Source organism: Pinus tabuliformis, chromosome 8 (assembly GCF_031772625.1).
Source record: "Pinus tabuliformis cultivar Carrire ecotype Pingquan chromosome 8, CPIR1, whole genome shotgun sequence".
In the NCBI taxonomy this organism is placed as follows: domain Eukaryota; kingdom Viridiplantae; phylum Streptophyta; class Pinopsida; order Pinales; family Pinaceae; genus Pinus; species Pinus tabuliformis.
Window position 1 is genome coordinate 198252331 of NC_142294.1, and position 72089 is coordinate 198324419.

General features: G+C 35.3%; 1 pseudogene; it reads left to right on the forward strand.

Annotated features, from left to right (window-relative positions):
- Positions 1-13188: 13188 nt before the first annotated feature.
- LOC149234806 (fructokinase-like 1, chloroplastic) lies at positions 13189-22533 on the forward strand (annotated as a pseudogene).
- Positions 22534-72089: the final 49556 nt, after the last annotated feature.

Consider the following 72089-nt stretch of genomic DNA (forward strand, 5'->3'; position numbering starts at 1 on the left):
AAACTGACGATATAACCGCTCTTCAAACAAGTGTTCACATGCGGTGTCATCGCCCTCTGCCCAGTTAGCTATCCACTAACATTTTTGGGCTTAATATAAATTTTTGTTTTGGTTTCGTTATTAAATTTGGTTATCAATTAATATGAGGACCATGACATAAACCCTAGGTGCCAAAATCAACCCTAATTCAACCCTTCAAGTCAGCACATTCATGCCAAACTGAGCAAGAGTGGTTATGATGCATATAACCACTATATAAGGGAGCATTGGTATCCTTGTGAAGAGTTAGTGAGGATTAGGAGTGGTTTCTAGCTTTTGTATGTAGGTGCTGGAGGGATAGAGGCGATTTTGTTTTTTGTGTTTCCCGAGCATCTAGAGTCGGATTTGGAAACCATAACTGGCATTGAAAAGATGTTTTAGAGAGATTTGTAATGACAAAGGTCATAATTTCCTGTGTGCTCAGTCTGTCCAAATCACTGTGTAATTGACTTCTCTTCTCATTCCTAATAAAAACAGTCACCCATCTTGAAAGCAAACCCAGAGACGTAGTCCATCAAGGACGAACTCCATAATCAATCTTGTTGTCTAGTATATATGTGTATTCATTGTTTATACTTCTGTTTTGCATATTAATTATGGTTTATCAGCTATTGTAAAGTGTTCTTCTCCAACAATTTTCCTCATTTTCCGTGCTTTGGTTATCATTCAAATCACTAATGGCTAATTAATTCTACATCAATATTTAGTATATGGTCATTTGAGATCATATAATTTGGTTTTAGAGTAGGTCACATTTGTATAATGTGGCATTGAATGTTAACCAGGTCAAAGTCGCAGCTAGGAGAAGGAATCCTTGAGCAGATTGATCGAGAGATTGGAATGTGACAAGTCGTTCAAAAATCAACCATGTCAAGACCTGATGCAGGTGAAAACACTGAGACTAATATGAGTGAAGAATGGTTTTAGCAGGCATTCTTAACTATGCAGTAGATGTTGGGAGAGATGTACAAAGACAAGAAGGCGAGAGATGCATTTTCTTCTTCAAAGGCATCAAAGAAGGACAAAGGTAAAGGAAAGGAAGATAAACTAACTTCACCTCCAAAATCTCCATCATCCTCTTATTCTTCTTCTTCTTCCAGTGCAACATATGAAATGGATAAGAAACCTACGAAATCATCTCCTTTGAAACGTGATGTTAAATTTGAGTTATCTATTTATGATGGTGAAATGAATCCTAAAAAGTTAGATAACTCGATAAAGCAGTTAGAAGTGTATTGTCGAATTCAGAACATTTCTAAAGATAAAACTAAAATTCAGTTAGATACACTTAGAATGGGGGAACAACTTTAATCTCATGGGAAATAAAAACTCAGTTAGATGATAAGCGTACAAGAAAAGTTAGCTATTCATGGTCTAGGTTTTTGAAAGCTCTTAGGAAATAGTTCTATCCTTTAGATACATGGAGCAAGATGTTATTGATTGGCAGCATCTGAGGCAAGGTAAAGGGTGGAATTTTTAGGAGTTTACTCAAGAATTCAGGAATAAAGCATTGGTGCTTGGTATTTCATTGGATACATGTGAAACTTTGTTAAAATACATTGGGAGTTTACATTCATATTTGAGCATACATTATTAATGTTTAATCTTCATAATTTTGACGAGGTGTGTGTTCATGCCACACATATTGGATCAGGTGGTAGATCATTCAAGTTTCCATATCAGTCATCCAAAGAGATGGAAACCAAAAAATCCAAAGGCAATAAAGGGAACATTTTGAAGTGAAAGAAATCAACGATTGTTAAGAAGGAAAGACCAACCTGTTCTCATTGCCAGAGAATCAGTAATGATCAATCAAAGTTGTGGAAACTCCATCCAGAACTTAAGCCCAAAAAGTTCCTTAAGGTGAAGGATGAAAATAAGGCCATTGCAGCAGTCCAGCAAGATCTAGGTTCAAATTTAGGTGATGAAAGGAGAATAACCGGCATGGTTATGACAGGTAAAAATTATGATACTCGTTCAAGTTTGAAAACTAATGTATCTTCTTCAAACATAAATCCTTCACATGAGGATAAATGAGTTGAACTCTTCCACATAAGGATAACTTCTAAGCATAAAACTATTGACACAATGCTTGACAGTGGACCGCAAGCAAATTTAATATCTGAGCATATAGTTAATCAATTGGGATTGGAGACATAGAATCATCGAAGACCATACCCATTAGTTTGGATTAATAAATCAACTAATATACATGTCACAAAGAAGTGTTGGTTAAAATTTTCAATTACATCTAAGTCCATTGATGAAGTGGAGTTAGATGTGGTCCCAGTAGACATATGTCGAGTTGTCTTAGGAAGTCCTTATCTTTATAATATATATGCAGTGTTTTACAAAAGAGAACATGAATATCACCTAAAGAAAGAAGGGGTTGAGTTTATTGTTAGGGCACATAAATTCAAATCAAACTTGGATTTAATTGTTACAAATCAAGTTAAGCAGTTTATAAGTTCAAGTAAATATGTGCTCATGGTTATTAAGGAACAACATAAGGTTGATTGTTTGAGATGCAAGATTCAATTTATAGATCAATTGGCTAAGGTGGTTAATTATTTTTCAAGAAGTCTTATTCGTGAATAGGATGAGAAATATGAGATGCATTTAATGTCCTATAAACATCTTCTTAAAGATAGAATGAATATCAATTCATTCATTCAACTTAATTATAGAAGCTTCATCATCAGTAGTGTATTGCAGGGAATGGTACATGTGAGTATTCAGGGGTGCAAGTCAGTATTGGGGAAAGTCAGTGTTACATTTCTTTGGTATTTCATCATCATTTCATGCTTTTAAAAGTAATGAAACCTCTCTTGAAGTGGAGAGGAAGTCTATAAGTTTTCATGACAAAGAATTTTCAAAAGCAGATCTAAAGTTTCCTTACCATGGTTTGAAAACGAATGCATTAAGTGAAAGTGTTAGTCAAATGAAATATCACTTAATAGACATAGTGATTCAAGTAAATCAACAATTACTTAGATACTTTCAGAATCAAACTAAGTTATAGTAGTCTTTACATCACAGTTGGGTGAGTTATGGGTAGCAAGTTCACTTAGTAATTAGTCAACAGGAAAGTAAATCAAGTCAAGTAATTGATATGAAATCAGAATAAAAGGAGTCTTCAAATATTTCAGTTATTCCAGAAAGTAGATTGTTAATACCCATCATATGTATTGAACAAATTTCTACAAATATTATTTTCAAAAATATTTTTGAATCACTAACTCATAATTCTTCATGGAAAGAATTCAATTGCCATGTTGATAACAAGTTGTTTTCACATCATCGCAAGTTCTTCATATTGTGGATGGAAGAAATAGGTCACTGAATCCAAAGGTATCATGGTCAGGATCGTCAAGGTCATCATTTGTAGGTGATTGATCAAATGTATTGGTGCATCATCAAGTGAAGATGGAAAGAGAGGGAGTTCTACCCTCATCGACTAATTGTTTAGTCAAAACGTTTGTGGTCCAAAAGCTTTCTAGTGGTGAGGAATGACCCAGAAAGATCCATCGATCCAATTGCACAAGTGTTTGAAGTGTCATCATTATTATTCATGGGTGTCGTTCAGTGTCATCGTTGCTTCAGTTCAACTTCGACAGATCGACAGTGTTGGTTATGATGAGGTAGTTCAGGTAATTTTTGTCGTTATAGTTTCATGGCGTTCAATTGATGTGATGTCGTATCTCACTACCGAATTATGTCATCGACAGTTTCGCCAATTTTTGGTGGATGACATGTTTTTTTTCGTCCAACTTTGCAGTCTTTATGATTGATATAGTCGATTGTGTAAAAGGATTCAAATTTAAGGTACCTCATCAATGACATAGTCTTATCATCATCGTCACCAATGTCAGTTACAAAGATGCGACGTTCGTCGTTGTTTAATGTTGACGATAGTTGAACGAGACCACAAGGATGTACAAGGGTTGATCATCTGGTAAAGGCTTCAGTTTCACCGATATCTCCTTGCAGAGCCGACATGGATCTTGAAAAGTTAAACAAAAAACTCTTTACCCAAGCGTGGACATAAACCTTAACTCCTAAGATATATTTTCATCATTTGTTTACCCTAATAATCGTAGGTTCATAAACCTAATGCCTAAATCCTAATGCACCTTTTGAAACCATAAACCATACATTCATCCTATCCTAAAACCCTAGTCCTAACCAAAAACTATTTATTAAATACATTAAACAAAGCCTAAAGTTCTAAAACCTAAGTCCTAAACCCTTTATACACCCCTCGGCCTTGTTTAACTATGTAAAACATTGTAAAATATAATACACAACCCTAACCGTGGCCAAACTACATTGGAACAGAGTGCATGTGAATGGTTACAGGTTATCCGTCAGGTTTCATAATCTGCTGGTCACAACCGTAGACATGACCATATCAGGGGACCACCACCATGTGAACACTGCATAGGAACCATCAGAGTTCAATGATAACCATGTGGGGAATTGACAACGTCGGAACCACAATGGGTTGTTAGTGATGTGAAACAATGTTGAAAGGCCACCGAGGTTAGCAGTTATCGTGCCATTTCTACAACCACCGAAGGAGAGTGTGGTCACATGACAACTGTCACCGCAGACCAGAATTGCGGGGACCCAAAACCGCCGATATAATCGATCTCCAAACAGGTGTTCACATACGGTGTCATCACCCTCCTCCCCGGTAGCTAACAACTAAAAATTTTGGCCTTAATATAATGTTTTATTTGGGTTTTGTTATTAAATTTGGTTATCAATTAATACGAGGACCATGACATAAACACTAGGTGGCAAAATCAACCATAATCCAACCCTTCAAGTGAGCACATTCATGCCAAACTGAGTAAGTGTGGTTATGATTCATCTAACCACTTTAAAAAGGAGCATTTGAAGCCTTGTGAAGAGTTAGTGAGGATTAAGAGTGGTTTTCAGCTTTTGTATGCAAGTTCTGGAGGGATAAAGGTGGTTTTGTTTTTAGTGTTTCGGGAGCATCTATAGTCGGATTTGGAAACCGTAACTGGTGTTGGAAAGCTGGTTCAGAGAGATTTTTGTTGAGCGAGGATAGAAATGCCTGGGTGAAAGTTTAGTCTGTCCAAATCACTGTGTAATCGATTTCTTCTTCTCATTCGTAATAAAAATGGTCACCCATCTTGAAAGCGGACCCAGAGATGTAGTCTATGAGTGATGAACTTCGTAATCAATCTTTTTGTCTAGTATATCTATGTATTCATTGTTTACACTTCTCTTTTGCATCTTAATTATGGTTTATCAGTTGTCATAAAGTGTTCTACTCCTCAGTTTTCCTCATTTTTCATGCTTTCGATTATCATTCTGGTTAATCAATTCTACGTCAATATTTTATATATGGTCATTTCAAACCAATGGTTCGTGGAAATTTATCTTGTAGTGGGCTTGAGTATGACTTGTCAGCAGAGACTTTTGATCAATTGAATATTGATGACTTGGTTATTGCAGAGAGAGTTTTTTCGTCAGTTGTGAAAAGGAGATTGTATGGTAAGATTTGTTTTTAGTAATTAAGCATAGTCTTATATGTGGGTCTAGTTTGAAAATTGTATGAAACGTGTCCTATAGTGTTGGGGTTTTGAATTAGATGAATCCAGTGTGAAATATTTTGAAATTAGGTCCATAAAGGATCTGAGGGATGGAGCCTTTAGTAAGGGAGTGGTAGCTTCCTTCCGATGGTGGCCAAAGAACTTTCTTAGGGAGTAGTAGCTTCCTTCTAGTGTAGATGGAGAAATAATAGAAGGTGCTTGCCTCCAGTAGGTACGATCTTGCTTACAAGTAGAAGTTTGTGCAAGTCCAAGATGTAAAATATGATTTTCTAAGAAGATGAAGAAGAAAACAATGGTAGATTTTCCTAGTTGGATTTTCCACCTAATATCTTGTGTCTCTATGTGATGATGATGTGTTGTTCTCTTATGTTACACTATTTTATGATTCTTATGTATAGATTTGATGTCATTATTTTAACATTATAAATAATATTGAAAACAATTAAAGTTGAATTAGTAAGAAATATTGATTCACCCTGCCCCTCTCATTATTTCTAACAATTCTTAGAACCCATTCCCAGTAGACAATAGGTGATCAAAAAAATTATTAAGCACATCCCTTCCTTGGTAACACTAGAACAAAATGAGGCTATTCTTGAATAAATCTCTTTTGAAGAAGTGGAAGCAATAATTAGAGAGATTGTAGATAGAAAGTGGAGTCCAAAAAAACCTTTTCTATTGTAAGATTTTGATCATTTTTATACAAATTTTGATGATATTATTTTACCTAAATTTTGAAAATAATATATTTGTTGACTTGTACATAGAGAAGAAATATATAGATGTAATCTTTCATGATTTTGAAATTTTAATTATATATAAAGCCACAACCTCCATTTATAATATAAATAAAAATACAAATTAACATATATTTAATTATATAAGTTAAAATAATAACTTATATTAATAATTATTATATTTTAAAAATTCAATATTTACCCTAAATATGTTGGGAATAATGCTTAATTAGTTATGTAAATTTCTATTTAGTGTTTTGTGCAAAATTAAGGCAACAAATTGTTAGCTGTAGTAGTGCTGGAAATTAGCTGTGATGTCAGTAGATTTGTTTCAGAGTAGATTTTAGTAATAGTTTTACTATATAAGAATGTAGTTAATAGTTGAATTAATATATGAGATTTCCAACATTTTTTAGCTCACACAGTAACTGTGTTTCTTAATTGTTTTATTTTTTTATATGTATTTTTCTTCATAGTACTGTTGGCTTCTCAATTGGCTTGAAATAATTCATTTCATATTCTACAAGTGGTATGAGAGCAGGTAAAATTATTTTGGGTTAAAGTTGTATTGTTAGAATTTCGCCAAAGTTAATCATGTCGAATTCTAACCAGATGCTAGTTCCAGAATTTTATGGCAATGATTATGATTATTGGTGCATTAAGATGCTAACCTTTTTGATTGGAAAATATTTGTGGGAGATTGTTGAATAAGGATATGGGGAGCGAGCTGATTGGAATGCTCTTACAGCTAATGAAAGAACAACAAGAAAGGAAGCAAGGAAGAAGAATGCTCAAGCTTTGTTTCACATTTAGATAGCTCTTGATAAGAGCTTATTTCCAACAATATTAGGAGCAAAAACCGCCAAAGCTACCTCGGAGACTCTACAAGAAGCTTACCAAGGTAGTGATCAAGTTAAGGTGGTCAAGCTTCAGACATTGAAGTGAGAGTTTGAGAATTCGAATATGCAAGAAGTTGAAAGTATCAGTGACTATTGTGTGAGAGTCAAAGATGTGGTCAATAAAATGGCTACAGTTGGAGAAGCTGTAAGTAATGAAGTTTTAATTAAAAAAGTATTGAGATCTTTAACACATAGATGGAATCATGTTGCAATAATCATGGAAGAAACTAAGGATTTGACAAAACTACAGTTTGATGAATTGGTTGGATCTTTGATGTCTCATGAAGAAAGATTGAAGGAAAGTTTTGAAGCTGTAGAGAAAGATTTTTCCTCTAAATTACAAATTACAAAGAATGAAGATGCAAGTAGCAGCAGTACCAAAAGCAATCAAGGTCAAAGTAAATGGCAAAGCCAAAATTATTCAAGAGGTAGAGGAAGAGGTGGCTCAAGTGGAAGAGGTAGTTTCAGAGGAAGAGGTGGAGGTAGATTTGATAAGAGAAATGTTAAATGTTACCATTGTAATAGGTATGGTCACTTTGAAAGAGAATGCAGATTGAAAGAAGGTAAAAATGCTAATTATGCTCAAGAAAATGGTGAGTATCCTCGAGATCACTTATTTTTATCTTATGCCAAAGGTGAAAATACTACTAAAGATGTTTGGTACCTAGATTCTGGATGCTCTAACCATATGACAGGGAATGAGAAGTTGTTTTCCGCAAAGGATGGAAGTTTCAAATCCAAGATCGAGGTTGGTGATGATAAATCATTGGAGGTTGCTTCCAAAGGAGCTATGGAGGTCCAAACAAAAGAAGGTATAAAGAGTATTCATGACATTTATTATACTCCACAATTGAAGCATAATTTGTTGAGCGTTGGGCAGCTCTGTGAGGAAAATTATAAAGTAGTCTTTGAAAATAAGGCATGTACTATCTATGATAAGAATAAGGGAAATAGGGTGATCACTGTTGTGCCTATGACAAGAAATAGGATGTTTCCCTTGAAGTTTGATGAACATAACAAAAATCTTGCTAACATGTCTTATGAGGATTCAAGTTGGTTATGGCATCTCAGGTATGGGCATTTAAATTTTCAAAGTTTGAAGTTTCTAACCTCACATGCATTAGTTTCTGGTTTGCCCAAGGTAGAAGAGCATAAGGAGGTTTGTGAAGGATGTGCTAAAGGAAAGCATGCAAGGGAAAGGTTTCCAAAGGGAAGTGCATGGAGGGCTCATTACCCACTTCAGCTTGTTCATTCAGACATATGTGGTCCTATTCAGACTAAGAGTTTGGGTAAGTCATCATATTTCATCACTTTTATTGATGATTACTCACGAAATTGTTGGGTATATTTTTTGAAGGCTAAAAGTGAGCCCTGGATACATTCAACAAGTTCAAAGCCCTTGTAGAAAATGATAGAGGGTGCAAGATCAAATTTTTTCGGACTGACTGTGGGGGAGAATTCTGCTCAAAAGATTTCCAGAGTTATTGTGATATGAATGGCATCACGAGGCAGCATACTACAACATACACACCCCAGCAGAATGGCATAGCTCAAAGAAAAATTTGTACTGTGGTTGAAATGGCAAGATGCATGCTACAAAATAAGGGATTGAGAAACACTTATTGGGTAGATGCAGTTGCTACAGCAGTATACATCCTCAACCGTACCCCCACCAGTGCACTGGAAAATATGACTCCTTATGAAGCTTGGTATGGAAAAAGGCATAATGTTAATCATTTCAAAGTTTTTGGTTGTTTGGCTTATGCGCATGTACCTGATCAGAATAGAAAAAAGTTAGATGCAAAGAGTGAGTTATGTAGTTTTATTGGGTATAGTGAGACAAGAAAGGCTTATAAATTGTATAATCCTCTAACTAACACGCTTATTGTCTCAAGAGATGTAATTTTTGATGAAGGGGGAGTTTATGGTCATCAAAAAGGCCATGTTGAGAAGACAAAATTTGTTTTGAATGATGATATGATTGTTGATAACGATCATGAGCAGCCAACTAATGTTTCTGTAACTAGTGGCTTAACTCCACCAAGCAACCCTTCATCAATTTCTTCAACATCAAGTTCAAGTTCAGCTTCTTCTCCAAGTTCTACAAGGAAGGTAAGAAGATTGAGTGATATTTATGAAAGGAGTGCAAATCAAGCACATGAAGAAAGCCCAGTAGGTGAGATAGTCAATTTTGCTTTATTAGCCAAGGCTGAATTTGAACCATCATGTTTTGAAGATGCATGTACTAATGAGGTTTGGATGCAAGCCATGCAAGAAGATATGGATTCCATTCAAAGGAATGACACTTGCAAGTTGACAGAGCTTCCACATGACAAGAAAAATATTGGCACCAAATGGGTCTATAAGACTAAATTTAACAGTGATGGGAGTGTTGAAAGACACAAAGCAAGATTAGTTGCTAAAGGATTCACATAGAAGTATGGAATTGATTATGAAGAGACATTTGCACAAGTAGCAAGACAGGAGACCATTAGAATGTTGATTTCATTAGCAACTCATAAAAAGTGGAGCATACATCATATGGATGTGAAAAGTACCTTCTTGAATGGGTATTTAGAAGAGGAAGTATATGTGGAGCAGCCACAAGGTTTTGAAGTGGAAGGAAAGGAGAATAATGTCTACAAGTTGAAGAAGGCTTTGTATGGCCTTAAGCAAGCACCAAGAGCATGGTATGCAAGGATTGATGGATACTTTCAGGAAAATGGCTTCGACAGAAGTAAGAATGATCCTACCCTTTACTGCAAACAAGAAGGTATTGATATTTTAATCATAAGTTTGTATGTTGATGATCTATTGTATATGGGTAGTAGTTCTAAGATGAATGATAAATTCAAAGCTACTATGATGAATGAATTTGAGATGAAAGATCTAGGCATCATGAAATATTTTCTAGGAATGGAGGTTTATCAAAGTAAGGATGAGATTTTCATTTGTTAGACAAAGTATGCACAAGATGTACTAAATAAATTTGATATGCTTGATTTTCATCCATCCCCTACTCCAAGTGCTCATGGAGAGGTGTTATGTAGAGATGATGGTGTTGATTTAATTGATGAGAAAACTTACAGAAGTATTGTGGGGAGCTTGATATTTCTAACCCACACAAGGCCTGATATTACATATTCAGTTTCACTTGTTTCAAGGTATATGAAAAATCCATCTGAAATACATATGAAAGCAACCAAGAGGATTTTAAGGTATGTGAAAGGCACTCTAAATTTTGGTATTCATTACTACTGTTATGAAAAGTTCAATCTTGTTGGATTTAGTGATTCAGAATAGGGAGGTAGTCTTGATGACTTTAAGTCCACATCTGGAAATTGTTTCTCTTTTGGTTCTCGTTTGATTACATGGAGCTAAAAAAAACAAAGCATTGTTGCCCTCTCATCCACAGAAGCAAAGTATGTTGCAGTTACCTCAGCAGGTACAAAAGCTCTTTGGCTCAGAAAATTTTTGGAAGAAATTCGAGAAAAACAAGTTCAACCTACAATGATTTATTGTGATAATGTAAGTGCCATCAAGTTAGCAAAGAATCCAGTTCATCACAATAGGACAAAGCATTTTGACCTGAAATATCACTTCATTAGAGATTTGGTGCAGAAGAAGGATATTGAATTGAAGCATATAAATACTCAGCATCGCCTAGCAGATATCTTCACCAAAGCAGTTGCAAAAGATTAGTTTTTAGCACTACGAGATAAGATAGTAAATCCTCATTAATCATTAAGGGGGAGTGTTGGGAATAATGCTTAATTAGTTATGTAAATTTCTATTTAGTGTTCTGTGCAAAATTAAGGCAGCAAATTGTTAGTTGTAGTAGTGCTGGAAATTAGCTGTGATGTCAGTAGATTTGTTTCAGTGTATATTTTAGTAATAGTTTTACTATATAAGAATGTAGTTAATAGCTCAATTAATATATGAGATTTGCAGCATTTTTTAGCTCACATAGTAACTGTGTTTCTTAATTGTTTTATTTTTTTATATGTATTTTTATTCATAGTACTATTGCCTTCTCAATTGGCTTGAAATAATTCATTTAATATTCTTCAAAATAGTCTATTTATCTATAATAATAGAAATTTATATAAATGAAAAAAATAGTATTAATAGCTAACCATTTTAATTCTCATGCTTATTGTATTATTTGAAAAAATGATATATTGTTGAAGTATGATTATGGTTTTTAGTTATTTTAAACATTTTGTATTTAAGACGTGTCAAAGTCAATGCCATGTATCTGAGTCATGCCACAACGTTTATATCATAAGGATCAAATATGTAGAAAATGATGATCACGACTGCCTGAAACAGAAGAGAAATACCCTGATTAAGAAGTGCGCAGGTATCACTTAATTATAGAAGTTTACGTTGTTTCCTCAAAGTAATGAATATTTTCCATCCAAAATTCTTTTGACAAATTCTGTCTAATTCAAGCCATTGGCAGTCTAATGACTTGTGAGGGCAGCAGATTTCAGCTGGATCTGAAAATCCGGATGAAGATAAATATGGAAACCTGGTCTTTAAACAATAGCCAACGAAAGATTCATAACATTGAAATCAACCTTTATTAGCAAAGTCCACCCACAATAATTTAATGTGCAGGTCTTCAACCCAGAAGGCAAACGCAATAACACCAGCTCTTGAGCTAGCCAGTCATTGTTAATATCCGATACTGTTTTCCGAGAACGAGGGATGTGCATGCTCAAGCGTACTCAAGCGGCGATAAATATTGTCAACTGTCATCTTCATTGCCTTAAGCCGAGTAATCAAATTGGTATTCTCCTCTTCCAGACGTCTTCGACGGCTGCCTATTTTTGACTGTCCTCCTCATGATTATTGTTATCAGAAAGCCGTGGGTTGGGATTAGGGCTACCATTAATGACGTGAGATGTGAAAGTGTGATACAGCTCGGGCCTGTGATGTGGGCTAGGTTTAGGGTTAATGGTTGGAGTAGTGGGAATGTAATCGCATGGGTAGTCTAGTCCGAGAGCAAAATAAGAGCTACGGTTAGTGTTAATGGTTGGAGTAGTGGGAATGTAATCGCCTGGGTAGTCTGGTCCGGGAGCGAAATGCGAGCTACGGTTAGGGTTAGGGTTAACAAGATTAGCGATGGCAATGTAATCGCGTGGAGTATCGAATGCGATATCGCCATTATTACTTTCCCACACGAGGAACGAATTCCTATTGCGGGGAGAAGGTGGCTGATACGGATAATTAATCCTCTCGTTCTCTATGCAAACCATTGGATCTCCTCGGATATTATTAGATTTCTTCCTCCTCTTCAATTTCGGATTACTCCGCTCGAAATAATGGTGTGAATTATTGGGAGGGATTCCGCCTCTGGGATTTGGTTGCCGATGATAATGGTCAGAATAATTGAATGGAAAACCGCCTCTTGTGTTTTGGTGCCGATGACATTGGCGAGAACAATGGGGAGGAAATATACCTCTGGTATTTTGCTGCATATGAGAACGGTATTGGCGGGTGTTATAATCCATGGGCGGAGACATTTGACAGCCTTGTTGCCTGCCCGGGCGCTGATTCCAAGGAAGTGTAGATAGCATTTTTGAAGTAATCAAAGAGAATGTGAAAAGACTCTTGAAGGAATAACGGCCAGAATTTTGAAATGAGACGGAGGAAATTAACAGTTAGATTCTCGATGGAGTAGGTTACTACTTAGAATTTATTAGGCCGAAAGGCCTTCCTTTGAAAGAGACTTTCTTCCTTCTTTTGTTTCTGAGGCTCACACGTGGCGGTCCACATTCAGCTGGAAATTGTTCAAGCATTTCTGCTATGGTCTTCATCCTTCAGCGGAATGGTAGGAATTTTTGTTATAGGTGACTAGCGGAGATCGATATCCTTGGCTTCTACTATCATTCCCGCCTGTCTATCGCTGGAAATTGCCGTATGTGTCTCGTCGAGGTCAAGAAGAGTCCCAAGCCCGTGGCATCTTATGCCATGCCTGCGCTTCCTGGTAATTTATTTCTTTCGCTCTTTTCCCTTTGGTTTCCTCGAATCCCCAAGCTGTTAAATGCTGCTGCAGGATATCAATTTGAAGGATGTTGATTTTGGGGTTTAACTATCAGGCATGAAGATAAAGATTGATACTCTGATGGTGATAAAGGCAAAGGAAATTTATGGCTTTCGTCCTTTTCCCTTTGGTTCCCTCCAATCCCCAAGCTGTTAAATTCCTTGAGAGCCCACATATGCCTGGCCATTGCAGTTTATATATTGATATCCACTGGAAGGAAGTCTTCGAGAGTGGATATCGGCCATCGGAGGGAAAATGGCGAACCAGTATTCCACCAAAAGCTCTTTCGAAATCCTGGTTGTGAGCACCATGATGAGTCGGCTATATATGCGCAGCGCCTTTCTGGACACCAATACCTTCCTATCCAACTCGTATGATCGCATCATCCCAGACGAGAGCAAGAGCCCATTGGAGAGAGAGGAGGGAAGCTCGAGAAGAATATGGTTCACATTATATCCAGGGGGAAATTGATAAACTGAAAGCGAACTCCAGCCAGGTCATCACCATTGGCGACCACCATGTTTGCGTGGGGTTCCACGAGGACCCAGAGTCCACCTACCACATCTGGGAATGGCACACCGCGTCTATGAATGGCACGGTCACATCATGCTCTATGATGAGGAGAAGGGATACATGCAATCTACGGGAATTTCTTTGAGAAGGCAACTGAGTTTAAGCGTAGAGCGGCTAAACCCGAGGAGAAGAAAGACAAGGAGAACGAGGCCTCCGGTGGAACTGTGGGCTTAGGAGGGCTTATTGATACCGTCAATGAGATGAACGCTCGAATTTTGTGCAGAAATATTGGAACCGGGTCCTTCAAGTGAAGCTGCTCGTTGGTTAATCACCGGGGTTTTTGGGCTTAGGGTTTATGCGAACTTACTCCTAAGAAGCCCCCCTTTAAAACAAAAAATTATGTGCATTGGTTGGTTCTGGTAAGTCGGCTAATGCTTTATTACTTTGGGAAAGGTATTTTCTGTAATAACTCGTGGGTGGTAGTTGCAATATGAAGTCTTGAATTACTTTTGAGATAATTGCAGCATTTAAAGGGGATTTGTGCTTGTAAATCAGAAATGTCATGTGCTTGGGTTTGTTTCAGATGTGGAAATTATTCAGTTTTTTCTGATGGTCCCAAACAGGTCTTTAGGGTTTCCATGCCCTGTGCATGTTTTTGTTGGACACGACAATTGCATTTAATTCTGCAAAAAATGTTGTTCTTCGTGAAATATAAAGGACCTTTTATTTGTGTGAAATCCAGGTAGCTGCTCTGATAAAATTTAAATATATTGTTTTGAAATTGCATGGTTGGTGGTCTGGATGCTATAATATGTATTCACTGTACCAAACTCTATAGCTATGCTGTCATAAGTAGAGAGCAGCTGAAAGATTTCCATAAATTACATATTAGATAGGGATTTCGGCATGCTTCTTCTGTTAAGAGAAGATTATGGACAACAATTCATTTATTATCTCCGTTGTAGTTTCTTTATGTTTCTTCTCTTAAAAATAGTTGGAACCTATATTGTCTTAATCAAGATGTATTATTCCTTATTAAATTTGTTATTGCATATAGATAAGGGAGGTGCTCTAGGCCCAGATCTTATTTTGCTATTGCACGTAGAGAAAGGAGGTAATCTAGGCCTGTCTCGTGATAATGTGATGGTATTTTAATAAAATGAAGAATAGAACCATAGCTTGGCAGGGATTAATTATTTATTTTACTTATCATATTTGAATAACAATAAACTACTCTAGGCCGGTCTAGGGATGATGTGATGGTATTTTAATAAGATGGATTACAGAGCCATATCTTGGTAGGGATGAATTAGTTATTTTACTTCATATTTAAATAATAATAAACTAACATAGATCCTCTTAAACAGGGGTGTATATTTGAATAACAATCAAGGTGTATATTTAAATAACAATTATAAATAAACTAGCATAGATCAATGTTAGCCTGGCACGATATATTGTGTTATTAGTTGTTGAGAGGTAGGAATCTCAAGTTTTTGATCCTTAATAAATTGTGTATTATTTGTTGAGAGGTATGCATTTCAGTTTTTTTATCCTTAATAAATTAATTTAACATTGATTTATTGGTTAGTTTTTCTCAAGGATAAAAAAAAAGCCTTGTTCAATATAAAATAGTATATGCTAAAATTCAATTTGAGATGGTTCAGCATAAAATTTTATATACAAAAATACAATTTGATATTTTTCCATGGAGCTTTAGGTGCAGCTTACTTTGCAGTTTTACAATGTAAAACTATTTTTTTGGGTGGGTATTTTCTAACGTAAAGTTGATCCAGAGGGATTTCTTGACGTTTGTTGTTTGTTTGTGTACTAACAATTATGTTTGTCTCTGTTTGTGTTGAATTGAGAAAATATCCTTCTCTGAGCTATGAGAAATATCTGGACTTGAGTTACGAACTTACCTTCTAATTCCAGGATGCAAAATTTCGCTAATGAACTCATATTTTATCTTGGAAGGTTTGATGGCTTATACCGTCAGTTTGGTTGAAACATATAGATAGCCCATTGTCAGTGCATTGTGTGGTGATCTGACAAATAAAATAATTTGTCATTTTGTTTCTTAGCTATAGCAATGATCTCATGGAATAAAACTTTGATTTAGAAGTCATTTTTCCAGATTCAAATAGAAGTGTTCATCTTTTATTTATTTAGGAGTGTATATATTAATGGGAAGGACTATCCTGTGTACATGGTTATGGTCATATGTACCATATTTATTTTCCAATTACTCACTTTCCATGAGATGCATCTGATAATAAGTTGGTACCAACTTTAGTGCCATGTCAGCTGAGTTGTGGTCTCACTGTAAAAATGTGGGAGTTTACTATTGCTGGCCTAGGTTGGGCTCCCAGGAAAAATAAGAGAATTCTCAGCTATATACCCAGAAGTGCAATTCTGATATGAATAGATTTTAGCAACAGATTGGGGAAATCAGTCCCTGACTTGGCCAAAAAAATAGGGGTGTTATGGTAAGGAGAAAAGAAATATTTAAACCCCAATCATTTTATCTAAATTTAAATTAAAGCACTGGCCTAACAATGGTATCATAACAGAATAGAAATCATGATCAGGTCTTGCTTCTAGCATTATTTTCCTTCCAAAATTTAACTCACTTCTTTTGTTGACCCCAAGGTTCATCATTCAAATTCACAAAGCTACTTTGAATCTACTGAGGGTTAAAATGGAACTATTTTTTATTTTTGTGTGTGCCTGTGTAATTGAAGCTAAACATAACTGCAAGGGTCATCTTTATTCTTCCCTGGAATTTACTATAGGTGTTGCGCTTTCTGTTATATGTAATAGGATGTTTCCTTGAAAGTTTTCCCATGCTGAATAGGATCTATGTTGTGCACAAATGCAAATCTAAGGTTCCACAAATCAAAATTTAATGCACTCCAAGTGCTATGCTTTTCCTGATTTTGATGCCCAGCTGACTTATCTTAGGATTTATGTGTGCAATGCAATTCTAGGGTTCTGTACATTGCAATTTATGCTCCACGTGCTTTGCAATTTCTGTGCCTCCCAGAATATTACATTCTCGATTCTCTGCACTCTGACCTTGTTGCCCCGGACACCCATTAACGACAGAAACAACGACAACCGAAGAAGAAAAGTATTATGAAGTTGAGGTTGAAGATGCATAGAACGAATTAGATTCTGATGTTGGGGGAGACAAAGACAACCAGCAAGTAAAGGGCAAGGGATTGAGGTGGGCTGATGTAGACAACAATGGATTGGATAAGGCACAAAAAAGGCTCATAGAAGCTTTGCCTCCAAAGTTGTCTGGAAGGAGCAAGGCCTTGATGAAATATATAATTTTTTTATCACAAGAGGACGATCCATCTGAATTAATCATGAAGTGGATGAGAATAATGAAGCCCAAAAGAGTAGATTGGCTTGCAGTCCTCAAACAGATGGAGGAACAGAACCTCAGCCATCCCCTCTTCTTCAAGGTCAGTGGCTTTTCAATTATTATAGATGCACTTCTCAAATATAGATGGACTGAGTAAGTTATTAACCAAGTTGATATGTATGACATTTTCTTTTCAGTCCACTAATGCCTTAACTGCTCTGCAATTTATGCATACGAAGCTTCTTGGCAATGTTATCAGACTCTTTGCAGTCCAAGTAGAGTCGCGAGTTTGACTATGTTTTAAGAGGAAACAGAGTCTAATCAGCTGAATCTGAATTAATCCCGACTTATTCTTTAAAGTTTAACTCATAAATATCACCCAAACTCACTGTTACCACTCAAATTATCACCTAGGAGGAAAAGTTCTAACCTCAATGGGACAACCTAGATGCATAATAGGCAAGCCACTCACTGTCACCTTGAAGGCCTTGCCCTACCAAGGATATTGCCTATCCCAGGGGAATCTGCATGATCAATTTAAACTTAGATTGTTGGGAGAGAAATTGGAAAATACTAGCATGAATTGACTACTCTTATGCTTAACTCAATCAAATCGATTCATTCATCAAAGATGTGAGAATTTGCAAGTAAATTGTTGAATTAATCCCAAAAGGAGAAGTGAATGTCACATTATCCTTTTTTATGCTATTACTAATGTTGAGATCAAGTGTGAAATACCCCAAAGTGAATGCTTAAATGGTTACAAACAAGTAGATTAATGTTGAGAACAAGTGTGAAGTAATCCCAAAGTGATGCTTAAATGATTACAAAATGTAGATTAATGTTGAGAACAATTGTGAAGCATCCCAAGTGATGCATAATTTGTTATAAAATTAGATTGATTCGAGTCACAAGGTAATTCTGAATCTAAAACCCCTGTTTAGATAGAAACGATTCACATATGGAAAGTGCAACAAGTAATCCATAAAGTCCAACTTTATATACCATTCAAAAATTGCAACTGAAGACCATAAGCATAATGTTATTCAGATTTTGTGATAAATCATTTTTACTTCACTTATTACTCGTTAAGGGAGTGATCTTATTCACAAAAATGTAGTGAATTTGAGTCATATTCAATATCTCTAGAACCAGTGGGTATTGACACGCTCAAATAGCGCTTATCAAAGTGTTAGGTTGTAAGGAGTTGTGGTTATCAATTTGAAACATTGTCTTAGTACGTGTGTATGATCACAATATAAGCAATGAGATAATATTTCAAAGTATGGCATATATCAGTGTTATCATAAGAAATAGTGATTGCAAATGAATGAAAGAAAAAAAATCTAAAATGCTATACAAATAATTCGAAGTGAAGTATTACTCTCTTGATTCTGCCTTAAACTGAATCTACCCTTAAATAGTATAGCCTTAAGAAAATATTCCAACCATTAAACTGTCAACTGAAAATTTTGAATGAAGTCATTTGGCCCACTCCTTGTAATTCGTCTCAAAGTAAAAACATCCATTCCTTTTTTAGAAATATTAAACCAGATCTCATATAATTGTTGCAAGTGCAAGTGTTGTGATATGCTAAAGCAAGGTCTAGAATTATTGCCAGTATTTAAGATATTTGCCATTAGCAAAACCTAAACCCTAACGTCCTCTTATTGGAGCAAGACTGACCTTCTTCAAAGCTTATATCAGTTGGAAAAACAATGGAAATCCTTGCAAAAAACCTAGTCATCGATAAAAGCGACATAGAGCGAAAACCTCACATTAAATTTTCCCCTTAATTGCATTCTCCCAAATGTTTTTCAACTAAGCTTGTAGAGGAACTCCCACAACTCCAACCGTGACTTTAGCAAGTGAATCCTCTTTTCTATTTATAACATTCAAATTAAAACCTGATTAATAAAATAATATTTCTTTACAAAAGACCCTGGTATCCTCCTTTTTTCCCTTTGAGTGAATAAAATAGGCCCACAATGCTACTTGTCATCTCCATAAGGAAATAGCTAGCCTCTAAATTTGTAGAGAAGACCTCAACATTGTGTCCTTATCCCAAAACACCTCAAAAGGTGACAGATGCCTTTAAATATGTGAAAATGGATTAAATAATGTGTCCTCTTTAGATGGTGGTCTACACTCATATAAGCTATATTCTTCTCTTCTGGAAACTTTCCAGTTTTGTCTCTCAACATTCTCATAGATGTTTTCTTCCAAATTGTAGGATATAATTTTAGGTGTAATTTCTAGCCTTATTTCTCAGTGTGCCCATAAAATTTAAATCAACACTGCAATGATTGGAGGACCACCATCCAATGTTGCTATTGCACTTGTAAGGTTGGGAGGTAGAGTAGCATTTATGGGTAAAGTAGGTGAGGATCCCATTGCTTATCAAATGGTTCTCACAATGAACAAGGAACATTTCCAAACTCGTGGTGTTAAATTTGATCCTTATGCATCCATAGCAGTTTCCTACATGAAGGTAACCCGTCAGAAAGGAAAATTAGGAATGGAATGTGTCAAACCATGTGTAAAAGATGGTTTTCACATTTCTGATATTAACATCGACATACTGAAAGAGGTATTCTTATAGTCATCCACACAAAATGTATACTTTTAACTTCTTTTTTCACAACATTTTCCTTATATCATGTGCTTGATTAGTCTCCCCTTTTATATATTTGACCTTTCCCATTATTTATATTTTTTTGGTTTGGTCCAATTTTTCGATCATCTTACAGAAGTAGACTGCTTTGTAATCACTATGTGCTGAAAACCACAGGCTGGAGTTAAATGCTCTTTATCTATGACTAAATATTTGAACTTTTCACGCAGGCCAAGATGTTTCATTTCAATTCCATGGTTCTTCTTGAACAATCCATGCATGCCACTCTTCTTGCTGCAATCAAAATGTCGAAATAATTTGGGGGACTTATATTTTTTGATGTAAACCTCTCTTTTCCACTTTGGAGGTCTCGAGATGAGACAAAGAAACTTATCCAAAGTGCATGGAATGAGGCAAATGTCATTGAGGTAACCATGCAAGAATTGGAATTTTTTATTGGTATGTGTTTTGTTACTATGTTTCCACAAACTAAAACAGGACTACGAACGTTTTCTGTTTCACATGGATACATATCTTATACAAAAATATAGACATCTAATAATATTTCATAAGCTAGGGCATTGCATTCAACCCTTATCTGACACCCAATTTTTGTAGGCGCAAGACCAATCCAAAATGTTCTATGTTGTTTGTTCCTCATTTGGTTCTCTCTAGGACTGCAAAGTTATATAAACTGAGCATTGTGAGTGCAACATCCCCAAAAGAAGAAGCCACTTCAAATACACCACTCACAGAGGTTCAAGAGGTTCCTCAAAAGCGTAGAATGAAAGGTAGTTGTTTTATTGCATAAATGTTTCCTTTACTTGTGAGGAAAGTAGGAGTACGACTAGTCATTTCAAGTATTCTGTTTTTCTCCATGAGCGCATTGTAGGTTTTTTTTTCTTTTGTTGTAGTCATTTTCGAGGGCTTGTGGGAGGCTGCAATGAATCGCTACCTGCCTTTGTCACCTTTGACCTAATTCTTTCAGAATAGTAGGTAATGTTGTTTCAAGCTCAAAGAATACATCCCCTGTTATCAAGAGGATTGTGAGGAGAAGAAAAAGTGAAGAGAAAACAACTTTAGCAGACATTAGTGGGAGCAATGTGCCTAAGAAGATTAGGAGAAAGAAAATCACTGAAAATAAAGAAGAAGAAAGTATGGAGTTGGAAGCAGATGGTGAGGAGGATGATCATAACTTTGAATATGATTGGCCTCCTTTGGTATGCTATTTTGGCTTGGCACATAAGAGTTTATTCCTACTGTTAGGGTATCAGACAGACAAATGGATGACGATAAGTCTTATACATGGAACGGCTTGCAATGGAGTCCTCAAGAATTTGTCAAGGCACTAGGAGGACCACCATCCAATGTTGCTATTGCACTTGTAAGGTTGGAGGTAGAGTAGCATTTATGGGTAAAGTAGGTGATGATCCCACTGGTTATCAAATGGTTGTCACAATGAACAAGGAACATGTCCAAACTCGTGATGTTAAATTTGATCCTTATGCATCCATAGCAGTTTCCTACATGAAGGTAACCCGTCGGGAAGGAAAATTAGGAATGGAATGTGTCAAACCATGTGCAGAAGATGCTTTTCACATTTCTGATATTAACATCGACATACTGAAAGAGGTATTCTTATAGTCATCCACACAAAATGTATACTTCTAACTTCTTCTTTTTTCGCAACATTTTCCTTATCTCATGTGCTTGATTAGTTTCCCCTTTTATATATTTCGCCTTTCCCATTTTTTATATTTTTTTGGTTTGGTCCAATTTTTCGATCATCTTACAGAAGCAGACAGCTTTGTAATCACTATGTGCTGATAACCAGAGGCTAGAGTTAAATGATCTTTATCTGTGACTAAATATTTAAACTTTTCACGCATGCCAGGATGTTTCATTTCAATTCCATGGTTCTTCTTGAAGAATCCATGCATGCCACTCTTCTTGCTGCAATCAAAATGTCAAAAGAATTTGGGGGAGTTATATTCTTTTATGTAAACCTCCCTTTGCCACTTTGGAGGTCTCGAGATTAGACAAGGAAACTTATCTAGAGCGCATGGAATGAGGAAAATGTCATTGAGGTAACCATGCAAGAATTGGAATTTTTGATTGATGAGGATTATTTTGAGCGAAAGAGGAATTAAAGGCCTCAATACTATGCACATTCCTATGAACAGTCAGTCGGAGAAAGAAAAAGGAAATGATGACGGAGGTGTTATCGTTACACAAGAGAGGAAATTGCGTCGTTATGGCATGATAACATGAAGATTTTGTTTGTCACTAATGGCACCTTCCGTATACACTACTACACACCTACATTTGAGGGTCCAGTAATAGGAACAGAAGATGTTTTGGTCATGCCATTCACATGTGATAGGACCGGTTCGGGTGATGCTATTGTAGCAGGTAGTCATTGAATGTAGTCACATTGCTGAAGGATGTATCTGAAGAGTTCGTATACTTCTAATAGAAGGATGATATGTCGATGCAGAGTTCAACATTGTTAGTAACTGTGTATGTCTTGCAGGCATTATCAGAAAGCTGACTTCACAACTGGATCTATATGATGATCAAGTGCTATTGGAGAAGCAATAAAGATTTTCTATTTGTGTTGGGATTATCACACAATGGACAATTGGTGCTGTCTGGGGATTCCTAGCTGAAAGCGCAACATGGAATCTAAAGGAGCAAGTATATGTACCTTCCTTGTGGTAGGCTATTTAGAGGTTTAGCGTAGCTCCATTGATGTTGCAAGGTAATGTATTATTGTACTAAGGTACCTTTTGTCTCGCTGGGCACTACATCATGAACTTTTCCTTTCAGGTTCTTCTCATGGGCATTGCTTTTGAGCATTCGATATCCAGCTGTGGCACATATTTTAAGAGACAAATTTATGGATTCTCACAATTCCTGTCAATTCCCTCTATACCCTTTTTCATTTTAAGATGTTTGATAGGATAAGTTTGTATATTTTGTTTCCATGTTATTGCTTTAGTCATAAATTAAATAATGAGTTACAGAACACATAAGAATCTGCTACTATCAGTCATCTGTAATTATAATGTTCTTCGAGGTACATTCCTTTTCTTAGATCTCAGCAAGTCTGCTAGATTTGTGCACGATGTTTTTAGTCATTCTACAATTATTTCACTTTTTGTAAAATCAGGTTTCAACGTGTATGCAATAGCATTAATGGAGTCTCTATAGTTATCTTATTGAAAATGCATTGTATTGAGTTTGTTAAAACACTAGAGAAAAGAAAATCTGTTACTAGACCTGGTTGGGTCTAAGGTGCTGGGTTTGCCAAGTCGACTTGTTCAGACTGAGTGAGTCAAATTTGTGCTTTTTTGTCCAGTGATTTTGTAACTGTTGGGTCTGAGGGCATGACCTATCCCAGTCAGACCGAGCTGGGTCTGCCAAGTTGACTCACCCAGACATACCAAGTCAAATTTGTGGGTGACCAATTTTTGACTGCATTCTCACTGTTAACTTGTGGGCTTGCGTAACTTATTTTACTGATGCACAACGCCAAGCAACGAAGGATGTTGGCATTATTGCTGGCTTGAATGTAGCTCCAACGAATCCACAGCTGCAGCAATAGCTTATGGCTAGGACAAGAAGGGTGGAGAGAACAATGTTGTTGTTTTTGATCTTGGGAGTGGCATGTTTGATGTTAGCGTTCTGACTATTGACAACATAGGTTTTGAGGTTTTAGCTACAAACGGTGATACCCATCTTGGAGGTTATATGTCTGAACTCTGTCTGGGAGTTTTACATTACGAATTTTAATACGTGCACAGTGGTTATCATTGACTTTTTTGTTTGGCTTTCAAGCTTTGAACTTACCAGGATATACACTAATATGGAGGTGAGGACTTTGACCAAAGGATAATGGAATATTTCATCAAATTGATCAAGAAAAAGCACGGAAAGGATATAAGGATAGGTTAAGGCTTAGAATTTATACATAACCCAATAAGGATGGTTAATAGTCGGCGAACCATCGACAACCTCCATCCAAGGTTATAAATGCGTTTCATTGGAAAATAATTTTATTTTTATTTTTTAAATATAAATATAAATATGTGTTAGGTATTTTAGTTATCTATTTTTCATAATTGTTAGGTATTTTAGTTATGTAATCTTTATAATTTGTTTTGAAATAAAATATGAATTAGTGCAGTTATATTATTAAAGGTCATTGTCCACATTATACTTTGCCTTTTTTAGGTAATGATGCTCATCCATGTATATTACCATTTCAATAATGTACTTATTTGACGAGATCATTCTCCATTTTTTTAAATTAATGACGTTCGTTTACTTGTATCACCACTTTAGTGTTTGAATTATTTGACATATCATTATTTACCTTTTTAAATTAATGATGTTGATACATTTATATTACCACTTCAATTTGTTTGAAAAGATGGGTAGATTTATCAATTAAAATATTAATATTAGTAATATTAAAATATATAAAGCAATTAAATCTAAACAAAGAGTAAATGTTCCAACCTCCTAATCAAATTATATAGATAAAAACTTTTTTATTTGAAATAATGAAAAAGGGTAGAGTAGACCTCAACACATCGCCTCCAATTGAGAAACAAAAACACATATCTACGCACACTACTACATGTAGGGGGGTTTTAAGACAATATTTAACACAATATTTGAGTCAATTGCCTTAGCGTAAGACAAAAAGAAACTTGTGTATTGTCTTAAATATTGTCTTTAAGTGGGTGTCTCAAAATATAATGTCTCAAAAATTTGTCTCTATAAAGACAATATAGAACACATACTATTATTGTCTCTATAAAGACAAGAATTATTGTCTATTAAGAGACAATTTCATTTGTCTTTGTAGAGACACTTTCATTTTTGTCTCTTTAGAGACAATTGCATTTTTGTCTTTTTAGAGACAATAGCTGAGATTAAAAACATATTGTCTCTATAGGGACTATATGTCTATAATTCAAACTATTGTCTCTCGAGAGACAATATAAAAAAATATTTAAAAAATAAATAATTAAAATCATTTTGAATAGTTCCCAAATAGTGATTTTTTAATTACCTTAAATCTTTGTTGTTTATGTATACCAACAGAATAAAAAATAAATAAATCCATTATTTTTAACGCTAACAACAAAGTAATTTTAAATCTAAATGAAAAAACAATTCTCGAAAGCAACATTGAAAATAATAAGGCAACACACTTATATTTTCTGGAAATGCATTCACGTCATTTGAACATGCAGGATCCTCATTTGGAACTTCATTTTAAGACATATTATGAGTCAAAAAAGAAGTGTTCTAGATTTCTCCAACATAGAAATCCAAAGCTTTAGTAACATTAAATGGTGGAAATTAAGTTCATATCCAGTTGTTAAACCACAATTTCAATACCCTTGTATAATTGGAATTGGCTTCCTTGATAACAAGGAATTGTAACAATTTATATGAATTTGAATTTACAATTGACTGGAAATTCTGTCTTCATTAAGGTTTTACAAAAGATGAAAGATTGACATGGGTCCTGGAAATATGATATAGATTAATTCTCAATCTATTGGTGACCTACATAATTATCTTCTCCACTATTAGATTTCACAATTCGAGTTGGCTCCATCTCCTATTTGCAGCTTGAGAATTGTTGCAATTCGTATCCAAATTGGTGGTGATATAGTTCCCAAGGAAGCTTTATATCCAATGAATCTAATTCGGGTAATGAACTATTATGATCAACCTCATAGCAAGCTGAAGCTGCAGAGAAGTCTCTATCGCTAGCTTTTTTCTGGGCAGTTAATCATTTCTTGGAGGCACACCAAACCACCCATCCTTCTTCCTATTAAGAATACAATAATAAATTCCTGTAAAGCAAGTTTTATGCCATTGCTCAACCATTTCCAAGAGAGCTACTTACTGAAATAAAATAAAATAAATGTAGTGAGTACCTGAAATAGAAATGTCTGCACTCTTAGTATTTCTTCATTATCACTTGCCTTTCCTTGCCTAGGCCCTGAAGCACCTGCAAATGAAATAGTAGAGTCATTTTTTTTTTATAATAAAAACCCCTACCATCTTTATAATAATTAATAATAGAAATAAAATTAAAATTCTGCAAACTTATTAAACTCTCAATATAAAAATGGCTCAAAAAAAACATCATTATACTCTTTAAAATAGACATAAATTTTAATGATGATACCATCTCTATTTTTGGTTGGTAGCACTGTTTGTTCCAAATCAAAGCCCAAAAATTTCATGAATACTAGTGAAAATACTATGTAAGTCTCAAACCCTTCTAAAATGAAAGTACATCACCTATTTTTCTCTGGAGTGGGATGGGAAGTATTTGAAAACTCTTATTAGAAGAGTGAACAAAATCTCTGATTAAAACTTGTAGAATCTCAATCAACATTAATACTCAGCAATCATATGGGATTTTACCTAAATGAGGAGATAGGGGAGAGAGAAGTGAATTCTTCCACCTAGCCAAATGACGTGAGATCAAGTGGTGATTGAACTAGAAAACATCAAACAAAGAAGAGGCAATTTGGTTCAAAACATAATAAATGTCCTCCTTCCCAGCGAACTACTCAACTGGATGGTACTCTAGCTATTGCAGTAAATCACAGAGAGAACTCTCCCACAAATACCATTACTTATTACAATAATGATTTGGGAAGCATGAGAAAATGATTTCCATGAAGAGTGGTTGAGAAAAATGAATCTTCATTCAAAATGGTTGGTAGTTTGCATTCCCCTAGAGTGTTTGTAGTGCTGAGTATCACCAATCTCGTCTACCAACAATTTCCCCAAAAGTTGCAAATACAGGTCGATAGATTTTTTAAATTGTTAAAATAATATGAGGAATGCATTTGTAAATATGTAGGGCATATATATTGACATATTTAAATTTTAGTGGTGTATAACTATTTATTCTTATGTATTATGGTCTTAGGCATACAAGTGATGGCTTCAAGGTGGTTGCCCTCATGTAACTAGTTTAGCATTCTACATGCCTCTTTTGAATGCAAATGCAATATAATATAAATATATAGATAAATATAATATAGATTCTCTTGTGACACTCTACTTATGAAGTTTTTTGGTAAATGGCACTCCCACTCTATTGCGTGTTTTGGTGATGTATGTTGAAATAAAGTTAATAGAAGAGTGAATTAGAGATATACCGTAGGATCTGTACCTTCCAGTAATATAAATGGTATGGGTATTCTGAAGGATAAATCCTTTAACTATAGTGAAGGAAAAACATGATGACACACTTCCCAATCGAGAATTTTAAGGAGCAATTTGTAGCAATTAATAAATCTATCATATGGGAACATGCATCTTCGAAGCTACAAATATCCAAAAATAACATATGGTGGGAACAAAAGTAGTAGCTACAAACCCAAACGAAGTAGAAATATTTTCAGGAAATTAAGCAGACATTACTACACAATGGTGTATATGCAAGGACTAAGATTTTAGGCCTCCTAAATGAATGTTGTGGAGAAAAAAAAGTCTTTGTTTGGAAGCAGCTATCCTTACCGACCAACTGCTAAAATTTGAAATGGTTATTGAGGAATAATAGAGGCAGCTGTTAAGATTATAAATGGCTATTGAAGAATAATAGACGAAGATTTCCTCACACTCTATGTTTGCGTCTGAAGAGAAAAATTATGTGGAAAGGCATTGTGATAGCAACCAAGGTGAGGAAATCTTGATGGTAGTAATTCATGCAACAACAAATAGATAGTTTATAAACATGGGCAGTGAGCACCATGAACATCTGTGTCAGTAATAGTTGGATAAAGAGAATGGCAAAGAGAAATATAGCCATATATAATACGAATATCTGGCTTCGAGTGGCATGAAGAGTTAGTTATGCTACCAAAAAATATTGACAAATTGCCAACCCAAAATTCCAGGGGCAGTTTGTAGCAATTAATGAGTATATCAAAGATGATGGATAAAGTAAAAAAAATAGAAAAATTGCAAAATCAGAGTTCAAGGAGTAGTTGGGAGCAATTAATCAGTCTATAACAGATGATGATACATCTTCTAACCTACAAGTATCACAAAGGACCAACTAGTGAGAACAATAGTAGCAAGTGCAAAAACAGATGGAGTGGATGCATTTTCGACAAACTTGGAAAAAATTAATACATAAGAGTTATATGAAAGGACCCAGTTGTTGGCCCTCCCAAGTAATGTTATGTAGAAAAATCATTAGAGCGAATTTGCTTCATTTCTTTGGTGTTATATTGATCACATTGCAGTGATCTTACCCACAATACTACTCTATCTACAGCGATGGAATCTGGAACCATATTTTGATGTATGGATGCAGATTTTTGGGTTGGGAGAAAGAAATAGTACATAGAATTTTTGGGTTGTTTTCTGATTGGTTTGTGACGTCTTTTTCACTTCTGAAGTAATAGATCCATAATTGTAGCATTAACTTATAGATTATGGAAAAATGTAACATTGAAAAGAGTTGAGAATACATACATGGTTTCCTTCTCAAGTGGGGTTTCCAAAGATGGTTCCGGGTACTTTTCCTCAAATATCTGGGTTATAACATCAGATTCTGGAATCCACTTATAATCAATCTCAATGATAGGAACTTTTCCTTCGGGGTTCATCTGCAAAATCCTGTGCACCAACATCTTCAACCTAGCTCCCCCTAATTTCCCATATAAACATAGGCACAGTCTCACAATGGTAATCAATTTTAACCATAGCCATAAAGAAATGGCCTACAATGAAAACGAAAAATAATATATGGGCTTCAGAACCAGAAAATTACCAGTTAGGTTTGTTACTGGTATCAATGAACTTCACGTTGTATAGGACCTGATTTTCCTCGAGAGTAAGAAAAACCCTCTGGCTGAAGGGACCTGCTCAAATATTTGTTCAATGCATTAAGATTTACTTAATACATTAAAATGCATGAAATGCACAAATAGATGACAGATTCTTTGACAAATAAAGATGAAAGAAAAGCCAGGAAATGCAACATTGAACTGTTTTGCTAAAAAAGTTGAAAGTGATAGGAAAATTACTTACAGTCCCCAAGGGACCTGTGCAAAGATTTGTTCAATACATTTAGCTTTACTTCATACATTAAAATGCCTAAAATGCATCAATACACCACAAATTGTTTGACAAATAAAGATTAAATAAAAAGTGAAGGAAAAAGGAAATGCAAGATTGAATAGTTTTGCTAAAACAAGGGAACATGACAGGAAAAATTATTTATAGTCCCCAAGCTTGTTAGGTGCACCTGCAACAACCTTAACATAGACTTCCCGTGCTTCAGCCATGCTCACAGTTCGTGTATTGCCAATCTTCCTCCTCTGAAGCAAGATCCTGGATCTAACCCCTTTCTCGCCAAACAAATGGGTACCCAATACCATAATTAAAGGCTCTACGATACATCACCAATGATTCCAATGAGTCGTGTAGATTATTTTTTTCTACAACGAGAGATGAAGTGGAAGCTACACTAAGCATGGATATCATAACCATCTCTGACTTTTATAAATAGACCTCACTCTCATAGGTTTCCATCCTCCCCATTTTTATGACACTCATTAGTGGAAGATCAATCTATGCTGCAAATCCCCATATATGAAACACAAATAACAAATGAATTCATTGTGCACTCTAATCCCCATCACATAAATGCTAAAATAAGAAACTTTGGGTTCCTTCCAGAGACCTGTCGACATGTTTATCTCTGAGATACACTCGTACCCTCTGTAATGCAACTCACAAGAATGTTGGTAAGAAATCCAATCGTGCACCATAAATTTTATGTCCAATGCCATAAATTCCATGAAACATTCAAATGGACTCTCTCAGAACCTCGGATTAAAAGGTGGTCATAGATGTCAAGTGGAGAGTGGCTTAAAAATTTGTGCACAAATTTCAAATGGACATTAAAAGGTTAAACGATCGACAGATTCAAAAGAAGGCCTGTCGGCCTAATTATGTTAAACAACATGGATTGCAGCATTACCAAAGCTGGTAGCCTAGTTCACAAGACCAAAACATGGGGATTAGACTATATGGATTTAATGTCACTACATTCATATATCTATTATATTGAACACCATGGACTACAACATTACCAAAGCTAGTAGCCTAGTTCACAAAGCCCTAAACATGAGGATTAGAATCTATACTGTATGGCTTTAATGTCGCTACATTCATATATTTAGTTGACCATGGAGGGGAGAATAGAGTTGGAGTTATTGGTCTAACAACACTGGTACAAGGAATTATTAAGGGAGGGGAGTCTGGATTTTCTTTTGGCCGAAAGCCTCTTTAGGTGGGTTACTCTAGTTGTTATCACTCAGAAATTTCTTGGCGATGAAAGAAAATTACCAAGGTAACATGAGACTAATATTTCAGATTAGAAGCTAACCGTTCAAACCTAGAGAGGCACTACAACTACTAGATTTTAATAAATACAAGGGCTAGATCTTCTGGTTTAAAAGCATGGTGGTAGGGGAGTGTGTGAATCCATTGGGAATGGAATCAATATTTAAGGATATCAATTAAAAATTTCAGAGACTCGTTGATATGAACAAGTGTTTTCAAAGGCAGGATAGTTAGCAATCTATCGAACATTAAATTGTTATAGTGTGATGGTGCGAGGATAAATACAACTCAATTATAACAAAACATCTAGCACACGATGAATTTTTTCATAATATCATAAACATTGGTGAAAATATTTGAATCCAAAAATATAGAGCATCGACTGTTGAGTTCCATATATGTAACTGTGCATTCAAATGTAGAAGATCAACACATCATGATTAACAAAGAAGGGAATCATTCACTAAGAAATAGACTGAAGATGGCCAAAACGAGAATCTTTTAAACAAATATTCAAGTAATTTTTCCTGAAAATATTATTTTCTTGAAAATATCCAGAAAAAAATAATTTACAAGGTATTAAAATATATATAGCTAGCTAGCTCGTTGCTTGGTTCACAAAGCCCCAAACATGAGGATTCATTATCACCTATTTTTCTGTGTAATGGGATGGAAAGTATTTGAAAACTCTTCTTAGAAGACTGAACAGAATCTCTGACTAAAACTTGCATAATCTCAATCAACATTAATACTCAACAAGCATATGGGATTTTCCCTAAATTAGGAGATAGGGGAGAGAGAAATGAATTATTCCACCTACCCAGAAGATGTGAGATCAAGTGGTGATGGAACTGGAAAACATCTAACAGACAAGAGGCAAGTTTTTTCAAAACATAATAAATTTCCTCCTTCTAGAGTAAATAAATTCTGAAAAATACAAAACAAAAATACTCTAGTACTTTTAACTCGATAATTTTGCAGCACAAATACTCTGAAGAAAATCAAGCAAACAACAAATATTTAACCCTCCAAAAATCAATACCATGAATACCTCTACCAGATGGAGCATCTAGACATTTGACCTGTAAATCTCTCTTATCTTAACCATTTTTGGATATTCCCATAATGTCAGATGGTTCTGGGTAAATCAATGTGAGCAGATAATACCCCTGTGCTCATTCATGAAGGAGGATAATTTGCTTAAAGGATATGCGTGAGATACATGTTAAAAGCACGAGCCACATCTTTACGCTTTGTCCTATTTAAGGTATCAGGAGCTCCAAAGACTTGCCAAAACCTAAGAGTCTCATCTCCTACAACCAATGCAACAGTGTACCCATCTAGACTCTGAAAATACAAAACAAAAGAAAGACTGTGAGCAAAAAGGCTAAGACTATCAGCACAAACCCATTTAGCAATATATTAATAGAATGAATACCTCTCCCTATTTGAATGGCAAGGAATGTAACAATTTATTCCTACAAAAAAATCATTATGGTACGGATTATATTCACTACACTTAACTGAGAAGATTACCCTTTCCATGTCAGAGTTGTACATGTCCATAACGGGATCTCCATGTACAAATCACAAACCTCTTGATACACTAAAAATGAATTCATGAATGGTTAGAGAAATGGTATAAAGAAGGAAAAACAATTATGTTAAACAAGAGTGGCTTACACTATCTTCTTTATTTATAATATTTTGAATGTAGGGAATTATTCTTATACTGCAGATAATACCCATGTGCTCATACCTGAAGTGGAAAATCTCCTTAATGAATCTGTTAGAGTCGGTCTAGTAGCCCTCCACCAGAGATCAAAGCTCTTTGCATTTCATAATTATGTGTCCCATTAGTGTGATCATGTTGCATTCTGTTAGGCATGCCATAATCCCGGTGGAGGGAGTTTGTGTCTTTTATTCCCCTCCTGTTTGGCATCGCTGGTTCAGGTTTGTTTAAGTAAATAAAATCTTCAAAGGGTCCTTAATCTGGTTTTAAATTTTGAGCTCTTAGGTCTAGGGTTGAGTCAATTTTTGTCTTGAGAGGTCATAAAGTACTAGCAGGCGAGAGGGATTTCCTTCATTAAGCATCATTTCAATAATTCTCACTATTGTATGGCTAAATTTTCACCTTCTTTTCAAAACTCTATTTTTGAAAAACAAAGGTCATTATCTCGTTTTTGTAAAAATTGTCAAAATTTCAAATTCTCCAAATGTCGAAGTGCAGCCTTGGTCTCCTTTGCCAAAGCATCTTAGAAGCTATCCCTACAAAAAAATTCAGAAGAAATCATCATTTCAACCAATTTTTCAAAGAAAAGAAACCAAAAGTGAGAGCCAATTAATTCAGAAAAAGTGTCAACATTCAAACATTATAAAGTGGGTTTTGGGCAAATAAAAATCTAAAGGAAGCCTATAAAAGCACATCACTCTTCATTAGCAACTCATTTTCCTCTCACAAGTGAATCCTTGCAAAGGCGATTTCAAGAATTCTTGAGCAAATTGGGCAGTTTCTGAGGCGCGCTACGCGTTGGGCGAGGCGTGCTACGCGCTGGGTTTTTCGCTCAACAAACGGTCAGCAAGCTACCAAATCAACTTTTCTCTCAAGCAAATTGTAGGTAACCCTCTCCTCCATGGCTATATTTGGTTTTGCAAGATGAATGAGAAATTAATATGTTTAAATGCCATGAAAATGATAAGTCAAAACCCTAAATTGTTGTGGAAGATTTAAAGTCTTAATGGTGCTAGGGTTTCAAAAAAAATTTGCTGTCGAAGGTTGCCCATTCGTGATCCCTATTTTCCCTCATTTTCATCATCATTCTCCTTCAAATTTTCCCATAAAATTTCATAATTCTCCTCTCTAAATTCCTAAACCCTACTTCACCTTAACATCCCACAATTTTGTGATTTCCCATGTTGCCTTCCCTAAATTCCTTCTTTATGTTTATTGTCCCTAATTCCCTCATGTTCCCCTATCCCTAACAATTCCCTTGTATTTATGTCCCCTTGGTAACAACATTTGAAAAAGTCAAACAACAGTTAATTGGGTGTAAAGTCAGCAATACATTTCAGCCATCTTGCCTTCAAAACCATGTCAGAAACCGAATCAGATTACCAACAGAGTTATGACAGTGATTCAACACCAGAGGTAGAAGTACCAAGGAGGCATCACAAGGGTGGTAAGGGTGGTCGGCATGTCAGGGAGGAGCCCACTTCTTTGGCTCAGTTGCAAGCTTGTCCACTTACAATGACATGTTTTCAGTATCAATCATGCTTCAGATATTGTGAGAGGATCTCACAAATTCAACACCACAGATAACTAGTCCGCTTGTTTGTCCTAGATTTGCACAATGGCCATGTGAACCTTGCAGGAGTGGATTTCACCCTATCACCTGAAATTGTTGCTCAAGCCACCGGGATACCAAATGTTGGGGAAGAGTGGAACAAGCGCCAACAACTAGATAGATTTCATTATCAACCATATATCAAACCCGAGTGCATGAGACACCTAACTGTTATTTTTCCTTTCAGATTCCTAAGGGCTAAGTATGCACCCTTGATGAGGCTCATTATGCGCTATTTCACTTGTGAGGGCAGATTTTCACATTTATATTCGTACCATATCCGTTTGTTGATGCATTTCACCCAGGTACGAATGATGAACATTCCATTTTTCATGTGTTGAAATATAGAGAAGATGGTGCCCGTAGTGCAAAGGAAGAACCCCGCACAACAACACAAAAGTATATATCATTATGCACTCGTCGAGATCATAGTGATGCATCAGTTGGCAGAGCAGGGTATTGCTTGGGAGGATTTCATTTCTCGCGATTTCTTCATGGTGCCACAACCACCTCCTGAGATTTTCCATGATGAGGGAGGGCCTTCACATCAGGTTCACATTCCAAAGACCGAGCATGTCATCACTCCAGCATATGTTACATATCAGAGAGGTCACGGGGCCTTATTTGCATCTGCACGGCGAGTATTATCTCCACATCAGGTGGAAGGGGTCTCGCCTTCTTCATTAGCACAGCGAGTGCTATCTCCACATCACGTGGAAGGGGCCTCGCTTTCAACAGCAGTACAGGTAAAAGAGAGCGGCAAGCAGCCCATGATTGATGAGGGGCCATCAGGTGATCCAGACATAGATATTTTTGACCTTGATATCAGCTCTCCTAGCTTAGAGCTTAAAGAGATCATTCATCAACAAAAGGCTGAAAATGACTTGTCGCAGCAAAAGTGGGAAATGGCAAATTGGAAAATCACATACTTAGAGCAGCGCAACAAACAGTTGGAGGATGAACACACTGTTGATGAGTTGCGGAGAATCCGAGAAGACCAGAACTTGGCTTGCAAGAGACCCGATGATTTGACACCTATCAAGCAAGGGTCTATGCATATTCAGGTGAACACTCATTTAGAGAAGTTGCTAGCCAAGGCGAACAGAGACAAAGATATGCTCCGCCACATGAAGAATCATTATTGGGCCCGCATGCATGTGTGCAAAGAAAAAATGAAGGTACTCAAAGCACGCTTGGCCAAGGCACTAAAACAGAGGAAAAGGCATGACCCACTTCAGATTTTGGCTGAAGCCACCTTGAAGGAGCATGGTGCTCAATGATACACCTCCAGCTCAAAATTAAGAAAATTTGGAGCAATTTTTGTCAATTTTGAATTTTTTTTGCTAAAAACAGGTTTTTGCCCTTAACGCGTAGCACGCCTCGCGCTACCCTGATGTTGGGGAGGTCCATTTCATGAAAACTTAGCATTTCTGGATTTTTCATGACAAAATACACCTACTCAGCCACTTCCAAGACATTTCATCAAGTTTTGGGCACTCAAAAGGTAAAAAAACAAGCAAAAAATGACCTTCTGCCACTTTTTGGACACACAGGAAGCAGTCTTGGGAGATTGCACTTTTGGAGGGGTAAATGGCCACCAAATTGAGAAATTCCACTTGGGCTGGAGAGAAGACATCCAGACCTTTCCAACAAGCCCACTTTTTCCTCATTTGGATGCCTGGAAGTGCCGCAAAAGTGGGCTCAGAGACGCATTACGCATTGATAAATGGCGCGCTACGCATTAGGACATTTTCTCAATTTTTCACCTTCAGCTCAAGAAAACACAGCATTTGACCAGTTTTGACTTTTTGGTGGGATTTTTCATCCTCCTTGATGTAATTGATGTAATTTTATGTTGACAAGGCACTTTTTTACCTACGCTAGAAGATTCATTCATAAAATAGCAAAAAATTAATGAATGAATTGGTTTCCTAACTTATAGAGGCAAGTTGTTTCGATTGCCTAGATTGTAGTGCTCAGTTTAGAATTGGTTGAAACAGCTCCTAGGATGATGAGGTCGACCCCTATAGGCAAGGAAATGCGTTATATTGCCTATATTATGTACTTTCTTAGTCATTTTCATGGTTGGACTCTTGAGGGATAAGCTTAGACTATATTACTCTTTGTATCTCTGCAATTTTGGCAAAGGAAAGACCAAGGTTTTGCAACACTATTTGGGATTCCTGTGGTGATTTGTGTTGATGGTGTGTTTCTCTCATTTGCTTGTAAGTTTTTTATGTGTATCATTTTCCTACTCTTCTCTTCTGCAAATTAAGTAAATGAAGTGTTAAGGTAGAATTCATGGTTTTTATGCTCTGCCTTTAAGTTTTCTTAATATCTATGTTTTCATCTATTTAAGGATAACTCTCGATGGTTTCTTGCTCTCCTTAGATCCTCACCGGTCACATCTATCCATTCACTTATTTCAAAGGCATCAAGGCAGTCTCCTACCTTGCCCCAAAAAGACCTCTGCAAAAACTGTGTCTCATCCCCGCACCCAAAATTGTCGTGATCAATTTTCCAACAAAACCCTAAAAATTTAAAATCAAACTTTCTCTATCAGTTTACTAGCCTAAAATTAGTGTTCTTTATTGGTCATCTCAGCCCCTTGAAGACCTTTTCTGAGATAGACCCGGAGAGAGCCCTCTCCTGTCCCCGTAGAGCTAGCTACGAGGCTAAGTGGTTTGATGTTGCCTTGGATTTTGCCTTTTCAGCCTGAGGCCAAATTCGAACGCTAACAGAATCTACTTGAAATACATGTTTAAAGCACCATCTGCATATTTACTCTTGGTACTCTTTAAGGTATCAAGAGCTCCAAATACTTACAAAATACAAGGGAAAGGCTGTCATTGTGTCAACACAAAAACAAAGGAAAGACTGTCAGCACAAAAACAAAGACTTTCAACACAAAATCGATTTAGCGTTAGATCAATACAATGAATACCATTGCGAGATGCAACACTCTAGACGTGTGACCTGTAAAGCTATCTTAAATTAACCATATATGGATATTTCCATAAGGTCAGCTGGTCCTGGGTAAATCAATTTGAGCCGATAATACCCTGTGCTCACTCCTAAAGGAGGACAATCTGCTTAATGGATATGCGTGAGATACATGTTAAAAGCATTAGCCGCATCTTTACTCTTTGTCCTCCTTAAGGTATGAGGAGCTCAAAAGACTTGCCAAAACCTAAGAGTCTCATCTCCTGCAACCAATGCAACAGTGTACCCATCTGGACTCTGAAAATACAAAACAAAAGAAAGACTGTGAGCAAAAAGGCTAAGATTGTCATCCCAAACCCATTTAGTGATAGATCAATAGAATGAATACCTCTCCCTATTTGAATTTCAAGGAATGTAACAATTTATTCCTACAACAAAATCATTATGGTACAAAGTATATTCTCTACTCTTACCTGAGAATATTACCCTTTCCAAGTCATAGTTGTACATGTCCATAACGGCATCTCCATGTACAAATCACAAACCTATTGATACACTAAAAATGAATTCATGAATGGTTAGAGAAATGGTATAAAGAACGAAAAATAGTTATGTTAAACAAGAGAGGATTATGGTTTCTTCTTATTTATAATATTTTGAATGCAAGAAATTATTCTTATACCGCAGATAATACCCATGTGCTCATACCTGAAGCAATAATTCTACTTAGCGAATCTGCTTGAAATACATGTTTAATGTGCCATCTAGATCTTTACTCTTGGTACTCTTTAAGGTATCAAGAGCTCCAAAGACTTACCAAATACAAAAGAAATGGTGTCATTATGTTAACATGAAAACAAAGGAAAGACTCTAAGCACAAAAACAAAGACTCTCAGCACAAAAACAAAGACTTTCAACACAAAATCCATCTAGCGTTAGATCAATACAATGAATACCTCTGCGAGATGCAACATTGTAGACGTGTGACCTGTAAAGCCATCTTATCTTAACCATATATGGATATTTCCATAAGGTCAAATGGTTCTCGCTAAATCGATGTGAGCAGATAATACCCCTGTGCTCATTCTTGAAGGAGGACAATCTGCTTAATGGATATGTGTGAGATACATGTTAGAACCACCAATCGCATCTTTAAGCTTTGTCCTCTTTAAGGTATGAGGAGCTCCAAAGACTTTCCAAAACCTAAGAGTCTTATCTCCTGCACCCAATGCAACAGTGTATCCATCTCGACTCTGAAAATACAAAACAAAAGAAAGCTTGTCAGCAAAAAGGCTAAGACTGTTAGCACAAACCTATTTAGCAATAGATCAATAAAATGAATAGGTCTACCTATTTGAATTGCAAGGAATGTAACAATTTATTCCTACAACAAAATCATTATGGTAGAAAGTATATTTGCTACTCTTACCTGAGAATATTACCATTTCCATGTGAGAGTTGTACATGTCCAGAATAGCATCTGCATCTACAAATCACAAACCTCTTGATACACTAAAGATGAGTTCATGAATGGTTAGAGAAATGGCATAAAGAAGGAAAAAAAAAGTTATGTTAAACAAGAGATACTTATAGTGTCTTCTTTATCTATAATATTTTGAATGCACAAAATGATTCTTATACCGTAGATAATACCCATGTGCTCATACTTGAAGTGGTAAATTTTCTTAACGAATCTTCTTGAAATACATGTTTAAGGCACAAGTTGATACGTAGTATGCTTTCCAACCAGAATGCAATAAAATAGCTAGAAGGTACTGCATATCTATGTCCTCTTACATACTTAAACCAACTCCCCAAAATACTCACATGAATACAAGTTGTCTAAAGTCATCCCTAGTGCATACAAAAGGCTAGGAAATATTGACAAGACTTTACTTGAAGCATACAGTTTTTGGATATATATAATAGTATGTTAAAATTTCACTACATGGAAAACAAACGTGCAAACTTAAGGAACTCTCAAAACTACTTCTGTGTGCTAGATCTGAAATCTCAAATGCTAACTAAAAACTGACAGTAAAACAAAATGATTTACAACATTCAAAAAATCATCTCTATTTGTCTTTATTAGCTTGGGAAAGGAAAAAAAATGCACACACACTCTCGTAAACTAAATGGATAGTAAAAATAGCAGGGACACCTTAACTAGCGTATCCTAATCAAACCCTATTTCTACTCTAGGGAAGTGTACCTAGGCTACATGCACCACATGCTTATAATATATCACCTCAAATATGGAACACTGTACCCTAGCTAAGCGTGATCTGCGGAATTCTAATTTTAGAACTTTGGTAAACTAAATGAATAACAAAAGTAGCATGGACACCTTAACTAGTGCTTCCTAATCAACTGTCATTCTACTCTAGGGATGTGTACACACGCTACATGCAGCAGATGCTTCTAATAGATCACCTCACCTCTAGAATAGTGTGTCCTATCTATGTCCAATCCAAAAGGCATTCTAATTTTTGAATTGAATTGGGCAGAAAAAACACATCTAAGGATGGCACATGCATTTTTCAGCAGATTTGCAGCAACCTCAGATCAACCATATATTAGCAACCAAGCTGGACACTAAATTGGTGTATGACCCCCCTTGTTTGTGAGACAAGGGATCTCATCCACACAACAATTTGACTGCTAAAGTATACCATACATGTTAGGGAACCTATCTACCTTTTTTATATTGATGAATAAACCAAATATGTATCTGAATCTACTGAAAACTTCAAAATATGTATCATAAAAGTAGCCTAGGGTTTATTGTCCATTATCCAAAACTTCTTCAAAGTCTCAATTACTTACTTACCCGTGTTCGAGGACCATCTCACCTCAACTCAGTCAAGCCTCCAAGACCAAGAAATAATGCATGAGGTTGATGTCCTTCATGTCAACTTCACTTGCAAGTTTCTTATTACACCATGGGATTGGGTTTTTCAAAATAACTGTTAGAACCAAGTAATCTACATACAACACAAATATAAGCATATCAAACTTATCATAATCAAACAAATAATAAAAGATAGGACCTACAACAATCTTAGTGATTCCCATAATCTGTATGTATAATAAATACATGAGTACTAAGCACATGGAGGCTACTTTAGCCTAGAAAGGGCCTTCTTCAACTTGCACACATTGGTATCCCATCATAACAAATATATTATATTTGAACCCAAGCTGAAACAAAACCATGAATTACTCTTCCTACGACCTGCATCTTTGTCCCTATAAAAATCCACTAAAGCATGCAGCAGTTCAAAGAACTGCACAAGTGTGCCCTTTCGGTACCTCACATACCTCAAACCATGGAGCATATTTGTAGCAACGTCATCTTAACCATATATTAGCAGCCAAGCTGCACACTAAATTGGTGTCTGAGCCCCCCTTTTTTGTGAGACAAGGGATCACATCCACACAACAATTTGACTGCTAAATTCTAGGAGACATGTTATGGAACCTATATACTTTTTTACACTAACGAATCAACCAAATCTGCATCTGAATCCACTAATAACTTCAAAATATGTATCATAAAAGTATCCTAGCGTTTATTATATATATCCGCCCATGCATTTTCATCTTCTAATTTCTTTTTTTTAGTGTACTTCTCCATCCATTCCAACATAAAGTCAGAGTTGTATACAACATAAAAATGTAATGCCTCCCACTCCTTCGTATGAATTAATAATTATGTAAAGCCATGTAATATAAAACTTAAGATATAAATAACTCTTAACATTTTTTTATACCTTTTACCCTATTTGATGTCCCTTCACCCTCTATTTTCTCTCCTTCAAATGATTGAGATTGGTTATAATTCCATAATCGCGAAGCTTCAAGATGCAATTGAGGTAAGTACTCACTCAAATGAACCATGGCCTTGAAAACCATGTACCCCTCAACTATGGACCCTTCTCGTCAAGCCCTTCACCTCAAAAATTGTTTTAAGACCTTCATATATCTCTCCACGAGCCACATTGTTCGAATATGAATAGGACTACATTGTTCAATCTCTTCTACTAGGTGTAAAAATACCTACCACTCCTCATAGACACTATTGAGTGTCAATCATACTAGCTCTCTCGCTTGAGGTGTTGCCCCAACAGTTGAAAAATGATCCCGAATCTCTTGAATCTTGGTTAGGAAGGGGTCTATGTGTTCCCATTTCTACATCCTTATGCATCTCAACTTCTCTTGCAAGCACATCTCAACTTCTCTTGCAAGCACATCTCAACTTCTCCTCCAAGCACATCTTTTGTTGCTTGGAAGTTCCTTGGTAAATCGTGGAAAGTGTATCACACATCGATTTGGGTGTTTTCTTGGTCACTATGTGTGATACAATGTGATCCTGAACACCATCAAGGATAACCCTCTTTGCCCTAGCCATCTACTTGTACTCCTTTAGCTAATCTGCATCCATGGGAACTGTTACTGCTACATTAATATGTCTATTCAGGCCATATTCATCTAGAAGGAAGGACATCCTTGCCTTCAAGATGACATAGTTGGAAGCACCATCTAACCTGCCTCGATCTCATAGTTCAGTAGTGGCTATCTCAAATGATGTATAAACTATCCTCTTCCATTCTCATCAACTACTGCTAGGCTACTCACACGCCCTTGTGGAGTGAGAAAAAATTCTCACAATGATTGTTGATCTACAAGAGAATTCAAAGTTCTTCATAGTAGAAGTTCCTTGAGTAAACGTTTCCCTCTATGTGTGCTCTTGTTCCTCCTAATGCTAGTTCTTCTCTAGTAACCTACTGCAAAAACTCTTGAGTCCAGCTAGAGATATGCTCTATGAAAAATACTAGCTACTCCCTTTTTCTTTGGAAACCCTCAATTTGGATAGATCAAATTTTTCTGCCCCTCCATTATCTTGAAGAATTCGACCTCTTTCCCAAGGTGACTGCAATACTTATGCTGTTTCAATCTATAGCCCCTCAATGAACATTGGAACTCCCTCTTCCTTCGCTACTGATCTCTCTGACTGAAAATTTAGAAACTAGAATCCTATTGCAGCAACTAGAAATTAGTCTTCTGATTGTTAACTAAATTTAACAATTTATTTATTGTTTCCTACAACAAACCCAACTTGGGAAAATGGGTGCAATAGTTGAGGGTTTTGTTATTATGAAATAGTGAAATAATATGAGTAAAACTTTATGCTAAAACTCGCAATCCTGCCAATAAATAATGGCAAGAAAATATAGTGAGGATAAATTCCTCATTCCATATTGAAATATCGGCACTGACCTCAGCTCAAATTGAGGCATCCAAACTGTCTCTGTCACTACATCACCCTATCACAGTTGTTGTTTCTCTCATCTTGGAACAACTTCTCCCCAAACCGATTTACTAGTTGTTATATAGGAAAAAGTCTCTCGTGGCCTCTAACCTCTCACAGGCTTCACTGAAATTTTGTTTCTACCCAGCAAATTGACTTTGCCTCTAGAGGCTACTACCATGTCAATCTGTGTGAGTTTATAGAATATTCACACCTTAACTTGATTATTTTTTATTACTTAGTCATATTCCATAAGCTTAGACTTAGGAAATATTTAAAAGTTACTAATAATCTAATGAAGTAATTTCTAGGTGGAATTGCCAAAAACAATTTATGAATTTTGGAGATCTCAGGCATTCTAGCCTCTTCACAAAATTTTAAGGGTATAACACATTTGATGCTTCAAAAAATAACATCTAGAAATGGGCACAACTAGTTTGGAAACAATTCCCACTTCATCCTAGCTAGTTCCAAGTGAGTCGTCCTTCTCCCCTCTACCTCTAGAAATTTTTTCTCCTCTCTACCTCTCTAATGACATTTTTGGCCTCAGACAATTGAAATTACCTCTCTCTCGTAACTCACATTGGGGGTTTTGGTTGCTCGTATTGACTACATGGCCTCTCTGCACAATAATTTCAACCTCCCTTTTCCTACCTCCAAATTATGTAGAATTATGTAGAATTCTCCTCCAAATTTCTCTATTTCTCCCTCCCTTGAATGCTCTCTCTATCTAGAACTTTCTCCCTTGTTGAATCACTACAATAGGGTAGCTCTATCTGCCATGTTAACTCACTCTCCCTCATGTGTATGTCTCCATTCCATTGCCTTTCTCTCATAATCTCTGGTTGGAGCTTCAATTACCATGATTAGATCCATATCAATGACTAAGATCATTTCAGACTTGATCCAAGTCATTTTTTGGAAGTAGCTAGGGCATAAGTTGATTTTCTCAATTAATTCACTTTAATTAACCATGTTTCTTAACTTAGACATAGGAAATATCTAAATTATGGCTAAATAATTTAATTAAGGTGTTTCACAATCTTATCTCGCTAAATTTTGTATAAGTTTTGGAGATCTAGTGTCATATGCTACCAAATCAATAAAACACTAACAAAATCCTCTCTAGAGCATGATCATCCCTCTACTTGTTATTTATTTGATTTAATACTCACAGTGTTATTGTCTAGTATGCCAACCTTCATAACTATCCAGTGCTATCACTTTCTCTCACTCTATGTTTATTTCCTCACTAGACTCCTCATTCCCAGTTATGGCTCCTTTTTTTTGTAGAGGATCCCTAAGTAAACATCTTCCTTTACTGCCCTCCTTTCATCTGTCTAGCTTGCCACTAATATCGCTCATTTTTCTAGGCCACATTCATGGCTCTAACTTGCTAGCTTGGCTCTCCTATCCATGTGCCTCATCATTCTATTCTTTTTCCTTTTTGCCCATCTAGTGCATCCATCATGACTGGTCAGCATGCTATGGTTTGCAAGGGAGCTACTTATTAGCAAGAATGATCAAGTCAAGGTAGTACACATACTCATCATGGATTGGAGGAAACAACTGCTCAATTTAGAGAAATTTTTGGCTGTCCCATTCATGACAAGGTCACTTATGAAAAGATAGAAGGGACCTCCTAAATGCATGGACTCTAGATAAAAAGGTTCTAGCTAAACTCCATGATTGGGTGCAGCACATTGGGGCATACACGTGGGTGCTCTAACTAGTACATGTACACAATGGACTTGTAATGACATATAAAATTCCTCTTAGGTAGGGTTCTCTTATATTAGCATGAACATAGAGTAGACCTCCTCCACTCCATGGAGCATTTGCATCAACACATGAAGAAGGACCTCAATCAACACCTAGAGTGCATTGAGAAACACCTTTGCATCCTTCCCTAGTTAGAGGCAACAAGTACCCTATCCAAGTTGCAACCATTGATTTAGACCCTTCTATTTAGTATTTTGTCATGTCTGTAGCTTTTAAGTTTCTTGTTTCCTCAATTTGGTTTCATGGTCACAAAGGCCCACATTTTGGTTTTTATATTGTAAATTTTGAAGTTCTAGGGACCTTGATGTCTTGTGTCTCTCTAAGGGGAGTGAATTTTTAGACATGGTTGAGTTTTCATGTGGCCCACCATTTGAAAATTGTTAGTATTTTCTTATAATCTTTTGTTTAAAAAAACAACAATATTTAATTGCACAAAAAAAAGTTTTCTCTAGTATGATTTTGATAATTTTTTATTACAAGTTTTAATGATATTATTTTATCTAATTCTTGAAAATAAAATGTATCATAACCTATATATAGAAAAGAGATATATAGATAAAAAACAATCTCCCCAAACGGATATATAATCATCAAGCGTCCCGAAACGGCCATAAATAATTCTTATAACTAATCATTTTAATTCTGATCTATTCTGATTATATTGTATTATTTCAAAAAAATGATATATGGTAAAGTGTGATTTTGGTTTTTAGTTACTGTAAATATTTTGTAGTTAAGATGTATCATTACCTATACCACAACGTTTATATCATAAATATCAAATATGTAGAAAATGATAATGAGAACTGCCTGAAACGGAAGAGAAATACACTTAAAAGTTCGCAGGATTCGCTTAATTGTACAAGTTTACAGTATTTTCTCAATGCAAGGAAAAATTTCCGTCCAAAATTGTATTGACAAGTTCAGTTAAATTCAAGCCATCCGTAGTCCAATGACTGTGCTGGCAGCAGATTTCAGCTGGATCTGAAAATCCTGATGAAGATAAATATGGAAACCTGGTCTTTAAACGATAGCCAATGAAAGATTCATAATAGTGAAATCAACCTTTACCAGGGAAGGCCACCCAGAGGCCAAACCCAATAACTTCAAGTCTTCAGCTACCCAGAGGCCAAACCCAATAACTTCAAGTCTTCAGCTAGTCAGTCAGCCAAACGGCGATAAATATTGTCAAGTGTCATCTCCGTTGCCTTTAGCCGAGTAATCAAACTGGCATTCTCTTCTTGCAGACGTCTTAGACGGCTGCCTGGGCTGAAATTTTCACTGTCCTCCTCCTGATTATTGTTATAAGAAAGATTCATAATAGTGAAATCATAGTCGGTGAACTACTTGGCACCAACCACCTCCTCGAACCTCCATCCAACGTTACCATTGTTTTTACACGTGCGTCCCTACCCTAGTTTGGTGTTTTGATAAGTGTATAGCGAAAATGACAGTTTTTTTATTCATTGAAAAATAAGGGATTTTTAAAAATTTTAAACCTCTATATGTATTAGGTATTTTAGTTATCTAATTTGATAATTTGTTTTAAGCAAAAGCTTCCCTAAAAATCGCATTGATATTTTAAGGTCAAAGTGTTTCAAACCGTTGGTTTATCCAATCAAATATTTATTAAACAGTTATAAATATAAATATTATAAAATAAAATGCAAAGTTATAAGATTCAAATAAACAATTAAAATAAGCAATTTATTAATTCATGAATTAGTAATCAATTTTTTTAACTATTTAAATTATATTCATTTATCTTATATTCAAATATAACTTTGGAGAACAATAATTTGTTTTCAAATATGATATTAATTAATATAAATACATTAAAGGTGGTTGTTCATATCTTTTTCACACTTTTTTGAATTAATGATGTTGATTTACTAGTGTCATTTTTAATAATATATTTCTGTTTTTTGAGAACAACATCTTTGAGTAGGATTAATAGAGTATAGATCTATATTAATTCTGAATCTACCGAGCATTCACAAATCAAATCTCTTAAGACTCAAACCTCATACTGAGTGCAAGAGTTAAAATTGATCTATATATTAAATGATTTTTATTGTTGATATATTTTAAAACATTACATATTGACTTCATATTAAGATAGAAATAAATCACACATCTTCCTCATTGCTTATTATGTTATTTAAGGTAGTCTAACTTATAAATATAATGACCTTTGCTCTTTTTAACAAGAATATGTCCATACAATTTGAAGCAAAATTATGGTCTTTTGCTGATTATAATACATTTTTCAATGCATAAATAGATTCAACACAAAAATCCATGGAACACACAAATTCTATAGACTAAACAACTTAAACTCAAGATTAAAAAATATCTCGAATTTTGGTTAAAATTAACCAAAATTGTGAGTTGAAAAATGCCATTTCTTAGATTATTGAAACTTTGTGGTTATTCAATATGGACATTGGAATAATTTATTTATGGTTGACACTAAAATATTTTTTGTCATTCATATATTTTTATTTTAAATATTAAATATCAACTAAACATAGAATTAGTTACACATCATGCAATTTCAATAATATTATGTTTACATGTCTTATGGGAACTCTATATTATGTAGTGAAAAAATTACATATCTCCCTCATAATAGAAAGTGAATTATATTTTTTTCTTTCAATTACATTATTTCTCAAGTTGAGATAAAATTAAGGTGGGCATTGAAGTATTTTATTTGTAAATGAAGTTAATTTATAGACCCTAAAACATCTCTCCAATATTGAGCCAATATTTGAATTTTTACACTCATTTATGAACACTACACCATCTCTCTTATAATAGGCTTTAGAGCACCTCTTGGTGCTAAAATATTAATATTAATAATATTAAAATATATGTGAAGCAACTAAATGAAAACAAAGAGAAAATGGTCCAACCCCTAATGACACTATATAGGCAAAAAAAAATCTCTATCCTGAAAAAAAAGAAAAGAAAAAAGAGGAGACTAGATCTCAACACTTCCTTTAAATGGGAAACAAAAGGGCATGTTTATTCATGGGAATATGTAGTTAGAACAAGGGATAAAACCCCCAACCCACCTCTAGCACGAGTTAAGGAGGTGGCATAGGATACACTCATCGAGGAATGCACTTGGTGGGTAGGAGAATCAAACCTTAAAGTGATAGGGATTCCTTTACCTCTTCCAACCTTAGTTCCCTTGGTGGTTTAGACCTTATTACCTAAGTATAAACTAAATCTTCCTATGTGACCCTTGATATGGCTTGACTTGGGTGAAGTTCCAATTTGAGGCACTTAGAGCCAAGTTTAAAGTGTTTACTTTTACTTGTAGGATCTTCCCTGATGAAGATCCCATTAGAACATAGGTTGCAAAGCTTAAATGCTTCATAGATTCGGTCACAGCGACACAATAGGAAAGTAATTGGACAACCATTAGGAACATGAGAGTAGTCATCTCGGAAACCTTATTCAAGGGATTAAAAATGATGTGCCCATTAGGAGGGGCAATAGAGTACATCCATTTTGATTAATTGCTGGAATGGAAATGGACCTTTTTTGTCATTTTCAGGTATACTGTATGATTCTCATTGATAGTGGGACATCTTCTTCATCACAAAGAGACATGGGAGCCTTGTTTGGTATGTCTCAAACATTATAGGATACCATCAATTTGCAGCAAGTGGGCAAGAGACAAGGAGCTTGAGGGTATCATGGGTTTAAGTGGAGTTGATTATTTTAACAAAGGCTTCATTCAAAGAAGGATTTCATTGGTGGTCACAAATGAGTTGAGCATGTTTATGTGGGCATGGATTCGAGGTACTTCGCCTCTTGTAAGGGCCATTTACATTTCCATATGTTCAACATATGCCACTCATAATGGGCTTGATAGGAACCCCTTTATCATTTTGTATTCCAACAACTAGTTCTAAAGAGCTTTGGAGTTTATCCATCTAGGTGACTTTGACTTCTACATTTAATCCCTCTGAACTCCTCTCCGTCATTACTCATAGAAGATATTTTGTCTTCTAAGAGATAGATCTATAGTTAGTGGGGCTCTACTAGATATATAATGATGCATTGGGGCCCCTCATCACCTATGATTAATACATTTTTCACTTTGGGGAATCTCATGAGTTGTTAATTCTTAATGAGTTCATATGTTTCCCATATTCTTAATTTTTCATTTGATAACCTCATGGAAGAGGCGACAAGTGTTGTTGATCATGTCCTATCTAGCCACAACCTCCCCCCCCTTTATTCATAAATTCTCTATTTCCCCATCCCTATCATGATTATGCTCTTCTTTCGTTCTCTCTTTGGGTTGACACCACCCTTTCTCACAAAAACCCTAGAACAAAGACGAGGGGATATAAGAAGAATTGATGCCTATTCCATCCACTTTTAGGAAACAATGGCATCTTCTTGCCTGGTCGATATAAAAAATATAAATGGAATTTTCACTTGGAACAATCAAAGAGGATGACCGCAACAAGTGGCTTCTAAACTGGATTGTTTCCTACTCATGAAATATATTATGACTTGCGAACTACTCTTAGACACATCCATTCTCCCAAATTATGTTTCTGATCATTGACCTAAATGTCTTAATATTGACACACATACTCAACCTAGTAAAATTCCCTTTCATCTAGAAAAGATTTGGATAGTGTCTAGACTTTCAAGTTAACATAAAGTAGTGTTGGGAGGAGCAAGTAGCACTGGAAGGCACATCTATATATAAGCTCCAAAATTAACTCAAATACATCAAATGGTAGCTCGAAGTCTAGAATGAAACAAAATTTATCAATATTTTGGAGGAAAATCATAAACTAGAAAGGATTGAAATAACACAATAGGAAGCCATTTTGCACAGCCAATCAAAGACATTAATCAAAGAAAAATCCACCACTCTTACTGATCTTGAAGAGAGATAAAAGTAGGAAGAACTTCTTTAGCAAAACAAATTGAGGGTACGATGACCTGGGGAGGGGACAAAAACACAACCTTTTTCCAAAAATCCATCCTGCAACATCCCTATCATAATCACATTTCCTTCTTTCAAAAGAATGAAGGAGTAAATTACAGGCATTAAGATATAGGTTAAGAGTTAATCTGTTACTACCAGGATATTCATATTGGCAACATGATGCTTGTCACGTTGGAATTGATTTCTACAAGTCACTATGCTCGTGCATGATGATCAAATGGTTGCAAAGGATGTTGTGTAGGAGACTATGATGATGGTTTCAAAGGAGCTGTGGGAGGTTGGATAGGATATGGAGATGCCTAGTAAGGTGATGTAGTAGTCTAGAAAGTTTATGGGCAAATTATCTAAGATTTTCTTCAAGTTGAACTATCTTCGCTCGGAGATAGTTATGCATAGTACGACATTACCATATCCTCTTTGGGTTTCCCATATATTTCCTGCAACAATCTTCTTTTGGAGCCAAGCTTATCCCCTTGACAATGCCTCAAGGTGAAGAAAATTAAAAACCAAGTGCAAAACCATTGAATTTCCTAAGATAACGATGCAATTGAAGGAGTTTTAACATCTATCTGATCCAGTCAACATTTCCATCAACAAAATCCATGTATTTTCCCATGGTAACATAAGGAAAAGAAAATTTAAATGTCCGAGGAGATTGATCAACTTTATGTGCATTTTGTGAAGATCCATTCGCTCTCACACTCATATTACACAATTTTTTTTAATTTTGGTTATATTTTTATGGAACAAGTGTGAGGAAGTGCAATTGATGATTCTCCATAGTTGAGTTGAAGGTTTGATCTAAAATTCTCAGCTTAATTAGATATGGCTCAATGTATTTCTAATAATTTCATAATTAAGTGCACTCATGTGCAAGGGAATAATTATGGAGGATAATGGTGCATCTTTTGATAATATCATTGCAGAAGTAGAAACATCAAATCTATTCCAACGATGATACCTTTACTCACACTATGTAATGATATATTTCGTTGTACACATAGATATTAAATTATATGCATAATTAATGAGATTGTACATGATTTTTAAGAGGTTTGAAGCCTATGTTTATTGTAGAAATAGATCTTAATATATGGAAAACTATGTTGCAGGGGTTGAAATATATAAATAAGCATAATAGAGATTAGTGCCTTGCTCACTAAGGGAAGAAGTTTTTTATGACATAAATTTGTGTTCAAAGATTGTTGTGTGTGCCTTGTTCATCAAAATAAAAGTAGAGATGTTATATGACAAAGTTTTTGTTCGTTACCTATGACTTCAATGAGCTTGTAATCATGTTGTTCTGCGCTTGTCACACCTTGCAACTTAATGTCCTCTTGATTAATGAACAAGTTGTTGTATGGATATGTATGCTTTCATGAAGAAGCGGTCAAGTGGCATCCTTGTTTATATCCATGTGTAGCAAGGGATTTTGGTCTACTATGCAAATGAGACAAAGCATGGATGGACATAGTACTACTAACAATGTTTATATGGCAGGGACATATATATCTTGGTGTAGCTACCATTGTTTTGATTATTGGCTCATGATGATATTGTTAAGTTGTTTCAATCAGTATGAGTTGGCTGCTAAGGTTACATGAGGTTGAACATCAGCGAGAGGACCTTATGATATATTGATGTTTCCATTTGTTGGTATGTATATGGACAGAGGAATAATGACTAACCATGAATTTTTCAAGGATAACACGGTCATAGTTTATGGTTTGAAAAGTGTAAAGGCCACTATCGTGTATAACCTTGTCTTAATTGATGCCTGCAGGGTTGTGGAAATTCATAAAGACAACATGGAGCCTTTGTTACTTTATTGAGGGGGCTTCATAAATTTTCACTCGTTGAAGTGATGCTGCTATCTATGATTTAATGGTGCTATGAGTTAGGAGTTTGGAGGGTCTACCATTGTTACTAATTGAATATTTAGTACCTTGGTTGCACCAATCAAAGTAAGATTTTGGATTGAGGGTTAATTTACGTTTGTATCATGAATGTTTGTGCGTATAAGTTTTATTTATGAGTCAATTAAAAGTGTTGGCTAGAGTGATAAAAGGTCAAGCCAAAGTAATGCAATTGTTAACAAACATTGATGGGTAGATGAGTTGAGTCATATATGAATAAATGTCGTTGATTGTCAAAATTTTGTTACATTTCTGGAGATGTATTATCATTATGATGTTGCTAGATTTGATTAGGGTTTGGCATTGATATCCTTGATAAGAGTGAGGGATTTTGTCATTACATTTTGATGGTTAATCCAAGAGGATCCATCGATCCAATTGCACAAGAGTTCGAAGTGTCATCATTAGTATTCATGGGTGTCGTTCACTGTCGTCGTCGCTTTAGTTCAGCTTTGACAAATCGATAGTGTTGGTTATGATCAGGTTGTTCAAGTAATGTTCGTAGTTATGGTTTCATGGTGTTTAGTTTATGTGATTTTGTATCTGGGTGTCGATTTATGTCATTGACAATTGCACCAGGGTTTGGTCGACGACATTTGTTTTGTCATCCGACTTTGAAAGATTTATGATTGATATAGTCGATTGTGTAAAAGAATTCAAAGTTAAAGTACCTCGTCGACGACATAGTCTTATCATCATCTCCACCAGTGTCAGTTACAAAGATGTGATGGTCCTCGTCATGTAATGTTGACGAATGTTCCACGAGACCACAAGGATGTACAAGGGTTGATCGTCTAGTAAAGGATTTAGTTTCACCGATGTCACTTTGCAGAGCTAACATGGGTCTTGAAAAGTTAAAAGAAACTCTTTACCTAAGCCTAGACCTAAACCCTAACTCCTAAGCTATATCTTCATCATTTTTTACCCTAAGAATCCTATGTTCATAAACATAATGCCTAAATCCTAATGCATCATTTCAAACCCTAAACCATACATTCATCCTATGCTAAAACTCTAGTCGTAACCAAAAACTATGTACTAAATACATTAAACAAAGCCTAAAGTTCTAAAACCTAAGTCCTAAACCCTTTATACACCCCTTGGCCTTGTTTAACTATGTAAAACATTGTAAAACGTAATACACAACCCTAACCATAGCCAAACTGCATCGAAACCTGGTGCATGTGAACAGTTACAGGTTAGCCATCAGGTTTCATAATCCGTTGGTCACAACCATAGAAATGACCATATCGGGGGAACACCACCATGTGGACACTGCATAGAAACCATGAGAGGTCAAGGATAACCGCGTGGGGAATTGACAACATCAGAACTGTAGTGGGTTGTTAGTCATGTGAACATCATTGAAAAGTTGTCGAGGTTAGCAGTTACCACGTTGTTTCCACAAATGTTGGAGGAGAGCCTCGTCACATGACAACCGTCACCGTAGACCAGAACCGTGAGGACCAAAAACCATCAATATAACTGCTCTCCAAACAGGTGTTCACATGTAGTGTCATTACCCTCCGCCCGGTTAGCTAACCACTAACAGTTTCAGGCTTAATATAAAGTTTTGTTTTGGTTTTTTTATTAAACTTGGTCATCGATTAATACGAGGACCATGACATAAACCCTAGGGGAAAAATCAACCCTAATTCAACCCTTCAAGTTAGCACATTCACGCCAAACTGAGCAAGAGTGGTTATGATGCATCTAACCACTATATAAAGGAGCGTTTCCAGTCTTTCGAAGAGTTAGTGAGGATTAAGAGTGGTTTTTAGCTTTTGTATGCAGGTTTGGGAGGGATAGAGGCGATTTTTCTTTTAGTGTTTCAGGAGCATCTAGAGTTGGATTTGGAAATTATAAGTGGTGTTGGAAAGCTAGTTCAGAGAGATTTCTGATGATAGAGGTCATAGTTGCCTATGTGCAATTTTAGTCTATCCAAATCATTGTGTAATTGACTTCTTATTCTCATTCCTAATAAAAATGGTCGCCCATCTTGAAAGTGGACCCGGAGACGTAGTCCATCAGGGATGAACTCCATAGTAAATCTTGTTGTCTGGTATATATGTGTATTCACTATTTACGCTTCTGTTTTGCATCTTAATTATGGTTTTTCACCTATCGTAAAGTGTTATGCTCCAACAGTTTACCTCATTTTCTGTGCTTTCAGTTATCATTCAAATCACTAATGGCTTATCAATTCTACATCAATATTTAGTATATGGTCATTTCATATCATATAATTTGGTATCATAGTAGGTTGTGTTTGTAGAATGTGCCATTGAATGTTAACCAGGTCAAAGTTGCAACGAGGAGAGGTAATGCTTGAGCAGATCGATCTAGAGATTGGAAAGCAATGAGTCGTTCAAAAATCAACCATGTCAAGACGTGATGCAAGGTGAAAGCACTGAGACTAAGATGAGTGAAGAAGAATTTCAACAGGCATTCTTAACTATGCAGCAGACGTTGGGAGAATTGTAAGAAGACAAGAAGGTGAGAGACGTAGTTTCTTCTTCAAAGGCATTAAAGAAGGACAAAGGTAAAGGCAAGGAAGATAAACCTCCTTCATCTCCATCATCTCTAGCATCCTCTTCTTCTTCCAATGCAACATATGAAATAGATAAGAAACCTAAGAAATCATCCCTTTTTAAACTTGATTTTAAATTTGAGTTACCTATTTATGATGGTGAAATGAATCTCGAAAAGTTAGATAACTCGATAAAGCAGTTAGAAGTGTATTGTCGCATTCAGAACATTTCTAAAGATAAAACTAAAATTAAGTTAGCTACACTTAGAATGGGGGAGAACAAATTTAATCTGGTGGGAAAGAAAAACTCAGTTAGATGTTAAGCGTACAGGAAAACTTATCTCTTCATGGTCTAAGTTTTTGAAATCTCTTAGGAAAAAGTTCTATCCTTTAGGATACATGGAACAAGCTATTGTTAATTGGCAACATCTCAGACAAGGTAAAGGGAAAAATGTTCACGCGTTTACTCAGGAATTTAGGAAGAAAGCATTGGCACTTGGTATTTTATTAGATACACGTGAAACTTTGTTAAAATACATCAAAGATTTACATTCATATTTGTAGCATACTTTATTAATGTTTAATACTCATGATTTTGATGAGGTGTGTGTTCAGGCCATACATATTGAATCAGGTGGTAGATCGTTCAAGTTGCGATCTCAGTAATCCAAAGAGATGGAAACCAAAGAATCGAGAGATAGTAAGGGGAACATTTCGAAGAGAAAGAAATCAACGATAGTTAAGAAGGAAAGACCTACCTATTCTCATTGCTAGAGAGTGGGTCATGATGAATCGAAGTGCTAGAAAATTCATCCAGAACTTAAGACCAAAAAGTTCCTTAAGGTGAAGGATGAAAATAAGGCCATTGCAACAGTCCAACATGATCTAGCTTCATATTCAGAAGATGAAAGGAGAATGATCGCCATGGTTACGACATGTAAAACTTATGATACTCATTCAAGTTCGAAAACTAATGTATCTTATTCAAACATAAATCCTTCACATGAGGATAAATGAGTTGAACTCTTCCACATAAGGATAACTTGTAAGCATACAAAGGTTGACACAATGTTTGATAGTGGATTGCAAGCAACTTTAATGTGTGAGCATATAGTTAATCAATTGGGATTGGAGACATAGAATCAGCCAAGACCATACCCATTAGGTTGGATTAATAAATCAACTAAGATATATGTCACAAAGCAGTGTCGGTTAAAATTTGAAATTACATCTAAGTACATCGATGAAGTGGAGTTAGATGTGGTCCCAGTAGACATATGTGGAGTTATCTTAGGAATTCCTTATCTTTATGATAGAGATGCAGTGTTTTACAGAAGAGAACATAAATATCACCTAAAGAAAGAAGGGGTTGAATTTATTGTTAGGGCACATAAAGTCAAATCAAACTTGGATTTAATTGTTACAAATCAAGTTAAGCAGTTTATAGGTTGAATTGAATATGTACTCATGGTTATAAGGAACAACATAAGGTTGATAGTTTGAGATGCGAGATTTAGTTTATAGATAAATTGGTTAAGGTGTTTAATTCTTTTCCAAGAAGTCCTATTCATGAAGAGTATGTGCAACATGAGATACAATTAATGTCCTATAAACATATTCCTAAAGACAGAATGAATCTCAATTCATTCATTCACCTGAATTTTAGAAGCTATCATCATTAGCAATGTATTGTAGGGAATGCTACATGTGAGTCCAATCAGAGACTTGTTTCAGATCGTATGCTTATTTTCAGTTTCAGGGGTGCAAGTCAGTATTAGGGAAGTGAGTGTTACATTTCTTTGGTATTGCATCATCATTTCATGCTTTTAAAAGTAGTGAAACCTCTCTTTAGGTGGAGAGGAAGTCTATAAGTTTTCATGACAAAGCATTTTCAAAAGCAAATCTAAAGTTTCCTTACCATGGTTTGAAAGCTAATGCATTAAGTGAAAGTGGTAGTCAATGGAAATATCAGTTAATAGACATAGTGATTCAAGTAAATCAACAATTACTTAGATACTTTCAGAATCAAACTAAGCTGCAACAGTCTTTACATTATAGATGGATGAGTTATGGGCAACAAGTTCACTTACTAATCGGTCAATAGGAAATTAAATCAAGTAAAGTAATTGATATGAAGTCAAAATCAAAGGAGTATTTGAATATTTTAGTTATTCCAGAAAGTTTTAATAACCATGAAATGTATTAACAAAGCTCTACAAATACTGTTTTCAAAGATGTTTCTGAATCACTAACTCATAATTCTTCATGGAAAGAATTCAATTGCCATGTTGATAACATGTTGTTTGCATATCGTCACAAGTTGTTCATACTATGGATGGAAGAAACATGTCAATGTCACCGAATCCAAAGGTGTCATGGTCAGCATCATCAAGGTCATCATGTGCAGGTGATTGATCAATTGTATTGGTACATCGTGAGGTTAAGATGGATAGAGAGGGAGTTCTACCCTCATCGACTAATTGTTTAGTTAAAAATTTTGTGGTCCAAAAGCTTTCAAGTGGAGAGGAATGACCGAGGAGGATCCATCGATCCAATTGCACAAGTGTTTGAAGTGTCACCATCAGTATTCATGGGTGTTTTTCAATGTTGTCCTCGCTTCAGTTTGGATTTGATAGATCAAGAATGTTGGTTATGATCAGGTTGTTTAAGTAATGTTTGTAGTTATGGTTTCATGGCATTCATTAGATGTGATGTTGTATGTGACTGTCAAATTATATCATCGACAGTTTCGCCAGGGTTTGGTCGACAACATGTGTTTTTTCGTCCGACTTTGCAGGATTTATGATTGATATAGTCAATTGTGTAAAAGGATTCAAACTTAAAGTACCTCGTCGACGACATAGTCTTATTGTCATCACCACTAGTGTCAGCTACAAAGATGTGATGGTAGTTGTCATGCAATGTTGATGAATGTCACACCCGACCACAAGGATGTATAAGGGTCGATCGTGTAGTAAAGGCTTCAGTTTCACTCATGTCGCTTTGTAGAGCTCACATGGGTTCTGAAAAGTTAAAAGAAACTCTTTACCAAAGCCTAGACCTAAACCTTAACTCCTAAGCTAACTTTTCATCATTTGTTTACCCTAAGAATCTTATGTTTATAAACCTAGTGCCTAAATCCTAATGCATTTTTTCAAACCTTAAACCATACATTCATCCTATGCTAAAACCCTAGTCCTAACCAAAAACCATTTATTGAATACACTAAACAAGGCCTAAAGTTCTAAATCCTAAGTCCTAAACCCTTTATACACCCCTAAGCGTTGTTTAACTATGTAAAACATTGTAAAATGTAATACACCGCCCTAACCGTAGCCAAACTGCATTGGAACTGGGTGCATGTGAATGGTTATAGGTTAGTCGTTGGGTTTCATAATCCACTGGTCACAACCGCACACATGACCGTATCGGGGGAGCACGCGGGGAATCGGGTGACTGCGCAGGGAATCGACAACGTCGGAGCTGCAATGGGTTGTTAGTCATGTGAATATTGTTGAAAAGCCACCGAGGTTAGCAGTTACTTTGCCATTGCTGCAACTGCCGAAGGAGAGCGTTGTCACCTCACAACTGTAGATCGAATCCACGGGGACCCAAAACCGCCGATATAATTGCTCTCCACAGAGGTGTTCACATGCGGTGTCATCTCCAAAGAGGTGTTCACATGCGATGTCATCGCCCTCGGCCGAGTTAGCTGAACACTAACATTTTTGGCCTTAATTTGGTTATCAATTAATTGATTTCTTCTTTTCATTCCTAATAAAAATCGTCACCCATCTTGAAAGTGGACTAGAGATGTAGTACGTCAGCGATGAATTCCATAATCAATCTTGTTGTTTGGTGTATCTGTGTATTCATTGTTCACACTTCTATTTTGCATCTTAATTATGGTTTATCAGTTATAGTAAAGTGTTCTTCTCTAGCAGTTTTACTGATTTTCCATGCTTTCGGTTATCATTCAAATCACTAATGGCTAATCAATTCTACATCAGTATTTAGTATATGGTCATTTCAGATCAATGGTTGTACTGGGCTTGAGTATGACTTGTGTCAGTAGAGACTTTTGATCAATTAAATATTGATGACTTGGTTATTGCATAGAGAGTTTTGTTGTTAGTTATGCAGAGGAGATTGTATGGTAATATTTGTGTTTAGTAATTGAGCATAATCTTATATGTGGGTCTAGTTTGAAAATTAGAGGAGATTGTATGGTAATATTTGTGTTTGCTAATTCAGCATAATCTTATATGTGGGTGTAGTTTGAAAATTGGATGAAATGTGGCGTATAGTGTTTGGGTTTTGAATTATATGAATCTAGTGTGAAATATTTTGAAATTAGGTCCATAAAGGATTTGAGGGTTGGAACCTTTAGTAATGGAGTGGTAGCTTCCTTCAGATGGTGGCAAAAGAACTTGCTTAGGGAGTAGTAGCTTCCTTAGGAGTCCAAAAAAAACTTTTCTATTGTATGATTTTGATCATTTTTATACAAATTTTGATGATATTACTTTACCTAAAATTTGAAAATAATATAGTTGCTCACTTGTATATATAGAAGAGATATATAGATGTAATGTTTCATGATTTTGAAATTTTCATATATATATAAAGCCACAACCTCCATTTATAATATAAATAAAAATTACAAATTAAAGTAGATTTAATTATATAAATTAAAATAATAACTTATATTAATAATTATTATATTTTAAAAATTCAATATTTACCGTAAATAATCTATTTATCTAATAATAATAGAAATTTATATATGAAATTTATATGAATGAAAGCAATATTATTAATAACTAACCATTTTAATTCTCATGCTTATTGTATTATTTGAAAAAATGATATATTGTTAAAGTGTGATTCTAGTTTTTATTTATTTTAAACATTTTGTATTTAAGCCGTGTCAAAGTCAATGCCATGTATCTCAGTCATACCACAACGTTTATATCATAAGGATCAAATATGTAGAAAATGATAATCATGACTGCCTGAAACAAAAGAGAAATACCCTGATTAAGAAGTGCACAGGAATCGCTTAGTTATAGAAGTTTACAGTGTTTCCTCAAAGCAAGGACAAATTTCCATCGAAAATTCTATTGACAAATTCAGTCGAATTCAAGCCATTGACAGTCTAATGACTGTGAGGGCAGCAGATTTCAGCTGGAGCTGAAAATCCGGATGAAGATAAATATGGAAACCTAGTCTTTCAACAATAGCCAACAAAAGATTCATAACAGTGAAATCAACCTTTACTAGCTAAGGCTACTCACAATAATTTAATGTGCAGGTCTTCAACCCAAAAGCCAAACCCAATAACACCAGGTCTTCAGCTAGCCAGTCACTGTTAATATCCGATACTGTTTTCCGAGAACAAGGGATGTGCATGCTCAAGCGTACTCAAGCGGCGACAAATATTTTCAACTGTCATCTCCATTACCTTAAGGCGAGTAATCAAATTGGCATTCTCTTCTTCCAGTCGTCTTCGACGGCTGCCCGGGCTCAATTTTTCTCTGTCCTCCTCATGATTATTGTTATCAGAAAGTCGTGCGCTGGGATTAGGGCTACCATTAATGACCTGAGATGTGGAAGTTGTTAAATTGTAATTTTGAACAGCGCGGCTGCTTTTGGAAAACCGCCCGGTCTCCCCCCACCACCATTCTCAGAAGGCGGTATCCTTATCTGAGTACCCGATACAATCCAATGGCGTCACGCGTCCCTTGTACAAACACCAAAACCGCTCTCCTAGGACGCTAAATGTCGTACAAACACCAAAACCGCGTCCCTTGTACAAACACCAAAACCGCTCTCCTAGGACGCTAAATGTCGTACAAACACCAAAACCGCTCTCCTAGGACGATAAATGTCGTTTTGTTTGCGTGACCTTGGGAGCGAATTGCGCTGGCTCTAACGACCGGGCCCGACGAATGAGTTAGCAACACTTGGCACTGAACCGCCGGCGTCAAATGAACTTTTTTTTTTTTCGTTTTGTTTCGTTGACCGCCGGGGAAGAAAAGTTATAGTTTTAATGTTTTTAGAAGAAAAGTTATAGTTTTAATGTTTTTACGTACATTAGGTGGATGCTTTTAATATCGTTATGGGCATGCCTTTAATATAGTTATGGGCACATAGTTTTTTATATAAGTATTATATATCGTTACGTAAGTCAAAAACATGGCATGTTTTTTATGTAATGTGTATTGTGACTGCGTTAGTGAATAGTTGTGTGGGTGTTGTTTTTTGGTCGTGCGATAATTTGGAATACCACAGGGGATGTAATGCTTTTGTTCCCCATTGTAAAACTGAAGTTTATGTAATTTACACAGCAGTGGAAAATCTGTGAGAGCAGCAGAGTTTTTTTTGAGATTACATACAATATGTAATATAATGTTTGTTTTTAATTAATAGAAATGCTTTGTGACTGTGTGTAATGGTGTCATCTGAGTCATTTTGGTTTTAAAGAGGTTCTGTGCACAAGATCCTGGACAGAAGAAACAGAACATTGTCTCTGTTGTGTGTAATGTGATTGGTTTTGGTATTTTCTCCATTAAAAATACCCAACGGAAGTGTGATGCAGCTGGGTACCTGTGAGGTGGGCTAGGGTTAGGGTTAATGGTTGGGGTAGTGGGTATGTAATCGCATGGGTAGTCTGGTCCGGGAGCGAAATGCGAGCTAAGGTTAGCGTTAATGGTTGGAGTAGCGGGAATGTAATCGCCTGGGTAGTCTGATCCGGCAGCGAAATGCGAGCTAGGGATAGCGTTAGGGTTAACGGGAGTAGCGATGGCAGTGTAATCGCGTGGATTATCGAATGCGATACCCTTCGATCTCCTCACATATTATTAGTTTTCTTCCTCCTCAATTTCGGATTACTCCGCTCGAAATAATGGTGTTAATTATTGGGAGGGATTCCGCCTCTGGGATTTGGTTGCCGATGATAATGGTCAGAATAATTGAACGGAAAGCCGCCTCTTGTGTTTGGGTGCCGATGATATTGGCGAGGAGAATTGGGAGGAAAACCGCCTCTCGTATTTTGGTGCGGATGAGAATGGTATTGGTCGGTGTTATAATCCATGGGTGGAGACATTCGACAACCTTGTTGCCTGCCGGGGCGCGGATTCCAAGGAAGTGTAGATAGCATTTTTGAAGTAATCGAAGAGCAAGTGAAGAGACTCCTGAACAAATAACGGCCGGAATTTTGAAATGAAACGGAGGAAATTCACAGTTAGATTCTCATGGATTAGGTTACGGATTAGGTTAATAGAAGGAGGGTTAATAGTCAGCTAACCATAGACAACCTCCATCCAAGGTTATAAACTCGTTTCATTGAATTTTTTTTTTTTAAATATAAATGTGTTAGGTATTTTAGTTATCTATTTTTCATAATTTGTTAGGTATTTTAGTTATGTAATTTTTATAGTTTGTTTTGAAATAAAATATTAATTAGTGCAATTATATTATTAAAGGTAACTATCCACATTATTCTTTACCTTTTTTACTTAATGATGCTCATCCATTTATATTACCATTTCAATAATGTATTTATTTGACCACATCATTTTCCATTTTTTTAAATTAATGATGTTTATTTACTTATATCACCACTTTAGCGTTTGAGTTATTTGAACATATCATTCTTTACCTTTTTAAATTAATAATGTTGATCCACTTATATCACCACTTCAATTTGTGTGAAAAGATGGGTAGATTTGTCAATTAAAATATTAATATTAGTAATATTAAAATATATAAAGCAATTAAATGAGAACAAAGAGTAAATGGTCCAACCCCCTAATCAAATTATATAGATAAAAACTTTCCTATTTGAAATAATGAAAAAAAGGAGACTACATCTCAACACATCGCCTCCAATTGGGAAACAAAAACACATATCTACTCACACTACTACATGTATGGGGGTGTCTCAAATATATAATGTCTCAAAAATTTGTGTCTATAAAGACAATATAGTAAAGACAATAACTATTGTCTATTAAGAGACAATTTCATTTGTCTTTGTAGAGACATTTTCATTTTTGTCTCTTTAGAGATAATTACATTTTTGTCTTTTTAGAGACAACCGCTTAGATTAAAAACATATTGTCTCTATACTGACTATATGTCCATAATTCAAACTTTTGTCTCTGTAGAGAAAATATAAAAAAATATTAAAAAATAAATAAATAAAATCATTTTGAATGTTCTTTCAAAGTAGTTTCAACTTTCAAAGTTCCAAAATAGTGATTTTAATTACCTTAAATCTTAGGTGTTTATGGATACCAACAAAATAAAAAATAAATAAATCCGTTATTTTTAACAATAACAACAAAGTAATTTTAAATCTAAATGAACAAACAATTCCCGAAAGCAAAGTCAACACACATATCATGTTTTAAATTAATGATGTTCATCTAGGTATATCACCACTTTAGCTTTTGAGTTATTTGAACATATCATTCTTTGCCTTTTTAAATTAATGATGTTGATCCACTTATATTACCACTTCAATTTGTTTGAAAAGATGGGTAGATTTGTCAATTAAAATATTAATACTAGTAATATTAAAATATATAAAGCAATTAAATGAAAACAAAGAGTAAATGGTCCAACCCCCTAATCAAATTAGATAGATAAAAACTTTTCTATTTGAAATAATGAAAAAGAGGAGACTAGATCTCAACACATCGCCTCCAATTGGGAAACAAAAACACATATCTACTCACACTACTACATGTATGGGGGTGTTTCAAATATATAATGTCTCAAAAATTTGTCTCTATAAAGGCAATATAGTAAAGACAATAATTATTGTCTATTAAGAGACAATTTCATTTATCTCTCTAGAGACAATTTCATTTGTCTTTGTAGAGACATTTTCATTTTTGTCTCTTTAGAGATAATTACATTTTTGTCTTTTTAGAGACATCGGCTTAGATTAAAAACATATTGTCTCTATAGAGACTATATGTCCATAATTCAAACTATTGTCTCTCTAGAGAAAATATAAAAAAATATTTAAAAAATAAATAAACAAAATCATTTTGAATGTTCTTTCAAAGTAGTTTCAACATTCAAAGTTCCCAAATAGTGATTTTAATTACCTTAAATCTTAGCTGTTTATGGATACCAACAAAATAAAAAATAAATAAATCCGTTATATTTAACACTAACAACAAAGTAATTTTAAATCTAAATGAAAAAAAAATTCCCGAAAGAAACGTCGAAAAGAATAAGGCAACACACTTATATCATGTTTTAAATTAATGATGTTCATCTACCTATATCACCACTTTAGCGTTTGAGTTATTTGAACATATCATTCTTTACCTTTTTAAATTAATGATGTTGATCCACTTAGATTACCACTTCAATTTGTTTGAAAATATGGGTAGATTTTTAAATTAAAATATTAATATTAGTAATATTAAAATATATAAAGAAATTAAATGAAAGCAAAGAGTAAATGGTCCAACCCCCTAATCAAATTATACAGATAAAAACTTTTCTATTTGAAATAATGAAAAAGAGGAGACTAGATCTCAACACATCGCCTCCAATTGGGAAACAAAAACACATATCTACTCACACTACTACATGTATGGGAGTTTTCAGACAATATTTAAGACAATATTTGAGTTAATTGACTTAACTTAAGACAAAAATAAACTTGTGTATTGTCTTTAAGTGGGTGTCTCAAATATATATTGTCTCGAAATTTTGTCTCTATAAAGACAATATAGAACACATACTAGTTTTGTCTCTATAAAGACAAGAATTATTGTCTATTAATAGACAATTTCATTTGTCTCTCTAGAGACAATTTCATTTGTCTCTCTAGAGGCAATCTCATTTGTCTTTGTAGAGACATTTTCATTTTTGTCTCTTTAGAGACAAATACATTTTTGTTTTTTTAGAGACAACATCTTAGATTAAAAACATATTGTCTCTATAGAGACTATATGTCCATAATTCAAACTATTGTCTCTCTAGAGACAATATAAAAAAATATTTAAAAAAAAAATAAATAAAATCATTTTGAATGTTCTTTCAAAGTAGTTTCAACATTCAAAGTTCCCAAATAGTGATTTTAATTACCTTAAATCTTAGCTGTTTATGGATACCAACAAAATAAAAAATAAATAAATCCGTTATTTTTAACGCTAACAACAAAGTAATTTTAAATCTAAATGAAAAAACAATTCCCGAAAGCAACTTTGAAAATAATAAGGCAACACACTTATTATTTTCTGAAAATGCATTCATGTCATTTAAACATGTAGGACCCTCAGTTGGAACTTCATTTTAAGACATATTATGAGTCAAAAAAGAAATGTTCTAGATTTCTCCATCGTACAAGAGGGTTTACTCTCTAACATAGAAATCCAAAGCTTCAATCACATTAAATGGTGGAAATTAAATTCATATCGAGTTGTTAAACCACAATTTCAATACCCTTGTATAATTGGAATTCGCTTCCCTGATAACAAAGAATTGTAATAATGTATATGAATTTGAATTTACAATTGATTGGAAATTGTGTCTTCATGAATATTTTACAGAAGATGAAAAATTGACACAGGTCCTCGAAACATGATATAGACCAATTCTCAATCTATTGGTGACCTACATAATTATCTTCTCCACTATTGCCTTTCACAATTCGAGTTGGCTCCATCTCCTGTTTGTAGCCTGAGAATTGCTGCAATTGGTATCCAAATTGGTGGTGGTATAGCTCCCGAGGAAGCTTCATATCCAATGAATCTAATTCGGGTAATGAACTATTATGATCAACTTCGTAGCAAGCTGAAGTTGCAGAGAAGTCGCTATTGCTAGCGTTTTTCTAGGCAGTTAATCATTTCTTGGAGGCACACCAAACCACCCGTCCTTCTTCCTGTTACGAATAAAATAATAAATTCCTGTAAGGAAAGTTTTATACCATTGCTCAACCATTTCCAAGAGAGCTACTTACTGAAATAAAATAAAATAAATGGAGTAAGTACTTGAAATAGAAATGTGTGCACTCGTAGTATTTCTTCATTATCGCTTGCCTTTCCTTGCCTGATTCCCTAGAGCACCTGCAAATGCAATAGTAGAGTCATTTTATTTTTTTTAATAAAAAGCCCTACCATCTTGATAATAATTAATAATTGAAATAAAATTAAAATTCTACAAACTTATTAAACTCTCAATATCAAAACGGCTCAAAAACAAAATCAATATACTATTTAATATAAACAAAATTTTTAATGATGATACCATCTCTATTTTTGGTTGGTAGCACTGTTTGTTCCCAATCATAGCCCAAAAATGTCATGAATACTAGTGAAAATACCAGGTAAGTTTCAAACCCTTTTAAAATGAAATTACATCACCTATTTTTCTCTATAGTGGGATGGGAAGTATTTGAAAACTCTTAGTAGAAGAGTGAATAGAATCTCTCACTAAAACTTGCAGAATCTCAATCAACATTAATACTCAACAATCATATGGGATTTTCCATAAATGAGGAGATAGGGGAGAGAGAAGTGAAGTCTTCCACCTAGCCAGATGACATGATATCAAGTGGTGATTAAAGTAGAAAACATCAAAGAGAGAAGAGGCAAGTTGGTTCAAAACATAATAAATGTCCTCCTTCCCAACAGACTACTCAACTGGATGGTGCTCTCGCTATTGCAGTAAATCACAGAGAGAACTCTCCCACAAATGCCATCACTTATTACAATAATGAGTTGGGAAGCATGAGAAAATGAGTTCAATGAAGAGAGGTTGAGCACAATGAATCTTCATTCAAAAGGGTTGGTAGTTTACATTCCGCTTGAGTGTTGGTAGTGTTGAGTATCACCAATCTGGTCTACTAGGAATTGCCCCAAAAGGTGCAAAGATAAGTCGATAGATTTTTTAAATTGTTAAAATAATGAGGAATGAATTTGTAAATATGTATGCCATATATATTGACAAATTTAAATTTTAGTGGTGTATAACTATTTAGTCTTATGTATTGTGGTCTTATGCATACAAGCGATGGCTTCAAGGTGGTTGCCCTCGGGTAACTAGTTTAGTATTCTACATGCATCTTTTGGATGCAAATGCAATATATTACATAAATACACATAAATATAAAATAGATTCTCCTTTGACACTCTACTTATGAGGCTTTTTGGTAAATGACGCTCCCACTCTGCTGCCTATTCTCACAATGTATGTTGAAAGAAATTTAATAGAAGAGTGAATTAGGGATTTATCATAAGATCTATACCTTCAAGTAACATAAATAATATGGGTATGCTAAAGAATAAATCCTTTAACCATAGTGAAGGAAAAAGATGATGACAAATTACCCAATCAGGAATTTTAAGGAGCAGTTTGGAGCAATTAATAAATCTATCATATAGGAAGATGCATCTTTGAAGCTACAAATATCCAAAAATAACATATGGTGGGAACAACAGTAGTAGTTACAAACCGAGACGAAGTAGAAATATTTTCTGGAAATTAGGTAGACATTAATACACAAGGGTGTATATGCAAGGACTAAGATTTTAGGCCTCCTAAATAAATGCTATGGGGAAAAACGATTCTTTGTTTAGAAGCAGCTATCCTTACCGGCCAATTGCTAAAATTTGAAATGGTTATTGAGGAATAATAGTGGCAACTGTTAAGATTTGAAATGGCTATTGAAAAATAATAGATGAAGAGTTGTTGACACTCTATGCCTGCCTCCGAACATAAAAATTATGTGGAAAGGCATTGTGAAAGAAACCAAGGTGAGGAAATCTTGATGGTAGTAATTCATGCAACAACGAATAGAAAGTCTATAAAGATGGGTAGTGAGTGCCATGAACGTCTGTGTTAGTAACAGTTTGATAAGGAGAATGGCAGATCGAATTAAAGTCATATATCATATGAATATCCAGCTTCGAGTGGCATGAAGAGTGGGTTACGCTGCCAAAAAATATTGACAAATTTCCAACCCAAAATTCAAGGAGCCGTTTGTAGCACTTAATTAGTTTGTCATAGATGACGGATAAAGTAAAAAAAATAAACAAATTGCAGACTTAGAGTTCAAGGAGCAGTTGGGAGCAATTATCATTCTATCATAGATGATGATACATCTTCTAACCTGCAAGTATCCCAAAGGAGCAACCAGTGAGAACAACAGTAGAAAGTGGAAAAACAGATGGAGCAGATGCATTTTCAGCAAACTTGGGAGAAATTAATATGCAAGAGTTATATGAAAGGATGCAGTTGTTGGTCCTCCCCAATAAATGTTGTGTAGAAAAATCATTAGAGCGGATTTCCTTGATTTCTTGGTTGTTATATTGATCACGTTGCATTGATCTTACCCACAATAATACTCTATCTGCAGCTATGGAATCTGGAACCATATTTTGATGCATGGATGCAGATTTTTGGGTTGTTTTATGGAGAAATATATAGTACATAGATTTTTTGGGTTTTTTCTGATTGGTTTGTGACGTCCTTTTCACTTCTGAAGCAATAGATCCATAATTCCAGCATTAACTTATAGGTTATGGAAAAATGTAACATTGAAAAGAGTTGAGAATACATACACAGTTTCCTTCTGAGGTGGGGTTACCGAAGGTGGTTTCGAGTACTTTTCCTCCAATATATGGGTTATAACATCGGATTCTGGAATCCACTTATAATCAATCTTGATGACAGGAACTTTTCGTTCAAGGTTCATCTGCAAAAACCTGTGCACCAACATCTTCAACTTAGCTACCCCTAATTTCCCATATAAACATAGGCACAACACTCACACTCATAATCGGTTTTAACCATAGCCATAAAGAAATGGCCTACAATGAAATGAAAAATAATATATGGGCTTTGGAACCATAAAATTACCAGTCAGTTTTGTTACTGGTATCAATGAACATCATGTTGCATGGGACCTATTTTTCGTTGAGAGTAAGAAAAACCCTCTGGCTAAAGGGACGTGCTTAAAGATGTATTCAATACATTAAGCTTTACTTCATACATTAAAATGCTTGAAATGCACCAATAGACGACAAATTGTTTGACAAATAAAGATGAAATAAAAGCCAGGAAATGAAACATTGAATTGTTCTGCTAAAAAAGGGGAAAAGTGACACGAAAATTACTTATAGTCCCCAAGGGAACTATGAAAATATGTGTTCAATAAATTGTGCTTTACTTCATACATTAAAATGCCTGAAATGCATCAATACACCACAAATTGTTTGACAAATAAAGATGAAATAAAAACTGAAGAAAAAACGAAATGCAAGATTGAATAATTCTGCTAAAACAAGGGAACATGACAGGAAAAGTTATTTACAGTCCCCGAGCTTGTCAAGTGCACCTGCGGCGGCCTTAACACAGACTTCCAGTGCTTCAGCGATGCTCACGATTCATGTATTACTAATCTTCCTCCTGTGAAGCAATACCTTGGATCTAACCCCTTTCTTGCCAAACAAATGGGTACCCAAGACCACAATTAAAGGCTCTACAATACAACACCAGTGATTCCAGAGAGTAACAACGCAGATTTTTTGCTACGACGAGAGACGAAGTGGAAGCTACACTAAGCATGGATATCATAGCCATATTTGACTTCTATAAATAGACCTCACTCTCATAGGTTTCCATCCTCCCCATTTTTATGACACTCATTAGTGGAAGATCACTCTGCACTGCAAATCCCCACATATGAAACGCAAATAATGAATGAATTCATTATGCAATCTAATCCCCATCACGTAAATGCTAAAATAAGAAACTCTGTGTTCCTTCTAGAGACATGTCAACAAGTTTGTCTCTGAGATAACCTCGTATGCACTGTAATGCAGCTCGCAAGAATGTTGGCAAGAAATCCAATCGTGCATTATAAGTTTTATGCATAGTGCAATAAAGTCTACAAAATATTCAAACGGACTCTCTTAGAACCTCAGCTTAAATAGTGGGCACAAATGTCAAGTGGAGGGTGGCTTAAAAATTTGTGCACAAATGTGAGACACACATTAAAAGGGTAGACGATCGACTGATTCAAAAGAAGGCCTATCGGCCTAATTATGTTAAACACCATGGACTACAGCATTACCAAAGCTAATAGCCTGGTTCACAAAGCCAAAAACATGAGGGTTAGATTGTATGGCTTTAATGTCGCTACATTCATATATCTATTATGTTAAACACCACGGATTATAGCATTACAAAAGCTAGTAGTCTGGTCCACAAAGCCCCAAACATGAGGATTAGACTCTATAGTGGCTAGATGAGGATTAGACTGTATGGTTTTAATTTCGCTACATTCATATATTTAGTTGACCATGGAGGGGAGAATAGAGTTGGAGTTATTGGTCTAACAATGGTGGTACTGTTATCACCCCAAGAAACTCTCCTAGGTTGTATCTTAGAGATGCTCGGGAACATTACAAACTCAACAACAATATTGGAAAATGGTGGATGAATGAGAGAAATCATGCATATTCAAGCCACATAACCACTTCTACTATGCTTAACCCTAGAAATGGGTGAACACCCCCAGACTACAAGGCTTTAGACCACCAATTACTCACAATTTAAGGAAAATGTGACGATGGAGAATACTGATAACACCAACAGATAAACCTAATGCCTAAATCCTAATGCACCTTTTGAAACCATAAACCATACATTCATCCTATGCTAAAACCCTAGTCCTAACCAAAAACTATTTATTAAATACATTAAACAAAGCCTAAAGTTCTAAAACCTAAGTCCTAAACCCTTTATACACCCCTAGGCCTTGTTTAACTATGTAAAACATTGTAAAATATAATACACAACCCGAACCGTAGCCAAACTACATTGGAGCAGTGTGCATGTGAATGGTTATAGGTTATCCGTCACGTTTCATAATATGCTGGTCACAACTGTAGACATGACCGTATCGGGGGACTGCCACCATGTGAACACTGCATAGAAACCATGAGAGGTTAATGATAACCATGCGGGGAATTGCCAACGTTGGAACCACAATGGGTTGTTAGTGATTTGAAACAATGTTGAAAGGCCACCGAGGTTAGCAATTATCGTGCCATTTCTACAACCACCGAAGGAGAGTGTGGTCACATGACAAGTGTCACTGCAGATCGGAATTGCGGGGAGCCAAAACCGCCGATATCATCGATCTCCAAACAGGTGTTCACATACGGTTTCATCACCCTCCTCCTGGATAGCTAACAACTAATAGTTTTGGCCTTAATATAATGTTTTATTTGGGTTTTGTTATTAAATTTGCTTATCAATTAATACGAGGACCATGACATAAACCCTAGGTGGCAAAATAAACCCTAATCCAACCCTTCAAGTGAGCACATTCATGGCAAACTAAATAAGTGTGGTTATGATGCATCTAACCAATTTATAAAGGAGCATTTGCAGCCTTGTGAAAAGTTAGTGAGGATTAAGAGCGGTTTTCAACTTTTGTATGCAAGTTCTGGAGGGATAAAGGTGATTTTGTTTTTAGTGTTTCGGGAGCATCTATAGTCGGATTTGGAAACCGTAAGTGGTGTTGGAAAGCTGGTTCAGAGAGATTTTTGATGATAGAGGCCAGAAATGCCTGTGTGCAAGTTTAGCCTGTCCAAATCACTGTGTAATCGATTTCTTCTTCTCATTCCTCATAAAAACGATCACCCATATTGAAAGCGGACCCGGAGATGTAGTCTATGAGTAATGAACTCCGTAATCAACCTTGTTGTCTGGTATATGTATGTATTCATTGTTTACACTTCTTTTTTGCATCTTAATTATGGTTTATCAGTTGTCATAAAGTGTTCTACTCCATCAGTTTTCCTCGTTTTTCATGCTTTCGATTATCATTCAAATCACTAATGGTTAATCAATTCTACGTCAATATTTAGTATATGGTCATTTCAGATAAATGGTTTGTGGAAATTTATCTTGTAGTGGGCTTGAGTATGACTTGTCAGTAGAGACTTTTTATCAATTGAATATTGATGACTTGGTTATTGCAGAGAGAGTTTTTTCGTCAGTTGTGAAGAGGAGATTATATGGTAAGATTTGTTTTTAGTAATTGAGCATAGTCTTACATGTGGGTCTCGGTTGAAAATTGTATGAAACGTGCCCTATAGTGTTTGGGTTTTGAATTAGATGAATCCAGTGTGAAATATTTTGAAATTAGGTCCATAAAGGATCTGAGGGATGGAGCCTTTAGTAAGGGAGTGGCAGCTTCCTTCCGATGGTGGCCAAAGAACTTTATTAGGGAGTAATAGCTTCCTTCTAGTGTAGATGGAGAAATAATAGAAGATGCTTGCCTCCAGTAGGTAGGATATTGCGCACAAGTAGAAGTTTGTGCAAGTCCAAGATGTAAAATATGATTTTCTAAGAAGATGAAGAAGACAACAATGGTAGATTTTCCTAGTTGGATTTTCCACCTAATATCTTGTGTCTCTATGTGATGATGATGTGTTGTTCTCTTATGTTACACTATTTTATGATTCTTATGTATAGATTTGATGTCATTATTTTAACATTATAAAGAATATCGAAAACAATTAAAGTTGAATTAGTAAGAAATATTGATTCACCCTGCCCCTCTCATTATTTCTAACAATTCTTAGAACCCATTCCGAGCACACAATAGGTGATCAAACAAATTATTAAGCACATCCCTTCCTTGGTAACACTAGAAAAAAATGAGGCTATTCTTGAATAAATCTCTTTCGAAGAAGTGGAAGCAATAATTAGAGAAATTGTAGATAGAAAGTGGAGCCCAAAAAAAACTTTTCTATTGTAAGATTTGATCATTTTTATACAAATTTTGATGATATTATTTTACCTAAATTTTGAAAATAATATATTTGTTGACTTGTACATAGAGAAGAAATATATAGATGTAATATTTCACGATTTTGAAATTTTCAATATATATAAAGCCACAACCTTCATTTATAATATAAATAAAAATTACAAATTAACATAGATTTAATTATATAAGTTAAAATAATAACTTATATTAATAATTATTATATTTTAAAAATTCAATATTTACCCTAAATATGTTGGGAATAATGCTTAATTAGTTATGTAAATTTCTATTTAATGTTCTGTGCAAAATTAGGGCAGCAAATTGTTAGCTGTAGTAGTGCTGGAAATTAGCTGCGATGTGAGTAGATTTGTTTCACAGTAGATTTTAGTAATAGTTTTACTATATAAGAATGTAGTTAATATCTGAATTAATATATGATATTTGCAACATTTTTTAGCTCACACACTAACTATGTTTCTTAATTGTTTTATTTTGTTTTATATGTATTTTTCTTCATAGTACTGTTGGCTTCTCAATTGGCTTGAAATAATTCATTTCATATTCTACAAGTGGTATCGGAGCAGGTAAAATTATTTTGGGTTAAAGATGTATTGTTAAAATTTCGCCAAAGTTAATCATGTCGAATTCTAACCAGATGCTAGTTCCAGAATTTGATGGCAATGATTATCATTATTGGTGCATTAAGATGCTAACCTTTTTGATTGGAAACGATTTGTGGGAGATTGTTGAATAAGGACATGAGGAGCCAGCTAATTGGAATGCTCTTACAGCTAATGAAAGAACAGCAAGAAAGGAAGCAAGGAAGAAGAATGCTCAAGCTTTGTTTCACATTTAGATAGCTCTTGATAAGAGCTTATTTCCAAGAATATCAAGAGAAAAAACCGCCAAAGCTTCCTGGGAGTCTCTACAAGAAGCTTACCAAGGTAGTGATCAAGTTAAGGTGGTCAAGCTTCAGACATTGAAGTGAGAGTTCGAGAATTTGAAGATGCAAGAAGCTGAAAGTATCAGTTCCTATTGTGTGAGAGTCAAATATGTGGTCAATAAAATGGCTACACTTGGAGAAGCTGTAAGTAATGAAGTTTTAATTAAAAAAGTATTGAGATCTTTAACACATAGATGGAATCATGTTGCAATAATCATGGAAGAAACTAAGGATTTGACAAAAACTATAGTTTGATGAATTGGTTGGATCTTTGATGTCTCATGAAGAAAGATTGAAGG